We start from the raw sequence: 72,089 nt of genomic DNA, 5'->3' as shown, positions 1-72,089 counted from the left end.
GAGAGGGGGGGGACACACACTGACCTTCGCCTTACCAAGGACAAGGACACTTGTGCTCATAAAAAGGGGAGGTCCGATTGTTCACACCAGCCATGTCTTCCATGTTCATCCTAACGCCCAGTTGAAATGGCTTGTACGTATGTCCCAGAATTTTCTGGATCTGTAGATCGTGAAGTGCCACTGAGTTTCCGATGATGTTGTATTCCTGCCGTCTCCGGCACTAATCTATGATAATCTATGTGGATTTTGGGGCGCCATGAAAACCAGAAGGTATCGGTATCTCTCAGAGAATACTCGACACATCGCCTCATTACCTTGCATTATATCAGTCCGCCTGTCTTAAGCATAACGTTGCAGAACAAGGCGCTCCAGATGATGTAGTCCTCGATATTCACGGATATACAGAATGTAATATTTCTATAATTGTAGACCCGACGTGACACTGTTTCCGTTTGCAATCACCTAGTTGGTGTGAAACTAACTCAGCACTCACATATTCAATGACCAGTGACATTTGACAAATTTGTTTGCATTCCACTGGCTACAATTGAACCGTCCTCACTGTGACAAGAGCTGCTCTCGTCTTTTAACAGTTGCGCTCCTGCTCCCTGCTCCTTTGAAGTATAATTATTTCCCTGTAATTAGAAGCGAATCATGCTTAGTAAACACAAAAACACGCTCTCTTCAGATTAATAAGTCGGGAATGCGTTAGGCACGGGGAGTCGCTCTGAATGGGCTTTTGGCTCCGCTCCAGCTCAGGCACGACTCTCATTGTGCAGCGGCTCCCCGCCCTGATGATGAACTGACCACTGACTAGCCCTTGCAGAGGGGGAGAGTGAGGATACAGCGGAGAAGAAACACGAGCCCATTGTTTCAACACAAAACATCTTGTTCTTTGTTGTCCGCCATTAATAATACATCGCCCCAAAAAAATCTGTAGGTCAAATCCAGCAGAATTAGGCATGAGGCACCAAACATAACATGTTACATAACTTTTTGTGTGCGGTGAGACGTCACATGCCCCATTTAGGATCTTTGATGATGATTTTTTGATTCGAAGGTAATCCTTGTTTAAAAATCTCATTTAAATTAGAAAACAGAACAGGCCTTTGGTGCAACTTGTTTGAAAATACGTATCCAGTAAAAAAAAGTGTGGACGTTGAAGTCAGCGGCGTAATTTACCGAAGCTCAACAGCGGCTCATTTCACATCAAATCATTTGAAGATGAATTAAGATTACAAGAAATCCACAACCTTTTACCTAACACTATCAAACCGAAAAAGGTAAAACACTCTAATATTTACTCGCCAGTTTCAGCAGCAGGGGTGGGGTGGGGGGGGGGTGTATGGGGGTGTCGCTCGCCCAGCAACTAATTACTTAAGCAGTTGTCAAAGGTTTGAAGCTCGCTCTTGAATTCCAATGAACACTGTCCATGGACAGCGGTGGTTTTGCATATATTATGAATATTTCAGCTTCTCCCAGTAACCTTGGTGTCGTTTGGCAGATAGGGGCTGGCAGAGAGCCATTTAAAAGCTTCTCTGTTGCAGAAGGGAGGAGACAGGGTATTAAGCTTTATCTATACTTGACATTTCCAAGCATTTGTAATTAATTCATATAGAAAAATCCACCCCACCCCACTTCCCTTGCCCCCCACTTTCTCCTAATGACCGGCTGTGAAAAGTCCATCGCAAAAGGTAACCGCAATTGTTTCCGTGAAAGGACACGAGACACGAACCGGTGTGTTGCCTCGCCGAAACTCCCAAAACCAAAACGCACGGAGAGACTTCCCCCACATGGCACCGCATGACGAGGTGTTCTGGTGCCGGCGCCTGTGTGCGACCGTCGCCCGTTTACGTATGCTGTTCAGGAGTCAAGGTGTGAGCCGCGGCGCTGCCAGGCCCCCTGAATACAATCACTGAGGTTTGAGACTCCGGGGGGTGAATAAAGATGCACATGTTCATGTTAAAGAAAGTGAAATGTGAGCAGCGAAGCCAGATGGACAAAACTATAGACTGTCTGCATGTCACAACTAGCTGGCCGGCAGCCAAACACACAGGTGTGTGTGTGTGTGTGTGTGTGTGTGTAGGTAAGTGAGTCTGTGTGTATAATCTCTTATTCATTCTCATGTGACACAAAGACTCCAGCCTCTATACTATTTGTACAATCCTCACATTATGAATTGGTTCTACTTTTCCTCCGCTACGGCACACTTTTATTTAATATTCTTTCTTTCTCTAGAACACATGAGTACGACTCTTTGGAGCGCTGAACAATGTTCCCCTTTTGTCTTTCTCGGCCTCCACTCCAGAAGCTTCCATTCATTTCAAACCAGCAGATATTTAAGTCAGCAGCTAAATTACAGTGAAAGCCCGTAGGTTAGAAACATGCTTCTAAAGTTGCTTTGTACTGACTTAGTACAAAGGAATATTCACGATTTACACTGAGCCCGATGATGCCCGACTTACATAACAGCAAAAAGGCTGCAGTTCTGTCTTTGCTCTAAATTCTTTAAATGTTCACCCGGACAAGTGACCCGACAACACCTTTACCACAACTTTAAATAAGCCTATGGGATTCAGATCCACAACTGCTCGGAGACAATGAGTAGATTTAAAAAAACCTGTAGTGTATGTTTAAACCACATTGGTGATTCAATAACTACCATTTCCTGCATTTCCCTTGATAGTGGGTTAGCTTTTGCAGTTGCTCCGCCTCTTTGCTCGAGGTGATGTCAATCCACTGAGATGACCACGCAAGTGTAAAGACTTCAATCTGCCTCATCTGATGCCAAAACCATCCACACTATTGTGTCCGCTTTCTAAAAGAGAGAGAGTGAGGGGTGTGGGGGTCGAGAGAGAGAGAGAGAGAGAGAGAGAGAGAGAGAGTGTGTGTGTGTGACTGTGCAAGAGCTTGCCAACTGGGATTAGGGGAATGTGAATCAGTGAGGGACCACCGCGGTGGTATCCAGTCGTTTTGAGAGTGTACCCCCCCCCCCCCCCCTCCACCCCCACCCAGGCCCAAACCACCTTCTAACTCACACACACGTGCACATGTACACCACAGAGCCCCCCGCCCCCCATGCTCTCTTTCACAATCCTCCACCCGCCCCAACCCCCGACACCCCCCACCCTTGTCCCTTGTTTCTGCCTCAAGCTTTATCACTTCCTAGTTTACTTCTGCCTGAGCGCGGAGCAGCTCTCTCTCCAATTTAGTGAGTGGCAGGGAAGATCTGGACTGACACTGCACTGATTCACTGAAGTGTGTGTGTGTGTGTGTGTGTATTTGAGCATGTCTGTCTGTGGTGTGTGTGTGTGTGTGTGTGCGTGTGTGTTAGGAAGACAAATGGCAAAGAGAGAGGGGAAAAAAAAAATGTTAAGTTAATAAAATTAAAGTTGTATGAGGTGCAGACATGGTCGGTGTTGACATAAACATGTTTGCCAGTGGACTCTGGGGAGAAAAGAAGAGGGTCAACTCATTAAGTCCATGCCAACTATGAAACTATGTGCAACAAGCTCAACTTTGCATCACTTTGTAAACCGCTCACTCTCTGGCACCAAAGTCCATCCATCCATCCATCCATCCATCTTCTACCGCTTTATCCTCCACAGCAGGGTCACGGGGGAGATGTGCCAATCTCATCTGACATGGGGCGATAAACAAACAACCACCCACTCTCAAAATCACACCTATGGTCAATTTAGACGGTCCAATTTACCTAATCCCCAAATTGCATGTTTTTGGACTGTGGGAGGAAGCTGGAGCACCCGGAGAAACCCCATACACACACATGGGGAGAACATGCAAACTGCATGCAGGGGGGCTTTGACAGTACTGTTACTGCTAACTGTGTGTCAGCGCCTCCACCTCAAACCGGTTAGGGGGGAACAGTGTCTTGATTTCACCTCTGTCATCTTTCCAAACTAATCAGCAACTGCTGCCACATGACCTGTGTGTGTGTCGTTCCTGATTAATAACCAATTCATGTGCGAGAACAAGCAGACAAAGAGAGGCTTTAAAGAAAGGGCCCCCCATCATATCCTCCATCAAGCGCGATGTCATATCTCTAAAACCCTCTCTCTTTAGAGTGAAGACTGCTGTTTGCACAGGGGCTGCTTCGGTGTAAAGCGTGTATGTGTGAAAAGCTATAGCTCTCTATGAGAAGGCCAGCGCTGAGTCTTCAGGGTGCCATCCTGTGGCAACATCAGAAGAAATGTCAAAGATTTTGAAGGCTTGGTTAAATACGACTGGATTTCTTTGCCTTAAACCTTCAATGACATTTTTGGCTGTCGGAAAGGTCAGCATGCAGCTCCTGTGAAATGCTGAGCTCTTTTGGGGTGAACTTCAATACAGGATAATAAATCCCTCTCTCTTTTTTTCCCCCCTTCCTTATTTTCGGCACCGGCTACATCACAATAGCCCGTCAACAAGTAGGAAAACATAAGATTTGATGAATATATCTGCGTCTCGTGTGATAAATCTCTCCATCCTGGAGCTATTATATTTATTTCTTGCTGACTTTCAACATACAACTCTATAAAATATCTGCAAGCTCGTTAAAAAAAAAAAAAAAAAAGTTAAAGCTATGTTTCAAAATGAATTTCATTTAAACACAGAGTAATATGAATGCGCCTCACCTTGGAGGGTAAGCGCGGTGTTCCTTTATCAAACTCGACACTTCATTTGTTATGAAATTTGTCCGGCTTGTACCAAAAAAAATACGAGTTTTAGAATTCATTTTCAGGTGAATTTTGCTAAGAGTTTGTGTATTAACATTCCACCCACAGAATCTGCAGTTTGGTATCCTTCACAATCATAATAAAAGAAAAGATGTCAGTCTTGGCCAGAGGCTGCGGGCAAGCTTTTATAAGCTTATTCAATTAAATAAATGTGTCAGCGTACTCATGAGTAATGCATATGAAAATGTCTTATGTAGGTGGGTGGGAAAAAAAAAAAACAGAAATAGAGGCCAATACAAAAACTGAACTAAGAGTGAAACATGGAGTTTCTGAGTTGTTATGGAAGTTGAAGCAGGAGCTCCAGGTGGAGGCAAAACACAAATACACTGGAAGAAGCTGTTGGAGGAATCCTGCTGTTGCCAGCTAGTGGATTGGCGGTGCAATTGCAAAGCTACTATATTTGCTAATGAGGTAAATTAATGCCTTATCTTTGGATTATAATAATAAAGCATTGCCACTTGTCGGTGGCAAACACCTTGTAAACAGGCCCACATTAGATTGTATAGATTATATAGTAGCGACTATGAACAATATCTGGTCCATGTGTGTTCATAATCAACCTTTTCCAGCTTCTTCCGCAAGACCTGTTTTAAATAACATGCATAAAATGAAGCTATGATTCATTTACAGTGCCAATATCTGGTTTACCTAATCAAATTAATATTAGGTATTTCAGAAATTGCTGTAAAATAGTCTTAAATGTTATATTATGCACAAATTATGCACTATTCCAGTGAATAAGGTTGAGATATTTTGCTATCTGTAAAAAGTGGGTATAGAAAAGGTTTGGGGAAAACTGGCTTATAAGGTAAATCCAGTCAAAGGAAATCTAATTCATATAATCTCCACTTGTGCGTGAAAGAATACTGGTGAAAGAGCAGCGTGGAGACACCTTTACACAAAGATGTAATTAAAATATTGATCACAGTAACTGGTATTGGTTTTCAGTCGCTTTTCATTAGCTGCTGTTGTTTTCACTGTGGTGACCCGAGTCACTTCCACTGAAAAAGAACATTACCGCTGTATTGTAATCAGTCAGTACAGTGGAAGCATAATTATAACAGTGAAAGAAGGGGATTTCATGTGCGAGCTAAATGTGTCATTAAAACATTAAGCCACGACTTACCCTCATGTGTCACAGTGTACTTGAACGGCCCTGCCGCAAGTTTACCCCTTGCTTTACCAGAGGGTTTTGCACTCCTCCATCCACAGTGATGCACAATTACTCCCTCAATATGATGCCACACAAAGACGATTTGGAGAGATGGAGAATCTGATGAAAAGCATTGAACAGGAATTAAATCATGTTTTCCACACCATAGGTTCAGAAAATGGTGCTTGAGACACTGGAGAGCCCAGCGGCAGATTCCAATCTGTGAGCTGAAATTGGAAATGAACAGCAGTCCCGTCTCCATTCTGACAGCCTTGTGTCAATAAAAGTCAGTCTCCCTCCGTCGCTTCACCATCACTGACCACAAAAGAGACTTTTGTCAGGTGTAGTCAGAGCCGCAGACGGCTAATATCGCACTAATATGCAGAAAATGGCGATTGCACTGATAACAACGTGGGATTGCCGCGCGCGTAGACTGTAAAAACACAGGAAAAGGTAAACATTAAACATTTGAACATTTAAAGCATCCACCTGTGCCCATAAGTGCCATATTATACAGCAGTGATTTGGTCGTTTGCTGCTTCCACAGTGAACAGCACACGCCAGCGCCCTGTGCAGAGAAGATCATATAATGTGATTTATAGTTCTGGAGTGAATTATGGAAACACTGACCTTCCTTTTACATCCCATCAAACAGATAACTGGCCAGTAAGTTGCTGTTATGATAGCAAGAGGGGGGGGGGGGGGAGAGAGAGAGCACCGTCATGCCTGTTTACATGTTCTGTTGCAGGCGAACGGTAAAAAAAGGACGAGATCCATATCGGACGTTGCCTTTGATAAATGAATGAAGGTCTGAATTTTGGCAGTGGAGTTGAAACTCCCCGCTTCGGCCTTGCTCGCATGAGACGCCATTAATGGTCATATCTACTGTTTTCCTTTTCCAACAAAATGTCATGACAACACCATCGTCAAGATTTTTTTTAGGCTCCTTCATCTACCCCACCTTTGTTTGCACTTTCTATTTGCATATCAAAGAAATCCCACCGGGACCTGCTTTGCATATTTACATCTGATTAGTAACTTTAAATGAACATGTCAAAAATGGTCGAGATTTCCTTTTAGAGTGTGCGAGGACTACCTCGCTTGTATAATTAGTGCCAGCACATGTAACATAACCAAAAACACAAAACAAGCTGATTTCAAACGGCACAAGAGGCACCTTTTATACTACCTTTCATGAGGCGTACTCAAATATTCTTGTCTGACCTTGGACCTCAGAGCCTGCTAAATGATAAATCCCTTGGAATGATAAAGACAAAGAGAAAAAAAAACAAAAAAAACGTGCTGTATGTTTGTGGTAATATTTCTTTGCAATGACATTAGGGCTCGTAAATTCCATCAGTTTGCTTCTGACGAGAATATTTTTAGATGTACGGAGGAAGAGTTTGAAAAGAGAACGGCTGGGTTCAAGGTCACTTAGTTCCGTGACAAAAACAATCTGTCTGCTTACCGTCATATAGTTCAAAGTCGCAATAGGGTAAAGTGATATTCTGTCTTCTTACCTGACAGCAGCGTATGTCTCAATGCTGACATGTTATTCCTCTCATTCTAGAGTGAGATCTAAAACCAAATTTAAACATTTTCTCCTTTTTGTGTGTGTGTGTGTTTTGTTTTGTCACATGTGGGAGGGACAGACTCGAGGGCCTGTGCCTTCTTATTTCCACCAAGTTGAAACTTGACATGTTTGACAATCTCTATCTATGTGGGGCCCCTCCTGGGAATTTTCTAAACAGTCGGTACTTTTCACATGATATCTGGAAAGCAACGAAACATTGCGTTAGTCTGACTAAAACTGTACATTTAAAACATGTAAGTCTGACTGAATTGGTACTAAATTGATCCCCCACACACACACACACACAGGTAATGCAATTGGGAGTTGAATTACTACTGTATGTATTTGTTTAGTCGGACCAGAGTCGGACTCGAGCTAGCCTGGGGGCTCTGTGCAGGCACCACAGATCCCACACACTGTGTGTTTTCCAAAGTGTGCCCCTGGTGGGCCCTAAAGGCACTGCCGTTTGTTGTCTCGCTCCCTAATGAATACACATTTTTACACGTATGTAGATGAATCCAAGAATTGTTGTTATTTCCAGATATGTTCTGCCTGTGAAGTAAATTATATTTATAGAAATACTGGCTCCATTTGTCTTGTGTGATGATCAGGGACGTGATTTAAAGTTTAGGTGGGCCACAGAAGAATTTTCAGAATTTAAATTGGACCAGGGCATTCTTAAGTAGAAGGATGCTGTGAGCCTAAAAATGAACTAACGATGTGATTATTAATTGGAGTCTATTTGGATTCAGTATTCCACACTGCATATCGTCACAGGTCCTCAGTGGGATTGTGTCTGCATATAGCGATGTGTTGGGGGGGGCAAAGTCTGGAAGGCTGTGCCGTTTGGAGTGCAGCCCGCTACCCGCACATCGGCATACCAATGAGTGGGGTTAAAAAGGCACGGCTCCTCGCGGAGACACCGTTCCTCCAGCAGACCCAATCCGCCAAGTCTCCGCGGACCTATTTCCAAAAGCTGCTCCTAATGTGGGCCTGTGTCAATCACCCCCACCAACACCCCCTCCCCTCCCCCAGTCCATATGAAATAGTCATACATTAGGAACCAGGGGACAGAACCTCGCCGTCTATGAGTCCTCATGTATTCTAATCCTATTCAAAAGCGATGGGTAGTTAAGTGAAAGACAGTTGCCGGTTGCTACATTTGGGTCTTCAAAGAGTTGAGCCTCGAGACACGCGAGCATCCGTCTGTCTTTTGTCTCCGTGTGTTTGTTTATGAAGAGTCACACTGTGCAGGCAAGGAGAGGCTTTCACAGAGGAAGTGTTGTTCTGTCAGCAGGTGGACGGGGGGGGCTAGATATTGGATCTTGCCGTGACATGTTTATGTGACAACATCTTTTGACAGCTTTGACACTCCATAGACAAACAGCTTCAAAAGAGCTGGCTGTATACCCAGTCAAAAAAAAAAAAAATGCAGGGATACCTTTTTGCTGCCAAATGTACCCTAAGTTGATGGACTAAATGTTTTTTATTTTGCAGACATAAAGCGTGGGGTGCATTTCAGACTAGATTTGCATGGTCGCAAAATATTGGTTGTAACCGTAAAACTAAAATCAATACATTTATAGAGACGTGTTTTTGTCTGTCCTTCCACACTTGTCAAATTCATTTGAGTAACGACATGAGGGACTGAGTGAAAATGAAGCAGAAACTGAAGGTCTATCAACCCATCAACTATTTTCTAAAGACAGCAAGGTGAGCCGATAAGATTGTTGGTCTTTTCCGGGGACCCGTTCATATAATTGCAAATAAAAGTAAAGACGATGTTCTATTCAGATTTATTGCAGCCCGGAGACTCATAACTCTACAGCAAAGGCATTATCCCGCTGTAAGGAGTCGTACTGTGGTGCCATGGAGGCGGCCGGCACCATGTTCCTCCATGATCAAGGATCCAATCTCCACTGGGGTCAGAGTACATCGAGCTTCCATGCCTGGTCCAATAGCACCATGCTTTCCTGAGTGCAGCCCATGCTGGGCCGGAGGTATAGTGGCATGTCCACAGGACATGAGGACGGATGAGTAAACCACAGGGATCTGAGTGGATTTACTCTCCTGCCAGCATCCTTTTTGGTCAACAGTGGCACTATTGTATTGGCTTGATATGTTTTAAGCAATAGGGAAACAAAAAAGACAGAAAAATGATGATGCTCAAAGATGGAAGGGGAACAAGGACAGGTCTTTTTTTCAAAAAAAAAAAAAAAAGGTTTATCACAAAGAAGCAAATAAGCCAAGATAGAAAAAAAAAAGAACCGAAGGCCATGAAACTAAAACTTTAAAAGTATAGTTTTGGGCTCGCTGTTACTGATGTACATCTAATCTCCTGAACTAATTGGAAATATATGAAAAGAAGTTGATAACCCAATTAATTGTGAACAAGACAGCTATGCAGAGAATGTGGATTTCTTTTAAAAAGATTAATTTATGATATAAAGTGTTGAAGGCTATTCCTTAGTGAATATCCTTCTACGCTGAAAATTACCAGAACATGTGGCTAAAATGGATTAATTTGTTCACATGTATTGTTCCGGCCTGAAATGAAGTTTTAGAGCACTGACAATGCAAATAATGCATCGCATTGGCGTTAATTTATCGTGTCACCTTGTGACAAATCTGCCTCTATACCAGAAGCTTTGAGAATTTATTTGTTGGATAAAGAGGAAGGGTCACGGGAAGACGGCAAAATGTTTTCTTTGAAGACGCTGCTTTGAAAAGTTGCTTCTTTATGATGCACAAACCTGAAAAACCCACACACAGTGCCGGGAGAAAGGGTGCTTCAGCGGTAATGAACAGTTTAGATGCTACTGCGTATCACGGCATACAGAGAAGAAGCATGCAGCTTTGACTACCTCACCTTTATCTGCTTATCGAGACGGCGTTTATTTTCAATTCAGTGGTTCTGCTGTGAAGTTCAACTTGACGTTACTGTCAAAAAAGCCTTAAACTGCACATAGTGAGAATAGTTTGTAAAGTAATATCTGATATGATCCATTCATTTTCATTATTCTAAGATGTGTTGTTTTTTTTCATTCATAATTTTACTTCATATTCCTCAAAATCTAGCACATTCTTAAAGAAACCAGTTACATATAAAAACTTGAATATCACATGACTGAGCCACAAGTCCTTGCTGGCCACAGTTGCTATATAGCATGAAGGCCAGTGAAGGAATTTATCATTACTGTGTGAAGCCTGACAGTATGTGTGCTTTTAAAATTAATGACAGAAGCACTCTGACTTTTAGTCCGTCTAAAATTTTCATTAAATTTCATTATTCATCTGTCTCTGTGGCCCTGAATTAATAAAGTCCAGGTATCATATCATGAATTCATATTACATTTGAGACGGACAGTCCGTCTCACCCTTCACAATATAACAAAAACATACAATTAAAACTACGTCCAAAGCCGTTTCTTCAGGACAAAACTTTGGTCATTGCCTTGGAAACAGATTGAGAAGGAGACAGGGCTGCTGCCTTGTATAGCTGTGGTACACACACACACACACACAGTATTTTGTAGACGTGTCTAAAATCTAGTTTTCCTTCTGTCCCTGTTGGCATCCATGTTTTCAGCGAGAGCCCAGGTCTCAGGCTGGTTCATGGAAGCGACTTTAAGATTAGTTAAGCTGCAGCTGCATAATCGTTTTAAGCTTTTTTTAAGATTCTTTTGAGTGCGTATTCTTAAAGGGCTTTCAAATGTTTCTCTCCGCTTTATAGCACACTGAAGACATAATTCGGAAAGAATTCACACACAATTGGTGCTGAAGTCCATATACAGTACCGCTCAGTGTAATTGCCAGCAGGGAAGAGCAGAATCTGAATCTCGCACATTCCTGTTGTGTAGGGTTCATGTTTGTTTACCCCGCGTGCGATGGCGTTCAGGTTACAGCTACCTCGAGGCCCTTGAAAGAACTAGAGCTAGAAGGCAGCGTGAACACCTGTTAATAGCACTGGCCTTTACTTTGAAAATCTCTTTAAAGGAAGAATCTCTACCATAGCAACATTCCTCTCCATAGAAGCACTACCTTTCAGTGCAGCTCTCTCAGGCTGTGAACTTCCCACCTCAACCTCATTGTAGCAGAGACGCACGTTGAAATAAAATAATATGGACATGTTGCGTGTACACAGCGCAGCAATTCACAAGCTAAGGAATGCAACATGCTGATAGCTTCTGAAAAAGGAAGGAAGGAGGGATATAGAGACTATAAGCTCAGATTGGATTTAAGGCAAAAATCAGGAAACATCTACTCAGACTTCAGGTGAGAAAAGTCATTAACTACATTCAAAGAAAGTCTTTTATCTTTTCCCCCTGGTAGTAAACTGCTTTAGTGCTCCCGCTGGCCCCACAATGGATTCCTGCCAAATCTTTCCTTCCCATGTCTCCTTTACAGTTTCTGGTTTTAAAGGTGCAGTGTGTTAGAATTAAGGATATCTAATGTGAGACTTCAAATAGTAAAAAAAAAAAAGAAAAGCAAGGGCCTTGCACATACTAGTACATATTAATAGGATGCAAAATCACAATCTTTTCTTTATATTGAAGTTAGAATTCTGTAAAATCAAAACATGCATTTACTAGATTATTTGCTGCAAAAGGAAACTGGGTTAGGGTTAGGTGTAAAAGGAAATGCTGTGGTGTCCAAATATGTGATTCTGTACAATACTGATCACATCTTTAGGATTTAACTTATTTACACTTGTTTTAATTGCAGATTTAAAGTCCCTTATTAATCGATTCTATTAAAAATGCAACTATATTTAAGTGTGTGTTCATTTCAAATGAAAACTTGTTTCATAATTTGTGGAATGATGTTTTCTAAGAGTTACGTATGTTGCAGAGGAAAGAACCACATGCTCCATAAAGATGATGGAGACAAATGTAGCTAATTGTCACCTAACCTCAAATTGGGGGCAAGACAGTGCCTAAATAATGGCGGCTAATTTGCCTCATATTGTGCTCGTATGATGGGTTTGAAATGAATGAGTCAGGATCCATTCTGGCGTAATGTGAAAGCCGCGACACTGGTTCACACCGCAGACATTCAAGGTCGAGGTTCTCCAAATGAAGGGGGTGACGGAGGAGTGAAGAGATTTAAAGTAAAGGAGCTGAGTCAATGGGTGGCCCCGGGGTGCAGATTTGATTCCATATACATGTAGCCTTGAATGTTTTTTGTTTTTTTTTTCCTTTCTGCATTGAAAGCCTTTTTCCCTCAAAAATATATTCTTTTTTGTCACCCACTTTAATGGCACAACCAACCTGGAGAAATTGCAGTCGCAAATTATTCATTGTAATCGTCCATATGAGGGGACTAATGCCTCTAATTGGGCTTTTATGACTTACAAACTGTATCTTCCTCCCTTTTTAAATTTTTTTTCCCCCTCTGGCGTTTGTTTTTCTTCCTTCCCGCCATGGTGGGGAGTGACATTGAGCCTCTCCCTGTCGGGGTGCTCTCTTGTCTCACTCCAGTGCACATTTTTGCTGTCCCCTCTCCTCCTCCTCCCCCAGACAATGAGCTTTTGACTGAATACATTATCCGAGCTGTTGTTCTGTTTGTTGTTGTTTTAGCATCCAAGAAAAGAGATGAATTATTAATGACGACAGACAAAAAAGAAAGAGGAGAATATAAAAACTATTTTTTTTTGTGGGGGGGGGGGCTGTCAGGTGCTGCGGCTCCATCAAGAGGCCTGTGACTAAGACCATTAAATGTAACACTTTATAAAGACAGCCTGTGATTTAGAGTGTAAATATCACTGGATGCATCATATACCAATAAAAGGTTTACCAGTTACTACTGGTGGACAACAACAACACTACAAGAGTGTCACAGCTGACAAAATGGAAATATTTTGTAAAATGCTTCCTCCTGTGTAAGTAAATGCAACAGTCCACACAGCGTCTAACTGTACAATCAACAAAAGATGACTGTGATCCACTTAAATATGTCATATTATTACGTGGCTTATCAACATAGCATAGCAGAGTCTACAATCTGTAACCCGTGTGAAGCGGCTTGTCTTTGTTCACTCATGGGTTCACCTCAAAACCAAGGCAAGGATTCAGATTAGCAGGAACCACGTGTATAACTCTTCAATTTTAAGGATTTAACAACAGTGTACAACATGGAAAAAAATGACCAACAAAAACAATTGCTTCTCGCTGCACTACAGTGACAATGAATCTCACCTGCAGCAGTAAAGTTCATCACACTTACTACATCAAGTTTTTTTTTTTTTTTTAATTAAGTGCAGTTGCAGAATAATACCTAGGAAATTAGAGGGTATATTCATTACATATATGGAGCACATGGTGTTGCTCTGTTGGTTCAAATCATTTCTCAACCATGTCTTCTTCATGATTAAAAAGGATAAAAACAGATATACTGTCTGACCACACTTAGATATGTGAAAGCGCAATCAATTTCTATTAATTAGTTCAAATTAACTAGTTTGAAACAGTGGCAGCCTCAGTACGAACCAATCTCTTATCTCCTTCAACCATAAACTAACTACAAACAATATGTTGTACTGTAGTTTAAGCTTCTACAGACACAAACATTTAAAATCCATGGAAAAACACAAACGTCAATGCAATTATTTGCCCCAATATACAAGTGACTTTGGTTCAGAACCATGGACAGCACTATTTTGTGTATGTGCATTTACAGACAGTAGAAGCAGATTGATATGAACTCTCATCTTAGATCAGTTAAATTAATATTAATATTAATAGTTGCTCAATCAGATCCCCAAAATGTGTTGCTACCCTGCACTGTTCTGCATATCCCATACATTTAGGATTTAAAGCATATGATCTGTTCTGTTTCTTTTCCTCTGAAATCCCCAATTATTCAACATATTCATGTTTCATTCAATTTACCTCCATTTGAAACCAGCACTTTCTTCAAATGCCTGAGCCACACTATGAAATTAAACTATAATTAGTGTGCTGTGTTATGAAGTGTCACCGCAGTAAATATGAGTTTAGCTGGATAAAGTAGAGATGAACTTTGAGCGTGGCCAGAGTTTAACATTCAGAAAATATGTGGTGCAAATGAGTCCCACTATCTTAGGAGTGAAAAATAAATCCACTAAATAACAAGTAAATAGTAATTTATCATACAATGTAATTACAGACAAAACAATAAAAAATCATCGTTGACTGTGGGTTTAATTATCACAGTTAAAGTGAATGCATTTGTAAGGCCGATGGTGATATCACTGCTGCGAAGCAGGGATCATGGTGCCCCCTCTTGGTCAAAGACTTGCACTGCACTGTCATTCAAAGCTTCATTTGAAGCCTCCCGGAGTTCTCAGAGAGATTACTTCCCCACCGCTGCGATCATTACAGTGATTAGATATGAGCGTCTGAGTCAGAAATAAACAAGGGTCAGCACATGTGCTGTTCTGCATCACACTGCTCATTTGCTCCGTGGTATAGAATCCTATACATGAAGCGGAGGTTTTGATCAAACCGACAGGCAGCAGTGACAAATTAAGTGTAGTGATTGTGTCAGTTTGTCATTGCATTGAATCAAATATGTCGACAATTCATCAGAGAAAACCAGCCATTCCCTCCCCCCGCCACCCCCTCCACCCGATCCTCTCTCAGGACTCAGTGATGAGGCATGAATGAAGAAAAATGACAGAGAGATGGAGTACGTCCACAATCTGTCACAGAGCAACACAGGCGGTGTTCCACCAAACTAAACACTCCTTCTGCTTTTCTTCCCAGCTGCTTATTCCACAATGAATGCTTGTTATCATTCACTGTCCTGTGAATGATCACCTCAAAGGCTTCAGCTTAAAACAACTGGGTTTTCTGAGCAGTAGAAATGTAAGCATTTCCTTACGCTTTCAGTGAGACGCCAACCTGCTTGCGTTCATCTCACTTTATTAGCGCAATGAAGTTGTCACCTCCATCTGCCCTGACATACAACAAATCACTTCCTGTGTGCAGACACAGCTATCACTGAGAAATGCAGAGAAAGACGTGTGGAGTGGATAGACTCGAAGTCCTCGTGACAGGCTAACTTCTCTGTATTTACATATTTATGGTTAAAACGATCTGCAAGGGAGGGTTTTGTCGCTGATTGATTGGCATTCAGAGCAGCCACTTGTGCTGAATGGAGTGTACAGCTAATGACAAAGCATGATGACACACCTAAACATAGAAGACAGCCTAATCTCTACTGTGGAGGACGTCTCGCCAAGGCTATAACTGTAGTGACGGCTTAAGAGGAAGCCGGGAGTGATGTTTCTGAGGGAGGCTGTATAAAGCATGTTTGAACTCATGTGGCGCTGCTGAGGAGGTCGACACCGAAGAAACGCACACTCATCTCCACAATCGATGTTGTGGCGTTGATGCATCTGAATATCAGAAACTAAATGGCATACAGCGCTTTGATTGAATGCAACTTAGGATACTTGCCCAAGGACGAGTCATCAAAAATCTCAAAGCGGATTCAACCGTTAATAACAACCTCTAAATTCTGACAAAAACAAAACACTGGAAAAACTGCCCTTTTATATTATTAGGTTGTATAGGGTCACATTTCAAGCAACACATACATGATTAAAGCACTCAACTGTTGAGTTTGATGACTTGGGGAGTTTAATCAGCATCAGGTAAACTAATTTGACAATGGACAATTGAGAATAGAATTTTGTTTATATTTAAAAGTTACACACAAGTGTTTTTTGTAAAACAATCCTCACATTTGATTGATTTGAACACTGTGCAGCTCGGTGTTTAGTTATCTATTTTTTCTCCAGCTGTTTGTATTTTTAGCACCTCTTTAAATCCTTCTTCCCTAAACCGAGGTGAGGGGGGTGGAGGGGGACCTTCCCGTTTGGAGTTTAAAGGATCAAAGAGGAGGTAAATATCATTTCCATAACATTTGAACCAGTTAACCACAGCACAATGCAGAGAAACACTACTGTAAGCGCCTGACAATGCCAATGAGGCAGGAACTCTGTGATTTGCCTCTCTGCCAAAGAGGATGGAAACGAGTGCAAACATAGTGGAGGTGAGAGGTCAACTGTGCTCTCCCTGCATCACTTTCCAAGAAGCCCCTCAAGCAGTGGGGATGTTTTAGGCAGCCGTGCCTCACTTTGGGGAGGGTGGTGGTGGTGGAGCGGGAGGCCTGATGGATGCCATTCCCAAGGTGAGTGGAAAGAATAGCATTAAGCCGCACCACACTGCTCGGGGGAGGACTACATTGCTTTTGGTGATTCATCTATTGATTATTTCTGGCCAAGCATGGAGGTGCCATGTAAACACACATATATTAGCAGCGTTCTGCTCTGCAATGCACATGTGCACCTCTAACACACATGCAGACACAGAGGACTGCAACGAAGCATGCCTCAGGCCTGCACTTACTGTTTTATAATCAGATTCTAACATCTGCCAGCTCGTGGGCATCTTCACACCACAAGGCAGATCTTTCTGATGGATAAATAAACAGAGATGAATGAAGAGATGAAGGAATAAATAAATGATTAATGCATATTACCACTATTTGTGTGGGCCAGCTATTGTGTTATTGATTTGAGTGTGTGTAGGCTTCAGTATGTGGGCCAAAGTCATATTGTTATTCGGTGCTGTACAAAATGAGAAAATGTGCTTTTAGCAGAGCACTAAACAGTAAATGGGATATCTAAACACTAATAATATCCACTGATACATTTTGTTAAAGGATAGCTTGTTTTTTTTCTTTAAAAGTGGAGATACTTGTAGACAAGAAAACCTAAATGATTTACTGTGAACAAGGAAAGCAAAACAATGAATCGAGGCCAAAATTTAACACAAATGTGTTCTACATTTTGAATATTTTCAGCTGTTTCCACCGCTTTAAAACCACGCAGTCCCTTGGCACTAAATTTCATAAACATATTCCTACATGTATCACCACAACAGCAAAAAAGCAGTGGTTAAACATGGAAGAATAGCTGGTAAACTGCTGAAAAAACTTCACACTTAGAATGCTATTGATTTTTTTTTTTCTGTTGGGCCTTTTTTTTTTTTTACTGGGCAACAACACATTCTCTCTGCTGTCCACTTTCACAGCAAAACAGTGTGTAAATCATGTTATGGTTCTCCCAATTCACTGAAGGCTGCAACACGGAAAGCACCTCACACAATCCCACTTCAATTTATTTAAATGTTTAATCATCCAAAAAGGTTTTTACAAATCTGGAGCACTACTCGGCTTCCCACTGAACCTCGAGGGTTCCACATGTCTGGATCAAACTTCCAGAGAAGTGCAGGACTGCGGCGATTCTAAGTTCTTTAAATTCAAATCCTTTTTTATCAATATGTCAGTGAAATTTATAATTACCCTCATGTATGTAAGTGTAAGGAAAAACTACAAAATAAAAGCAGTTCCTCTACTAGATGTCACATGTAACAAATGTTTTTTAATTCATTGCACTGTTTTTGTTTATTTGTTTTATGACTTTCTTTATTTCTAGATGTCTCCTTTATTTGTATTGTCCCGTATAGTTTTGTTATTGTCCTGCTGTTAAAATGTGATCTAAATAAACCTGCTTTGCCTCAGTGACCCTGAACTGTGGTTCAGATTCTTGGCATCAAATGACAAAAAAAAGAGCAAACATGACTCATATTTGGTAGTTTTCTGATGATGATAAAAAGAGTGAGTAATCTGTTGGAAATATACATACAGTGAAGGAGGGAAGACGGTGTCACTCGATCTGTGAACAGAAGTGCAGAGCCCTGGAAAATGACAACGTTCTGCTGAAGTGAAGTGAGCTGCATAGTCGGGGGAAAAAAACATTTTCTTATGAAAACATATTAACTCATGAAAGTAGTCCAGGTTTATGCAACAGATACATTTTAATATTTGTGTAAAATGTATATTTATGAGATTGAATATACACATACATATATATATATATATATACACACATATATATATATATATACACATATATGTACATATGTGTATATGTATATATATACACATATACACGTGTGTATATATATATATATGTATATATATATATATATACACATATACATACATATACACGTGTGTATATATATATATATATATATATATACACACATACATACACATATATAGATATATATACACACGTATACGTATGTGTGAATATATACATATATGTACATGTGTATATGTATATATATATATATATATATATATATATACATATATGTATACATACACATACATATATAAAAATGCATTACAAACACTTTACATTTTCACATATGAACAAAACAAAAATACAGACGGTGTAGTTGTTGACAGTGTGTGTTTGTTCAGGTGTGGGATTCACTGAGCGATCACTCATTCACGCCACGGCCTCCTCATTAATTTGAACCAGAACGAGGCTCATCATGTGACTCATGTCCGCCAGGTTTTCAAACACCCTGTTTGTTCGTGTCACTCTTGCACCTCGTCTCCTGAGACGATGGATCAACAAACCCTCTTTGTGTCTGACGCCTGTTATTGTTCAAAAGGTCTGTTGGCACGGGGAGTATTTAAGCCCACGTGCTGGATCATAAATGTACATGACAGAGTAGCATTTCATGTTACACTGCATTATAAATCCGGCTTTCTTGTGTCTGCATAATCATGAACGCTGCTGCTCAGGTTGAAATCCAACCTTTCACTGCTTAAAAGGATAATGCCAGAGTTGTCACTTTCATTGGATATCATTGCTTTAGGCAGGAAAAGAGTGTCACTCTCTAACATGTGTGCGTTGCTCTTTCCACAGACTTTTTTGAAACATTAGATGTGTCTCTCCCCGAGGGGCGGTAATGGCATTCTCCATGACAACGGCGGTGTCACACGGCTGTGCCCTTGAGGGCCGGGTGCACCCTCTGGGGGGAGCGCCGCAGAAACACGACAGGGTCAACGGTCACCTCCCATCATCCACCAGCAACTCGTCCTCCTCTCTGGCTTGCTCACTCGCTCTCTGCCTCCCTATCTCTCTCAGGTGAAGCAAGGAATGTTAGAGACAGAGTGAGAGAGTCTTGAAGCGAGCCCACTCAGTCCAGGCCTGGCAAACAAGGAGCTTTAGCCACAGGCAGTTCTGGCTAGGTCTCTACTTCACATCGTTCCTTGCTGTTCCTCCAAGGCCATGGCTGGATCAATACATATAGTAGATTCTTTTGGCACCCAAGTATAGCTATGCAGTATTGCCCTGAGGTGTGGGTCCATTAAAGACATTACAGTGTGTGCATGTGAGCAAAGTGGACTGAGTTTATTCAGGAAGGTGTTGAAGTGCTTGGCATAAAACTGATGCTTCCAACAAGGATTTTGTTTTTATATATTTATACAAGTATATTATATTTTTAGGAAATGAAGGAAATTCTAATGTTGCCATTTTTTTTATTACATTATCTGTGAAACGTCCATCAAATGGTCAGAGATTCTTCATAGAGACGGCATTAAGGAAAAATAAATAAAAAAAAAAACACCTTTTTTAAATGTGTTAAATGCTGTGTCTAATAATTTAATGTATGGCTCAAAATGTGTGATATTATTTATTTTTAAACAATCTTAAGTTTGTCACTAAAGAAACATCGACCAGAATTTGGACTTCACAAATAAATCCTCATTTAAAAACAATGCTCTTCTGCCACCTGGTGACCAAAAACGCAAAACAGTCTCAAAATAGACTTGACTTAAACTGCAGTGCATTCTTCATGTTTGGAAGCATAAAAAATAAATACTACATCCTGAGTGGAAAAAATAAACGTCTGCACAAACACAGAATAAGCCAATAATGGCAATTACATCATTGCTTTTGTTTTCCACGCATGAAAAAAGCAGCTCTGCCGTCAGAGCTGTGTCCGCCTTGGCACATCTTGAATGAATGTTTAAAAGGAAATAAAGGAAAAAAAAGAAAACAGGACACACTCAATTCAACAATGCATGTCCTGTACATTTGGCCAACTCCACAACAGAAAAGGTTTATGTTCAACCTGTGAACAGAACGTCCAAAATAAAACAATTCCAAAGCTGTGTCTTGGGACAAAAATTAAAAGCATGGAAAAGTCTGTGTCCTTGTAAGAAAATGGGTGAAGTCTTTCTTACTTCTTAAATCTTTGGAAGGTCAGTTGCTGATTGTGGCGTATTTGGTCAGCTGGGAATCCTTCACTTTAAGGTGTGTGAAGAAGCCCGTCAGGCACCTGCAGCAGAGGAGAGTCAGAATACAAATATATTTGTCACATGGTTCCTCTACAGGCAAGATTTACAAGGACTATGACACCGTCATGGTCAGTCAGACACCGGACATTCATAAGCACTTCACTCTGTATTTAATCTACAACTGAAAATACTTCCATAATCGGTGTGATGCATACAAGTGACCTGTGCTGTGAAACAGCCATAACCGAAGATGACACGTAGATTATTTATGCAACTAAATCTTTATAAGATACATGTACATGGAGACTTTCCAATGGAAACCCTCAGTATAAATTGGCATTTTTATGCAGGAGAGTTTGCATTATTTGGGTTAATCCAAATAAGTAAAAAAAACATTTCACCTCACTATGGAAGCAGCAGCGGAGTCAACAACTCCTTTGTGCCTTGACACAAAAATGCTTCTCAAAAGACGTTGGTGTCACAACGGAGAAAATGGTGAACATATTTTTAGTGGGTAAAGCTTACAAGAATTTTTATAAAGGTCAACCTTTCTTTAAGTGGCTAAAATCTTTTTTTTTTTTTTTTTCTGTCATCCCCAGTCAGTCATGTTTGTGCTGAACTTGCATCTGCCCACTTCCAGCTGCTTCTCAGCACAGGAAGCAGCTGAGCACAGTCCCTTAAAAACACTGACTATTTCTGTACCTCATACAACTCCACTATGATCTCTTTTAACAGAATATTTCATTTTAGTGCAAGTACTTTTTCAATGTTCACATCCTCCTTGAAAGCTTTGACTGGTGTAACTTGTGTAGGATGTGTGAGCCCCACTATGATTAGGCCTTCACACTTACCAAACTGATATGTAGACCTCGGTGCTGAGGGAAGTGTACTGTGTGGATCAGCGGGGGCTGGTGGGACCACAGCTTTCCCATGACTCAGGAGGCGAGACCTTTGCACAGCTAATGCCACCGCCTGTGCAAATCTGGACGAAGCTGTGCTCCTCTTGTCCATGGGCTGTGGTGCCGCTGACGGCTGCTTACACAGGGCTGAGTTGGACTCATCTTGCTCACTGAGTGCATCGTTGTAGGTAGGACTTGAAGGGTGGGAAGAATGCAGCGGAGAAGTGGCGCTATCTTCTGTGACTTCATTAAAGAAGACGGGTGGAGGAGGGGGAGGGAACGCGTCCTCCTCCAATTCGTCTTCTTGCACCACTTCCTTCACTATTGTCTCATCAGTATGAGAGCCCCTCTGGTCCACTTCTGTGCCTTCAGACCATCTACCGGGGCTTTGGAGGCTCTCACACTGATCTTCTGAGTTGATGCGACCATAACAGGCGAGTTTCTCATCACTGCAGCCCGACTGTTCAGCTACCGTCTCATCTTCTTCAACTTTCTGTTCTTTACCGTTTCCTACAACCTCAGAAAGAGGGGTCACTGTACGATCCTGACTGTCTAAACCATGTGGAGGTGGTGGGGACTCTGACCTGTTAGAAGTCTGGATCTCCTGACCAGAGAGCTCCTCAGTAACTAGAGGTGTTTCAGTATCTGATCTATGAGAAGAACATAAATCTTCCTCAGGCCTTGTTTGATTATTCTCAACCTCAGGAGGAGCTTCACACCCAGGGTTATTTTCTACCATTACCTGACATTTTTCAGAAGCCCTCAGAGTATGTTCTGGTTCATCAAACTTCTGTTTGTTTAAGGGAACCACTTTGAAAGTGGTCATCCCCCTCCTCTGTAGAGGATCCTCCCACTCTGGCTCAGTAGGGAGCTTAGATGTAAGAACTGACTCCAGTTCAGAGAAGAAAAGCCCATTATCTGGACATCTCTGAGTCACGGACATGGAGGAGGAGGCGGTGTATAATTTTGGGAGGGTGGCAGCATTCCTGAAACGCTTGACCAGTGTTCCCTTGGAAACAGAGGACGTCAGGACTTTGGCAAGAGCACAACGGGCATCAGCGAAGTCTCTCCCGCGAAATGAAGGCAGGTGTGGGTCGAATGATGGACGTGAGAAGTATGACGATGAAAATGTTTGAGATGAATTTGGTGATGAAGATGAGGAGACTGAATGATTTATGGAGTCTGACTCATCACTTTCTCTCTGTTCCTCCAAAGTGTTCAGAGTGTCTACAGTCCCTAGAGAGACAGGAAAGACTTAGCAATGCAAATTAAGGGTCTGCAAAGTAAACACATAAAATGCATCTTTTATTTATTTATTTTACTCTTAAAAAAAAAATACTTTAGTCAAAAGTATAAAATATTTATGATTAGTAGAAGAAATACATAGAAAACAAACTCATTATAACAATATACATGATGTGTTATTATATAGTATAAACATGGTTATAATAAAAAGAACATTATCATTTTACAAGAGTGTCTGGAAAAACCAAAACTACTCATAAAAGAAAAATGAGAGGATTCATTTATCAAAGTGATATTGATGTGGCTTCTTGTTTGAATTTAAGGCCTGGCAATTATTCAACAAAATCACTTAAATGAAAAGAGTAACAGACTAAAAGGATTTGACACACAAAAGGAAATAAAAAGAATATTACAGAACTTCCATGAAAAGTAACAGGAAGAATAAGAGGACAAATGAGTGGCAATTGAACGAAGCACACAGTGACACATCCATGAAAGCCACTAAGATGGGAAGGAGGAACAAAAGGCCAATGCAGGAGGAGAACGGAGAGGAGGAATAGGATGATGGAAGGAGGAGAGGAAAAGGAGACAGCAGCAGCAGGAGGAGGAGGAGCAGGAGCTCTCAATCACCTCCATCAGGGAACACAGAGTCTGTAAGCAGGGAGGAGAGAAAGCTTAGCTTTAGGGCAGTGATCCTTGTGTTTCAGGCATCCCTTCACAGTTATGACCCTGTACCTCTTTTAAATAAAGTCTCACACTAAAGCCAACAGTGGCCAATCAGAGCAAAACTCTCACCGTCACAGTCTCACACGGAAGTTTGATTGAGAACTTTCACACACCCAGATTATACTCGTGTAGGAGGACGAGGAGTGAGTTTTAATGATCATCGACTCGTGGCTGGGAGTTGTTTATTCAGTCCGGACTTAACCACCTACTCAGCAGTATGTTTCGCTATCGCAGCTAAAATAAAAACGAGGGAGGGACCCAAGACACCAACACTGTTGAAGGCAATTTAGTCTGATAATTACAACGTGGTCTGAAAATACAAGTCCACTATTTTAGTTAAAAGCCAAGCCGGCCATTTGCAAAACCATGTATTCCTCACATAATTACAGTTACTCTAATAACAGAGTCACCATTGTCCATTCAAGTGTGCGAGAGCGGATCAGTATAAAGGAACCGTGCACAGAGAGAACCTGAATCCAGGCGATAAAAGAATGTAAGTCAAATTAATACAGGGAATGAAAGCTAGGACAATGGAGGATTTATCTTGGAACACGCTTAGGCCAATGTGCTCTATGGACAGGCTCTTTGGGTCAATTTAATTGCTCGGAATAGAGTTAAATGGTTTTCACTGATAAAAGCTGTGTTTTGAATTGGACTTAAAAAAAACCTTCAATTTGATGCTGTTCACTTTGACATTTTAATCTTGATTCAACTTCAATCTTGACCCCATGTAGAAGCTAGAGGGATTAAACTGATATAAGAATTGACCCATTTGTCTTCCACTGAAATACTGTAAGAGGTCACTAGGGCTCATTCTACTGGCATTTGATCTCTGCTGCTATTGTAAATATATTATATTATAAAGCTGCCTCACCACTAGATGGCAAAATAAACAGAGTTTATCAGCATGTGCAAAATAAAATACTCGATATTGGTCCTACATTGTGAGACATACCCCTGTACCATTGTGCTTTTACTAATATATTTCACTCCACAGTCAAATTGATCAAAGCAAATTTCCATTTTCCAGATAATGGTGACTTGGGGAAAATTATTCACTTTTTGAGTGTTGAGGGGGCCATTGGAGCCAATCCTAGCCGATACATATTTTAGTGATGATAATCATGACATGCAACTTTCATATCATAATCTCAATCCCAAACATTAAAATGTGATCTAATAACCCTTTTCTTTTCATCAATTCTCTTGCATAAAGATTTTACCTTTAATCTGCGTGTCCTCCAGCAGCTCCTGAGGTGAGTTTGCACATGGAGGGGGTGGTGCTCTCCTCTTAGTAGTTCTTAGGGTTGATTCTGCAGATCTCTACGGAGAAACAATGACATTCCTGGATTTTTTTTCCAATTCATCCCACCATCTCCAGTGACATCTCCGTTTTACAAATGTATATTTAAAAAAATCTTAGTTCCAACATGAAGATAATAGCTGCATTCAGACATGAAATGGCTCTGTGTTGTTGTTGTTTTTTAAATGTCTGCAAGAGTTGCTCCATATATTCTCTTACCAGCTCCCTTATATAATCTACGGTGAATGTTCAAGACACCAAGTGAGCTCATGTCTCACAGAGATAATGTCCCAACTGCACCTGTCATACCTGAATGTGACACTCTGCAAATGTTACCTTAAAATGTCTAAAATAATACGTCTAAACATTGTTTCATGTCTCTTCGCAGGGTTGACCTGTTACCTGTGGCCCTCTTAGATGATAGGTGCTGAGGTTGTTGGGGACACTCTGTGATGCACCCATGGGCGGCTGGGGGGCTCGCCTCTTCTTGGGCATATCTGCTGGCGGGGTTATAGGAGAGGCGACATCCTGGCCCTTCACACTGACAACCATTGGTTTGTCAAGTCCAGGAGAGACAGGGCCACTCACTGCTCCTTCCTACGAAGATAAGAGTTTACATGTATCCGCAGTGTTCAGTGCGAGAGAGTTGTAAGGAGATTAAAACTCAAGTTTATCCACTGTAAACAAAAGCCATACCAATTCAGGTTTTTTCTTCTTTCTTCTAAATAAGCTGAGGAATCCTGCATTCTCCTTCTGTTTGTTCTCCTTATTTGGCAGATCTCCTTCATGCACAAAACATGATCGATCAATGGCACACGGTACATGCAACAATACTGAGAATACTGGATGAATGTGTGTTTTGTGTTACCTGACTGTGCAGGTGGTGAGATGACCTCTGTTGGTGTGAAAATGACACGTATGTCAGTATGTATGCGACAGTTCATTGCAAACAACATTTTATGGGTAGTCTGCAGGAGGAGGAGGAAACTGCAATAGCCCTAATAGGTCAACACCTTGGCAACTTTAGCAAACAGACAAAAAACACACACAAATAATTTAGGAAAATACAGACACACTGCACATTCTTATGACCACTTTTAACAAAATACATAGCAAAAACACCATCAAAGGATTAGCATGCAGACTGCGGTTAAGTTAAGGTTAAGGGTTAGGTGCAGACTGGCTATGGTGACTGTTGGATTAAGGCTTTATATATCGTGTGTAAGTAAAGTTTTACACTTCTTTGTTTTCTCATTGCATGGGTTTTAGTTTTGTTTTTCCAGAGACAACTCCAGCTAGAAAACATAACTCAAACTTAAAATAACGGAGCATGACAATAACTGTGTTTTTTAAAAAAAAGCTGTTTTAATCTGACTTTAGAGGAACACAGTAAGAACTTGAGTATATTTAAACACTCCATGTTTTCTATTTGGGAGGATTCAAAATCTTTTGGTACAGAAGCTCTGACATACCTGCTTCAGTGGTTTTAGGTTCATGCTGACCGTGCACACACTTCTTACGAGCTGTATTTTTGGCAAACACTTCTCTCAGCCCGTGTTCATTCAAGGACTTGGTCAGATCCAGAGGCTCTTCAGACTGAGAGTTTCTTAATAACACAGTTGTGTCTACTTCAAACTCGCACTTGTCACACACCACTGGCAGCAGCATCTCAAGAGGCACTCTGGGATTGACTCGCACCACGGCCTTGTGAGACTTCTTGTAGTTGATCAACAGGCGAACTGTTGCCTGCAGAAAAAAAATGTTCCATTTATTTCATGCAACTGTGGAATGAGACTTCACTTTTAATACACCAGAAAAAAAAAAATATTGATTCCCAATAGTTATGGCTCACATAAGCTGTTGAACTGGCCTACGGACAAAACAAAGTCCAGAAGTAAGCAAGTGATGGATTAATCATTGAGACATTAGGTCCTTGTTTCATTTCATTGTTTAATTTCTTGCAGCACTGTCTGCTCAGTTTTCACCTCCGGCATGTACGGCCTCCTGATCTTTTCCTCCACTCCTTTGGGCTTTAGCACAATCTTCTCTGCCTCAAGAGAGCCAATAGGAGAGTTGGGTTTGAAGCCAATGTTGTTCTTGTTGGGCGAGAGAACCTCGACAGTGTAGTCCGATGGATTCAGATGGTAACTCGCACAAAGGGTCACCAGTAAGTCCATCACTGGTTTACTAGAAAGAGAAAAAAGAAATAAGAGAAGAAGTAACAGCAAATTATTTAAATCCTGATATCTTGTAACTTTATTAAAACAGAATATGGATCGCTATTTGCCTTAGATCAGTGGTTCTTAAAATGGTATAAATAGGACAGGAGGCAGATTCATTCCCAATAATATAATTTGCTCTCTAATCATCCTCTTCCTCACTTATACTTCAGAAATTGGTATAACAGAATTAGATTAAGATGGAGCAAGAGAAAATGAGACTCTAATTATTATTTAATTAAAAATTATTTGGTTATTCTGAGGATTTTCTACACATATTCCTCAGCTCCACTCCGATCACATACCCTGGTATACACAGTAGAGCAGTATTTATAAATTTCCTCCAAGTACCACAAGGGGAAGCTCACGTACTACTGGTGGTACATATACCACAATTTGAGAACCATAGCCTTAAACAATGCATGGGTTTTTTTATGCGAAATCTAAAACTTTTCATAAAGCATGTGTTCGAGTACATTCTTTTAAATACATCAGCTATGTCCAATGTCAAAATGTATGTATAATAGCACTGCTAAAAAAAAACAGTCAACCAAAGTGTTAAAGATTAAAATACAAAAAAAATGAATTACAATTTTACAGAACAAAGACAAAATAAAAAAGGCATACAAAGATAAACATTTAGAAAATCAAAACATTGCACATTAGCAGATGAAATCAAGGGCTTCAAAGTCAAGTCCCCAAATAAGCAAAGCCTGAGGTTAATGTGATATTTTTTTCCAGAAATTGCCAGAAAGGGAATAAAAACTATTCATTTTCATTAACTTTATTTGTATTTCATCATGAGTGGGTCTCCTCTATGGAGGCCGACCATCTTATATCTTACACTCTGTAACTTTCTGTCTTACCTTCCATGCACAGTGGCATTCTTCTCGATTCCTCCCGGCAGAACCACAGACAAGGAGTGGTCTCGCTCTAGTGGGTTCTCCTGTTCATCCATCTCAAGGGAAGTCAGTGGTCGCCCAAGATCTGATGCTGACCAGTGTCACAAAAACCTACAAAGGGATAAAGATCACATACTGTATAGTCAGAGATGTCCAAAGCTGGGGAAATGTTGCTGTGTCCCCAACATCAGACAGATGTGAGCTTTATAAGATATAATTGCAAACACTGCAATGACACATTCATTTATATCATTCACCATTAAGCTGCAGCTTCAGGTTATTCTCATTAATAGTCAATGCTGAAGAATTTGATACAAAATGTCAGAAAATGGTGTTAAAGAAGATAAGATTTACTGATCCTGATCGTGCACGGGGGGGAGTTCACTTGTTATAGCAGCAACAACTAACAGTAGGTAAACAATGATAAGAGCAAAGAGAAATTGACAATAATTGCCATAACACAGTTGCACAGATTTATTTAAATACAGGCGACCAATTAAATGACTTACTTAACTTGAAGTTTTGCCCTTTTTTTTAAATGATCAGCATTCAAACTTCTACACTGTGTTGCTGTTACAAATTCAGATTCAAAAAAAGTGTGGTTGAGGGAAAATCACATTTCCTAAATCTGACATGAAATCGGATTTTTTTTTTTATCACAAATGACTTTAATAAATTATCATACGTTAATATTACATATCACATATTCACATTGTTATATGTGCTTTACTTAGATGGCTTAAATAAAAGACAATAAAAGGTAAATAAAGGTATTACCTGAAAAGCTAGTTCCGCAAACGAGTAACACGTGACCATCCTAATTAACAACAGCCCCAGCTGTAAACAATAAAGTGCCCAGATTATAAGCGCCACAAATATCTACCCTTTTCCACAGGAAACTACGACGCCAATTCCCTACAATGACAATAACACTGTCAAAACCGAAGGGAACTTATCTTATCTCATCACTTATCTCTTTAACTGCTCTCTCTGTCCTCACCTAAAACTTTTTGTTGTTCTTTTCCATCGCTCAGGAGCAGCTGCCGGACTCGGGAGCGTGCCAACTACACAGCTGTGCGTACGTGCGTGCGTGCGCGTTCATGTGCGTATGCAAGTGCACGTGTGCCCAAGAGATTAGTTCACAAGTTATAGTTCGAATATGTTTTCAATCATGTATTCTATATTTCTAAATATGTATGTATTGTCTGTCTTATGCATTATAGCATCTTTGTATTTATTAAATGTATTTATACAATTCAAATGTATCCTTATTGGTGTATTCCAATTTTTTTCTATGTTATAATGTTATATTGAGGCCACACAAGTCAAACAAATGCTGCATGTCTGATCCATGCAGGACGGGATCCATTCAGTTCCTGTTTATCTTCAGCCATGTTGTTAGTAATGCTGAGTTCCAAATAAGCTTACACTCTTCCTCGAGTCACAGGGATTAATGCTTTAAAAGGCTGCAGCTCTCCGTGCTACCAGATACGTAAACACGTTAGGGATTGTATGAGTATGGCTTATAGTATCCACCTGTTTACTGTTATATAGTGAGCGACACTTACCTGTATCCATAAGTCCTTCCCATTCTCCTTTAACTCTCTCTTCTCCTCTGTTAGTATTGTTGGTGCTGAAAGGACAGAGTTTTTCTCTCTCTCTCTCTCTCTCTCTTCAAATCCCCTGTTCAACAGAGTGACCACACCTACAGGCCCAGCCCAGTCATGTGACATCACTTTGCATGTCTGTGTTTGCCTGCTGTGAATGTACAGTATGCTTTGTGGGTGGTGGTGGAGAGGAGGAGTGGCATGAACATTGTTGTAACCTGATGAAGCTGCTTTTTTACGGTTTACATTTGTGAAAAGGCCTTTCATCCACATAAGCCATGAGGATCTGACTCAATTACTACAGCTCAACTACACTGTACAGTCTGCAGGCGTTCCAAACAGTGCTGTGTTGTTTTTTTTACTTTATCCCCTTTAGAAGATCCATCAGTAGATCATTTCTTGTTAAAAGGGTGCTTCAGATCTGTCAAATCTCTCCTGACAGAATTCAGAATGGTCAGAAGTGACCTTTCAGTTTTTTGCATGAGGCTGTTTGTGCGCCAACAGAAAGTCACACTCCCTTCCTCACACTGTCTTCTCTGTGTCACTATTTGTCTTCCCGTCGTCTTGTGTAACAAGTTCATGTCAGTGCTCGCAGTGCTCTCTCCCTCTAACTGAGGCAACTTGAGGGACGAGTGTGGACTAAAAACTAACATTAATTCAAATAGCTAAATGTCTCCTTCTTTGAAATGCATTGTTTAGGTTGCTTTGCAGCTTGGGAAGTTTCTTGCACATGTGTCCTTGGATATCAAAATGTTAGATGTACTTATTTGCTGTAATTATTAAAGAAATAGTATCCTTTAAGTACAGAGGGGTGTTACACATGCAGTACCTGTGTTTCCATGTTAATGTGCTGGCATTAAGGTTTACAGCTCTGTAGATGTGTAAGATTACTTTTATGTAACATGCAAACTACCACTCCCTTCTATTTTTACATTACAGGATTTATAGGATTTATTTACAGGACTTGGATTCGGAGAAGGACTTCCTGGCTTTTACGTGTCAAGATAATCTGCCATGAACTCCCTCACTGTCTAAGTGATGTTTTTAATGAGTCACAGGAAGCTAAAATAATGTCAACCAGCAGAGATTGACTGCTGCAGTATCACACAAAGCTCTCGATTCGTCCACATAATATACAGTAGGTGAGCCGTAACAGGCAGATAAGTGGGAGTTTTAATCAAATGAAGGGAAGGGAACACATGTCCACACACCAGCTGTAATCTTGTAATCTCATTGTGAAGTCTGTCAGTGGAGGCTGAGTGGGCCTCTGCAGTAGCTGGTTACAGTGAACACAGCACTGTGGGGCTGTCAAGGTTAATGAACTTCTTTAGATGACGGGAACCCTGTTAGTCACACCATCCATTCTTTTACACTGCATCATCATCCATTTTTTTTATGTAATAATAATCATAATAATAATAATAAGGAAAACAAACAAATAAATACAACAGTTTCATAAATACAGTGATCATCTGTAATATTGTTCCATAGAAAACACCTTATTCACCTTTCGTTTACATAATGTTGTGATAATGTCTGTTTTTGTGTGTGATTTTTTCACCAATTTTAATTCTCTGGGTTAATTTTCTGTTATTCTATTCACAACATGGATGACTTTGGGTCCAATTTTAATTAAGTTATTTAAGTTAGCTTCACCCATCCTCCCAGTAATCTTTTTGTTCATGACATAACCGTAATATATATAAAGGTTCTCCTCAGTACCCACATCCTCCCCAACATAAACATGTATATTGTACACTGCACTGAACTCCACTGTCGGATAAACAGGTAGAAGGTGTGGTGGGTTGCGTGAATCTGATTAGTTTTATTTTTCCTGTCAAAGGAAATCAAAAATGGCAACAGTGTGATTTCATTTCCCAGTGTTATCCTGTCCTCAACATTCATGTGTAGATTCTATTCTTAATAGATTACGTAAACTCGGGAAGTTTTTATCCAGCATTGTCCTGACTGTGTGCTGCTTAAAGTGTGTTTGGCTTTTATTTTTAATCTGAACAATTACGGAAAGTTTTTATGCACATGCGAATTCTGTTTGTTTTTCCAAATATATCATAACCGGCATTCCACAGGAGCTAATATGGGTCTTCCTTTGCAACAAGATATACAGGCTAATTCTGGTATAGTCTGAACAAGGCTCCCAAATTCATCACTGTGCTGCTAATGAAACATGAAGCAGAGTCACAGAGAGCTGCCAAGGACAACTGTGAACTCACCCACACTGGTGGGATAATGTGCTGTATATAACTAAGGAAACACCATTTACTGTTTATGGAAACACATTTTTTTTTATGTGTATTTCCTCAGATGTTATATAATCACTGTTAATTTGCAGTCAGCATTGTTTAATTCTATAATGCATACTTGTATCAAATCTCTGCATTTATGACGGCTGTTAAACAAACAGGTTAGCTGCAGTTTTCCCAAAGTGAAAGGCACTAAAATTGTATTGACCTACAAACACACTATATACAATATACATATTGTATATATATATATAATATACATATTTTTCTCCTTACAAGAAAGACAGCTAATGCTTTGATCAGATACTCTCTATGGTCTGGATTGGTCAGCTTGATGATAAAAGATGATTTAAAGGGATTGTTAGAATGATCCTTTAAATGGCTGGATGATGCAGTGACAAATTTACAGTGATGATGGAAAGATTAATCAAAAATGTACCCCTTACCCTAACCTTAACCATAACAACTAAATGTCTAACCCCAACCCTCCCCCCAGCAGTGTTTTCCAATCCTTGTCCTCTGGGACCCCTGCATGTTTTAGATGTTGCCCTGCTACAAAACCCCTGATTCAAATGAATAGGTCGTTATCAGGCTTTTGCAGCGTTCGATGAAACTGCCTCCACCAATGACTTGTCTGCCTCTGCTAACTGTGAACCATTTTCCTTTTTTGCCCACCCCTTCAAATCAGATAAATATGCAAATTATAAAATATATCATGCCTTTGAAAATATTAGTAGCTGAACAAGAAGGGTACCAACTTTTTGAGGTTAAAACAACAATAAAACACAGAAATAGAAAATTAAGATGAAGTATTATGTGTTGTTGTGTAATTTATGGTTTGAGTGTAACTTCGCCATGTGTCCAGCAGGTGGCATCATTTCACAAAAAACAAAGCAGAGGGCCTCCTTAAAGCTCATGTCTGTAAATACGTGCACATGAGCACGCAATGTGAACCTGCTCCTACCTCTATTTCAACATGACAAAAAATTTAAATTTGTAGATTTAAATTTCACCTGTCAGGCGAAATATAAAAGTTTGCACCTTTTTGACGCAGTATATTGTTGTAATATGCTGTGTTAAAGTTTGCACCTTTGACAAAAATAGTCTTCATTATTATTTTAAGTGCAGTAAGGTCATTTCACTTTTGTTTTTCTTTAAATGACAAAATGATTTCATATAATATGAATTGTATCCCCTTAATTAAATAGTTCACACTTGTTGCCTAGAGGAAACCACTGAACCACTGTGTTATTGACAGTGACTTGCACAGATTTTGAAAGGCAGGGGCAAAAATTAAAAGGGTACCCACTGCCAGGCCCCAGTAGTTCGCTTAAGGCAGGCATGTCCAAAGTGGGACCTGGGGCCAAAGGCAGTCCTGCCCTGGGGATTTGATTTCATATGGACCTCCACACATTATTGTTTCAAGTTTTGTAACAATGTTTGTCACCTTTGGAAGTGTTGTGTCTTTGAAGATATGCAAGAAAGCCTTCATGTTAGGGATGCACAATATTGGACTATTTGCAGATATCCAATATGCCGATCTATCGGGAGTGCTTGGGATGAAAACCAATAGCAATATATATGTACAGTATAGCCTTTTGCCCAACTGCAGGGGTCATCTAGTTTCTTCTGTAGTAAAAACTAACATAATATTTTTTCCCACTCATGTCACAGTTGATATGGATATAGAATATCTTTATTGTGGAAAATAAAATAAGCATATAAAAAAGAATAGCTGTAGGGGCAAAAAAAGCGGCAGCTTTTTCACCATACTATTTCTTCGGCAGGTATACATTTTAAATCATATCATCCCTACTTGATATGTTATTGATTATTGATATCCCAATGAGCCCTGTGATAGACTGGTGAACTGTCCAGGGTGTACCTCGCCTATCGCCCTATGTCAGCTGAATTTGGCACATACTTCCCCCTCGACCCACAGGTGGAGGATTAAGTGGTGGAAGATGGATGGATGGATGGATGGATGGATGGACAGACATTCAAAACTCAGGCTTGTGACTTGTGACACTGATTATTGATGTACTAGAATTATTATGGATTTTATAAATAAAAACCAAACAAGTGCAGTATTTAAATATTGGATGATATTTTCTACCATGTGACATGTATCTGCCAAACTGGTAATATTAAGTATATGTATATATGAAATATTTAATCAAGGCAAATTAAATATATGTGTGTGTAAATTCCCCAGTTGAGGGACTAATGCAGAATGATCTAACATGGTTGTGTTTTCTTTAACAACAGGTTGCTGTCTCCCTTTAACCCCTGTGACTTTGGCATTATCTGGCAGCATCAGCATCAGCAGCAGCATCAGCAGCAGCAACATCAGTGTACATCCAGGCCATGTTGTCACAGAGTCACAGACAGTCACCGCTTTAAGAACATTATTCATTTTTTTCCCCAGCCTGTGATGCCTAACGAACCGGAAGCGCGGATTGATTTCTCCACCGCAAGCAACAGCGACTGATAGAGAGGAGAGAGGGAAAGAAGAAGAAGAAGAAAAGCAATAAATGAAAACAAAAGCAGCGCTTATAGAAAAATTATCCCCCGACGAGGCAAAAATAGGCAGCTGACGTGATTTGCGATCAAATCAAGGATTATTCTCCACGAAATGGGATCTACCTTCAAGGTCCCCACCTGCTGGGCACCGTAATGGTGGTGAGTATCCAGATCTGTGGAGAAGCTTCTCTCAGCCTTTTTAACATGACTTTCTGAATATATTAATATGTAGGTGTTGGCTGAGGCAAATAACTATGGCGCTTTGGAGATAATTGACGCAATTATCCCGCAATTGATTTTTGGTACCATAGCTATTATTATACATATATTTAATTTGATATTCCTCCGCGACAAAGGTGTAACATCCCAATATTCACTGTTCGACATTTTGTTTCAAACAAGTATACGGTGTAAAGTAACACATTGGTACTGTTGTACTTCATTTGTACACTATGTCTGAGTATGTGCTTATTTTTTCCTTTAAAAAACACACAAATGAACACCCGTGTCGTCGTGACAAATTCAAAAAAACACGTTTAAAATGTTAGCATCTCTTCTCCGTAACCGGAGAGGGGGGGTTAGCTACGGGATACAATTTCGGTTTGAAACGCAAATTATTCCTTATTTAAAGTGTGCGGTGCTTAAAAGAATGACTCGACACAAATGCACTTCATGAATAAATCACCGGCTGAAGTGACAAGAGGGAAAAACAAAGGTCTACTTCTATTTTTGGTGAAGCAGTTGCTGCCTGTGTAGGTGACTGATTAGAAGCATCTGGTGAGGGGAACGCCCAGACTCAATGAGCCCCTGTCACAGCTTTAACCACATGAATACACCTTTCTGATTTTCATATTTTAAAGGTTCAGTATTTTCATTTTATGGAAGAAGTCGGCGGGAAAAACAGCTGGTTGTATTCGCTCGCAGCTATTTGAGCCACAGTCCAGGGAAGGGTGGCTCCCCGCCCGGACACCAGGTGATTGGGCCCCGCTGATATGTGGATGTGGATGAGTGTCTCCTGCTGGAGGTTATTCGGTCGTGTATGTGTGCGTACGTGCCGTCGCCACTCTGCTTAGTGCTTGCTCCCGAGGGTCGTGCTGCTTCTGGCGTGTCTGGAGGAGGATGTTTGCAGGGAACAAGGTCTCGTCTGTGGTAAATGTAACGCAAAGTGTCTGTTTCTGGATATGACGCGGAAACATCATCATCATGGCGACAGCAGCTCCGGCCACATCGGCTCTGTTTGAAACCGCGACAATCCAGGTATCGTCTTCGGTCCCGGTTGTTTCACCTTTTATAATTAAATGTCAGTCTTTTATCTGCAAAATAATCAGACTACTGTCTGTTATAGCTCCTTATTTTCAGGCAGATGGTGAACAAGTGCTTCAACTTCGCAGTCAACTCGCTACAGAGGTCATTTGTGTTGTAATTGCAGCTAAACAACTGCTAAAACATTTATCATATTTTTTCCTGTTACATTGTTCTCCATTTGTTGCCGAGCTCAGTTTTAAGCACCATGGACAGCAACATGGGACTGTCCTCACCATGATAGCTGACGTGCATAGGAAATCTGACCAGCTGAGGTTTAACTGAGCAAAAAAAGCTCATCAGAGAGAAGACACACCGTTTTGTCCTCGAGGTTTTGTTTGTTTTCCTGAAGCAGCTGCTCTGAAACATCTGTCTATGGAAGCAGTGAGATAGTGTTTCACTTCAGGGAACTTCAAGGAGCCATTACTGTTGTGGAGATGAGAACTTGTTTGGCTTTTAGACTATAATCACATATTCACATGGATGTTTAATATAGTTTATTGTCATTGTAACTGGTCCTCTGTGCCATATTTGTCACATTTCAATGGGTTTATTTCTAGGTGAAACTGCCTCAAAGCTTCACTCATCTGTATTACGCGACAACGTAAATGTTATAGACTTTTTAGTTCAGCCTTTTGACTTTTACTATTTAAACTCACTTTGTGTGTTTTTTAAATATGAAGTCTGTCACAGTGTAGCCTTAATACTAAGACGTTAAGCATATGTGTTTAAGCTTGTGGATAAGTTATCAACAGCAGTGTACATTTTGACGAAATGTAACCGGTACGTCCCACTCGCTTTTATCATCCTTCTCATGAATCCTTGTCAATGCTTGGCCTCTAAAACAATGGGAGTCGTCATCTGTAGCAGAACTGTAAGGACTGGCTGGACTTTCCGTGCCAGTTTTCTTTTACTAGCTTGTCGACTTTTGGACTTTTGGATATTATTATGAAGATGTGTGATGTGCTGCTCTGTGAGCAATAGAAATAGAATAGAAAATACTTTATTAATCCCTTGCGGGAAATTCTTTTGTCACAGCGCTCCAGTGTACAAAGGTAATGAATGTTGTAACAGCAATTTTTTTTGGAAATTACAAAATTACAAACTATAAGAAGAAGTAGGAGTAAACATAGAATAAAATTACAAAGTTAAAGAATACTATTAAAATAAGAATAAATTTACAGAGTTAAACATTTCCAGAATATACTTCAAAACTTGTACCTCCCCCTCCCCCCATATTAACAATATATACAGAGGAAGTATAAGCCTATTTATCATACAGAGGAATTGTACAGCTTAATGGCCACAGGCAGGAATGATTTCCTGTGGCGTTCTGTGGTGCAGCGTGGTAGAATAAGTCTCTTGCTGAATGTGCTTCTGTGGCTGGTCAGCACATCATGGAGAGGATGGAGGGAGTTGTCCAGTATGGACCTAATCCTGGACAACATCCTTCTCTCTGACACTGCTGTCAGGGAGTCAATCTCCTCTCCAACAACATGGCTGGCTTTGCGGATGAGTTTGTTAAGTCTGTTGGCGTCCCGCACCTTCAGTCTGCTGCCCCAGCACGCCACAGCGTAGAGAATGGCACTGGCCACCACAGACTCGTAAAACATCCGCAGCATTTTCCGGCAGATGTTGAAGGACCTCAGCCGCCTCAGAAAATAGAGACGGCTTTGACCCTTCCTGTAGAGTGCGTCTGTGTTTTTAGTCCAGTCCAGTTTATTGTCCAAGTACACCCCTAAGTACTTGTAATCCTCAACTATGTCCACGTTAACCCCACGGATGGAGATGGGGGTCACTGGAGCCCTGGTCCTCCTCAGGTCCACCACCAGTTCTTTAGTTTTTGTCGCGTTGAGCTGCAGATGGTTCTGCTCACACCACGTGACAAAGTTGTCCACCACACCCCTGTACTCAGTCTCCTCACCCTTACTGATAAGTCCAACTACTGCAGAGTCGTCAGAAAACTTCTGAAGATGGCAGGTCTCTGTGCAGCAGCTGAAGTTCGTGGTGTACAGGGTGAAGAGGAAGGGAGAGAGGACCGTCCCCTGCGGTGCCCCGGTGTTGCTGATCAGTCTGTCTGATGTGCAGTGCTGCAGGCGCACATACTGTGGTCTGCCAGTCAGGTAATCCACAATCCAGGACACAAGGGGGGGCTCCACCCGCATAGCTGTCAGTTTCTCACTCAGTAGAGCTGGCCTGATGGTGTTGAATGCACTGGAGAAGTCAAAAAACATGACTCTTACAGTGCTCGCCGGCTTGTCCAGGTGAGCGTAGACACGGTCTAGCAGGTAGATGATGGCATCCTCAACTCCTAGTCGGGGCTGGTAGGCGAACTGGAGGGGGTCTAGCAGTGGTCTCACCATGGGCCGGAGCTGATCCAGGATGAGTCTCTCCAGGGTCTTCATTATGTGTGACGTCAGTGCCACCGGTCTGTAGTCCTTGGATCCGCTGGGGCGTGGTATCTTGGGCACAGGAACGATGCATGACGTCTTCCACAGCACGGGGACCCTGTGAAGACTCAGACTCAGGCTGAAGATGTGTTGTAGCACTCCACATAGCTGGAGGGAACAAGCTTTCAGAACCCTGGGGCTCACACCATCAGGTCCTGCAGACTTGCCTGCATGGAGTCTCTTCAGCTGCCTCATGATTTGGTCAGCAGTGATGTGGAGTGAGGGGGTGACCTGTGGGGGAGGGGTAGGGGTGTTGTCTTGGAGAGTGTTGTCACTTTGGGAGCCAGGGGAGGAGGAGGTGTGTGGGGGGCCATCACTGGGGGAAGAGTGGCTGTAGGAGGGGGGAGGGAGAGAGAGTGGAGTGGGCGCTAACTGCAGGCATGCAGGAGAGGAGCCCATGGGAGGATGAGCCGGGGTCACAGAGTCAAATCTGTTAAAAAACAGATTCATCGCGTTTGCACAGTCCATGCTGCCCCCAACTCCTCTATTGCTGGTCGGTCTGAAGCCAGTGATGGTTCTCATTCCACTCCAGACCTCCCTCATGTTGTTCTGCTGGAGCTTCCACTCCAGCTTCCTCCTATACTTCTGTTTGGCCTCCTTGATCTTCACCTTCAGCTCCTTCTGGATTGTTCGCACCTCCTCCCTGTTGCCAGCTGTGAAAGCCCTCTTCTTCTCATTGAGGATGGTTTTGACTTCCTTTGTTACCCACGGCTTGTTATTTGGGTAACAAAGGACAGTCTCCGGTGGGACGATGGTGTCAACACAGAAGTTGATATAGTCCGTTACACACACTGTGAGCCCATCAATGTCCTCTCCATGCGGCTCACAGAGCGTCTGCCAGTCTGTCACTTCAAAGCATCCCCGCAGTGTCTCATAGGCCTCATCAGACCATCTCCTCACGATCTTTGTGGTTACAGGCTGGCTCTTCACCACCGGCACATAACAGGGTTTGAGGTGAATCAGGTTGTGATCTGACCTGCCAAGTGGGGGGAGAGGAGAGGAGCTGTATGCCTCCTTAGCATTAGCATACAGCAAGTCAATGGTTCTCTCCTCTCTGGTGGGACAGCTCACATACTGTGTGAATGTGGGGAGTGTAGTGTCCATGGTGATATGATTAAAGTCACCCGAGATAGCAATGAATGCACTTGGGTGCTGAGTCTGTAGCTGGGCTATGGCAGAGTGAATAGAGTCATTTGCCGATGTCGGGTTTGCAGAGGGGGGGACATAAACAGCCACCATGATTACCTGTGAAAACTCCCTGGGCAGATAATATGGTCGAAGTCCAACAGCACAAAGTTCCATGTTCGGGTCACAGATGATCTCCTTGATGGTGATGTGAGCGGGGTTGCACCATCGGTTGTTTACCAGCACAGCGACACCCCCACCTTTGCGCTTGCCGCTCTTGGCGCAGTCTCTGTCGGCCCGTACGGTGTGGAAGCCCGCGATGGAGACGTTGTCATCAGGAATATCCTGGTGCAGCCATGTCTCTGTAAAACACATTATGCTGCATTCCCGATACTCCTTCTGGCTCCGGGCTAGCGCTGTCAGCTCGTCCATCTTGTTGCCCAGGGACCTCACGTTCCCCATGATGAGAGAGGGGAGACACGTCTTAAATCTCCGCTTTTCTAACCTCCGCTGTCTCAACCCGTCGTTTTTCTTCCGTTTCAATCCTCCTCTGCGTCCCCGATGCGTTTTTCTCCGTAGCTCCGCTGGAACCTCTGCCGGTCTGTCCGCTGGGCCAGCCGGCTTCAGGTCGATCAGCTGTTCTCTGGAGTAAACAATCTGATCGGCTTGGACTCGTTGTGCTGCGATGCCGGTTTGTAGCAGTGCCGGTTTGTAGCAAGCGCAGGGTGCTGCAGACACGCGTTAATCTATTTGTCAGGACACAAGGAGCAAAATGTGTTTCTGAAACAAACTACAGAACCAAGTTTTAATGTGTCAATCTTTCATTTTGGTGCTAGTTTAGACATGAAAACAATATGAATCTATCATTCAATTGCTAACACAGTGTCCCACTGAAATGGTGAACTAGATTGATGACATAGACCGAGTGTCAAGGTTCCATGTCCATCAGAGTGGTTACTCTTTTGTGATCATTACAATGAAGATTGAGAAGGATAACTCGCAATGTTCCAAATGTATTAGATTCATAGCAATACTTTCATTGTGCAGAAAATGCTTGAAAACCACAGATAAACCCTTGAAATGTTTATCTATTTTGGGTTTGTAGAGATACTGCTCATTGTCTGTGGTGTCTCTTGAATCAGATCACTAATTAATACCATGATTCATGACTGCAGAAAAGTGTGCTTCTCTCAAGTGTTTTCCATTCAGTCGCATTATATGTGACTCCAGGCATGACCATGCTGACAGTGGAGCTCAGAGGTGGGTCCGGATGTGAGACCTATGGGGGTGGAGGTTTGATAGGGCTTTCACAACACCCACCATGCAGTACCAACACAGGTTTGGAACGCAGACTGATGTGTTTTACATTCTTATGTGTGATTATTCTACATATTTCTATGACCAATGAACCTTAAAAGCAGCAATACAAGCTAAAATGAAAAAAAAAAAGTTGAAATCTAATGGACTCTAAACACTAGATTGACATTTTGAGAAATATGCTTAATTGCCTTCTTGCTGAGACTTACACAAAGATGACTGATGCCACTCTCATTACTTTGTTGAGTATAAAACCAGAGCCTGTAGGCAGTTTGCACTGATTAGAGTAAAGACAGTAACTGGAGGAGATGGCTGGCCTGATTGAGTGAGGGTAACACAAAAAGACAAGCCGTATTTCCAGTCTTAATGCTTAGCACACAAGTTGTTGGCAAAATGTTTATATTTACATCACAGTAGAGAAGATCATTCCAGATCAGTGGCATCTAGGAGGCTTTTACTGTTCACAGCCTGCATTACATCAGCAGTTCAAGTTGTGTGGTGGCACTGTTGGACCTGTGGATCATACCTAAGCAGTACCATGCTTTGTGCTTTACACAGTGTTTCTGAACCTGCTCTTGATTTGATTATTACTCAGGCAAGACATAGATTGCTCTACCTCTGGCTTTCAAAATGGAAAAAAGTAAGTTGTTGAGACAGCCTGTTTTTCTCCATCTCCATTTGTGAAAAAAAAGCTAAAATGATGACTAAATATAGGAGACTTTTTGAGATTCTGCCAGAGGGGCGGCTCCTGTTTTCTTGGCTGCTACAGTGTCCCAGGAGGAACAATCTGCCCCCCCCGTGAGACTGCAGAGAAGGGGAGGCAACAAGGATTTGGTGATAATGGCTCACCAGGGTTTTTGGGGAAGATCTTGTTTGTGTGCCTTCCAGCTATTTCCTGTGAGAACAAGGTCTACCTCTGGGTGTGTAGAGTAGTACAAGAGATGGTTGACAGGAGTGAATCTGTTATTGCTGATGATGGGTACAGGATAAAACAACAAAAAACAACTAGTGTTTCAATAACACTTCATTAAATAGTTTTTCTAATTCAAGATCACCCACTAATTATGTGTGCACTAAGTAAATCTTCTTTCTCTTTGAAACAATATGCAGCTATAGATTACAAGAGAGGAATAAATAAGGAACAGCGTGAAGATTCAAAGTCTCTTGTTGTTGCTGGCTTTTTCCCTATGAATCAGCTTGAAGGCGTGTCCTCGATGTCAGACACCATATTTACCGTCTCTCTAAAGCCACCACCCTCACTGCCCACAGGCCAGCATGATGCTTTTTTTCTGTTTAATGTTTTTTTAACATTAAACAGTCTTCAGTGTGACGTTTCAGACGCAAAAATATAGCCTGTCAGTATATCAGCTTTTTGATTTGTCCACACTGTGACTATGATGTGAATCCTAGTCACATCACTCATTGGTTATGAAACATCAGAGGCCAGCTGGAAACGTCACACTATTGTGTTATATTGCACTGCACTCAAATTGGTATTAGTCACTCCATGAACCATTTGCATGCGAACTGTGCAGTCTTTTATGTGTGTTTCTCCTCGAGCCTTTCAAAGGCAGCTCTCTTTTACCGTCTTAATGTCTTTCTGCTTGTGTGATAAGGCTCCTGAATGAAAAAAATGCCATTGTCATACGAGAAAGTCGATTGTCCTGGTCGTTTACGGGTCTCAGATTTGTACCTGTTTTTGTAAACATGATAGCAGTTTATGTTGTTCTATTGCCTGATTAAGTGCTGTTTATGTAAACATGTTAATGGTAAATGGACAAGGTCAGACCTGAGAACATTGCTCCAACAGGTCAGACTAAAAGGCTGCAGCAGCATGTTAAAAGCAGATATATTAAATTTCTTAGCGAAGTTTAATATATCTGTGTTGAAAAAAAATTAATACATTTATTGTAAATGAAGTGATTTTAAAATTAGATTCCTTTTATGTCAGTTAAATAGATTGTTTCCATCCCTTTTGCATTGGTTTGGATCACTGTAATCATGAAAGCAGCATGGGCGCAAACAGTCATTCTGTGTGTGGACCCTTTTCAGAATGTATGCATTAGGCTGTGGAATTCAATTTTTTATCAATGAGAAAGTTAATTAAAAAGTGTGATGCAATGGGGGCGGGCTCTTGCATGCTCATCAAAGTCATTGATTATTGCTTCGGTGACCTCTTTTCATTTCTGTGCTGTTTTGCACCAGTGATCCCACTTCCTGTCATGCATACGTTCTTATTTACAGAAAGGACAGCCTCAGTTATAACAGCTTGATGAAATAAACAAATTGTAATTTTGTAATCATACTGTGCAGCCAGGAGTTTCTCTTCTGTCTATTTTTCACAGGGAAAATTTATAATTTCCGGTTACAGCCCTAGTTTGCAAAAATCACCTTTAATTCTGTCTCAAACTACATATTTTTGTGAAGTTACACAACTTGGCTCGTAAAATAAAGAAATTAAGCGTGTTTTTTAAGTTGCATCTTTCTCTCTTACAGCTGGAAAGACATTACATCTCTACTTGAGTAATGACACACTGTCTCTTGCTGAATTGCAATTATTGTATATTTATCCAGTTTCATGCTTCTAGCATGGTCCAGGAAGATAAGTTGACTTCCAAAGGTGAACGTAGCCAGTATTTCCAGAAGCCTGTCCCTGACCTCTGGCCCTTTCACTTGTGTCACCACAGCTCTCTGCCACAGCTGAGCCCTTTGCTACCCTCTGAAGAAGCAGGATGACAAAATGGCACAGCTGCTTGTACCGCCCGGACCTGACAGCTTCCACCCCTTCGTCCCCGAGTCTCTGGCCGCCATCGAAAGGTGCATCGCCGAGGAGGAGGCCCGGAGACCACGGTCGGAGCGTCGCAGCGACAGCGATGATGAAAATGGGCCGAAGCCCAACAGTGACCTTGAGGCGGGGAAATCTCTGCCCTTCATTTATGGGGACATCCCTCCCAAACTGGTGTCCACCCCTCTGGAGGACTTGGACACCTTCTACAGCAGTCAGAAGGTCAGTTTCAGAGCTAATATTGAAGGAATTGTTTCGTACAGAGGAAAAATACTACATGCATGTGGATGAAAATCTTTAGGATAATGTTCCTGACTGTGCTTTCCTTAGCACTATTTTATATATATTGTTTTGTATAGGGCTTTGTTTATATTGGCAGGAATCTGGCTATATGATACGTATTTGTATCATATATGTAGGTGTGAGAATCAACATTTTATGACATACTGTATTAGGATACTACAAGCAAGGCAATATATTATTATTATTATTATTATTATCATAATAATAATATATATATATATTATATACACATTTTTTTTTTACCCCTAGTATCTATAATGTATATTCTTATTTAACTTTCAATTAACTTGTCAGCTGTAGAGCCTAGTTTTATATTTTCATTTATTTTGTTTGTAGCTTTTACGCTAAGCTAACTAACTGCTCGTTCCACTTCCATAACATGAGGATTTAGCACGGCAGCAGTTAAGATGAAGAACCAAATTGAATAAAGCATTGAAAGCATATGAGGTGCTAAATGCTAAAAAGCTAGTCTGTTTGCCATCCGACCAACAGTTTTAAACACGGATTCATCCGGCTCACAGCTTAGTCTTCTTTTCACTTGTGCATGTGTGATAATAATCATAGCAGCAGCCTTGATGAATAGAAGAGCAGATGTATTATTTGTACAAAAAGCTTCTCCAGCAGTTTTTTAGATTTCCACTGGATGCTGCATCACTTTTATCTAATACAATCATGTAACTAGGGACAACAGGATGTTTTGTATGAAAGATTTTAATTATTTTTGTCTTGTTTCTCTTTCAGACCTTCATAGTATTGAATCGCGGGAAGACAATCTTCCGTTTCAATGCCACCCCTGCCTTGTACATCTTAAACCCCTTCAACCCCCTAAGAAGAATAGCTATCAGAGTTTTAGTACACTCATATCCTTTCAGAGTTGTCTATGGTTGCAGCTTGATTTGGATTAATGGGTTTAATCAGACAAAAGAGGGATTTAAATGAGCTGCTTTTGAAGACTAAATGCAATGACTTCTTCAGACATTAATCAGGCTTTACATCAGTTTCGTAGTTTAAATTAAACATAACAAAAGATGCAGGATTTTTTTTATTAAGGTGTCAGATTTGGTGATCTATGAATGGTTCATGTCATGTCTAGGTTTTAGGGTTTATGCCAAGAAACTTCATTTGAGTTTGAATATACATTACATGTCATTACATATTCCTTAACCTATATTTTACGATGTTCAGCATGTTGATCATGTTCACCATCCTGACCAACTGTGCTTTCATGACCCTAAGTAATCCCCCAGAATGGGCCAAGAATGTAGAGTAAGTTGTCTTTTGTTTATTTTCTCTAATTTCTGTTAAAAAAATGATTGTTCTTTGATTATACGTTACATTCAATTAAGGGTTAGGGTTACTCAGTCAAATGATCATTTAAATACTGTTCATTGAAAGTGAAACACCATGAATATCCAATGTTGTTTGGTTTTCAGGTACTAATGTTTGCAATGTATCGCAGTATTTATAAATTCAATTTTAAAGTCGGAGAGTTTATGGAGTAAAATTGTATGGTTAAATACAAAAGACTAAATTGATAAATATAGTACATTTTGTCACTTGCACAGCACCAATGGCATGACATTTCTAAGAATCCACAATAATCCCGAAATAACATGCATCATTCCATAAATAAAACGGCGTGTGACAATGTGACAAGCACTCAGAGGGTCGTAGAATAACTAATGATGACAAATAGATGACAAAGAAGGATACTCGGTGTTGTGCTGTATGTGGCTAAGCGCACCGTCAGTGTTGCCAAGCAACATATTCTTGCATTCCATTATGGAGTAATACATAATCTAGTATAGTTCTGGAACCATAAATTGATACCAGGACGAAAATCTTATGCAAATACAGATGATATATATATTGGTGCAGTCAAGCAAACTGAAGCACAGAGCAGCTGCCTGAAGTAGATTAGACGAGTGCTGTACACTGCAGTATTTTCAGAAGATAATGTAATAATCACAAACCTCATTGAGAAAATCTTTGATGAATTTGATTAGAGAAAGCAGGAATCAGGATGAGTTGAAGATGCAATACTGCACTATAAACGGTGAATGTGCCACTTTGCCTCTGAGCGACAGTGTGTTTTAATTTCCTTTTTTTCCTATGTTTACCAGATACACATTCACAGGGATCTATACCTTCGAGTCCCTTATAAAAATCCTGGCAAGGGGCTTCTGTGTGGGGAAGTTCACTTTCCTCCGGGACCCATGGAACTGGCTGGATTTCAGTGTTATCCTCATGGCGTAAGTATTATGACAAGCATGGTTAGGATCATCTCAACATGATGTGGCGTAGATTAACAGGGCCAAATGCTTTTTATGCTAATCAGCCGGGCAGCTTATTAAATTGCAGTAAATGTGAGAATTTCAGACCGATGAGAGTCTGTAGCTTATTAATGATTATTGGCGCATGTTTTGAGAGCATGGCCAGAAAGTACAACTCATCTCTGCAGTGGATGTGAGTGTCTACAACGTGAAGTATGTTGGCCCAGATTTGTTCTATGCCTCAGTGACTCCGGCTTCTTGTCTTGAAACGAAATATAGCCTTCAGCAGGAAGGTGCACAGTGAATTTGAGTTGTGATCACAGTGTTTTGAAATATTACTCAGTGATCGCACACAATGTCAAAATGATGCTATTATAATGTGACTGATGATGGTGGTTTTATTTCTCCGATGTTTGTGTGTGCGCGCGTTAAATGGCTCTGTGCCTGTGCAATTCTGTGTAGTAACTGTGCATTTGATCCTGCAGGTATATAACAGAGTTTGTAAACCTAGGCAATGTTTCAGCTCTGCGCACATTCAGAGTATTGCGAGCTTTGAAAACTATCTCAGTTATACCAGGTAAGGCCGCCTGCGCCTGCTGCCAGCACTCCTGCCATGTGTCCTCTGTGCGTGACCGTTTGCCGTTCCTTCCTCTGCCCCTTCCTCCCACCCCCACCCCTCCCACCACCCTTTTGTCTTGTCACGCCATGTGTGTGGGTGCCTGTTTGGTGTGTGTGTGTGTGTGTGTGTGTGTATGTATGTATGCGTGTGTGTATCCTGCACCCTTCCAAAAATTCCCTGCTACCCAATCTCCCCCCCCCGCCCCACCTCTTCCCCTCCCTTCCCTTACAGATATGTCACAGAGTTTGTGGACCTGGGCAATGTCTCAGCACTACGAACCTTCAGGGTTCTACGAGCCCTGAAAACTATTTCAGTCATCCCAGGTGAGAGAGCCATCGAGGTCCATAGGGTTAATGAAATGCTAATAGCTAACTGGCATTTCGCCCGCCAATCCCCCCACCCCCCCAGCTCATCTCACTTTAGCTAAGCATATGACACCAATCGCCGTACCTCATGCTGCCTTCGTCCCAAGGCCAGTAAAAGCTGGAATCTGGCTCCAATCTGCACAGATTGACAGGATTCTTAGCTTTTAGACACATCCTTTAAGGCAGAATTCTTTATGGCTGAAATCTATTCTTGCCTTAGGAGCCTCACGCGTAGATTTTGTGCACTATTTCTTTTTCCTTTTTGCATGAGACATTGCAAAAGCAGATTTTCTGGTGGCAAGCACTTGTGTGTGTAGGGTTCCTCCTCTCTGTGTTTTCCTGTGCATGACTTGTTCAATGTTGTGTGTTTCTTTGGAGAAATTGTGATATGGTCAGCGGGGGCTGTAATGTGGCACACACTAACACCATTGACATCACAAACTAACAAAAGGTCACAGGTCAACCATTCAGGCAAACTCTAATGTAAATGATGTAAATCACATTTGTGTAGCAGTGCAAAGATCAGTACAAGCCCAACAAGTCTTCTTCTTCCCTTAAAACAATTATATTTGTGTTTACCGTATATTTGCTGTATTCACAAAGATGGAAGAAGCAGTAACAAGGTCCAGTATTTTGTTAGAAATCACATGATAATTGGGTGTAGAGCTAAAATGTTCATGGTTTTTTTTGCAAGCAACATTATTCTGAATGTAAAAGGTAATCGTTTCTTACAGAGAATGCAATGAGATTGTTACCACTTATGACTGTGAAAGTAATCACTTAAAGTAAGCAGGTGTTTAACTGAGCCTTGCAAAAAGGCTTGATTTGTGTGAATATTTTCAAACAACACTTTTTAAGAAGAACACTTTATGAATTAATAGTCAAACAAAAATAAACCGCAGAATCAAAATACACAAATTGCAAGTAAAATATCGATCTAATCATTCAAAAACAAAACAGGGAGTTCAAAGAACAAGTGGGAGTGCAAACACAAGAGTCGGAGCACACAAAATTCCAATCATTGCAAACAAAAATGGTATTTTCAAACAAATCAAATACAATATTTTTTAATGATTAAATCAATATTTTATTTGCAATTTGGTGCATTAACCCTAACCCTTTTGTGGTTCATTTTTGTTTTCTCAATTCATAACGTGTTGTTTGCTTCCTAAAATATGTTGAAATAAATATTGACACAAATCTAATTCCATATAGGTGCAGTGCTTTGATTGCTCTTCAAGACCAAAAAGACACCATAACCACAGCAAAGACCACAACTAACTGACCCGCCATGAAACAGCAGCTCTTCCTAAACAAATCTAACATAATCTGCTTCTGGCTAATCTCCTTATATACTGTAAACTTTCAGTAGGAAAGCCAGCATGTGCATTTCCAAAAATGTCCCTCTGATAAGCTGTTGCTTCTGTCAACAAGTACCACTCTAGTGAAAATGGTCAGCACTTTAAAAACTTTTTTCTCAGTGCTATAAACAGACTTATCCTGAGAAAGCATTTCCTCTCTCTGGTGTGGATTTCCTGTTTCCTCATGCGTCTGCATGAGAAAAATATGAGATCAGAAAATTCAGTGGTCAGGGGAATAGCAGGACTTTGTTTCCCACTACACTTGACACTCTGGTTTATAGTTGTGTGCCAGCATGCGTGACATTAGGATGTGTCACCTTGTGTTGCTCTTTGCAACTGCACTAAAAGAGAGCTCAGTTTAACAGTTTCACAGTTATTACAGTCAGATAATTGGACATTAACACACAAAGACATTCGAATAATTTCCCCTAAGACCACTACTGGCAGTGCCCATAGCACAATAATGGGCCTGTGATCTGTAAGTCTCTCTCGTGGTTTCTCCATGACTAGCAGGATCTGCACCATCCTGGTTCCTGTATGACAGAAAGCAGTTCATACATGAGCCTCCATTGCAGATCCCCCCCCCCACGGCTGCTTGCTACTATTAGCTCACTAGACTCTTCTTTGCACTTGTGGCTGTAATAAACAAACACTAATGAGTCTGTGTTGTCCCACTCCCGACCCTTGCCCTTTCTATCTTTTAGGCTTGAAGACTATTGTCGGTGCCCTGATCCAGTCGGTAAAGAAGCTGTCGGACGTGATGATCCTCACTGTGTTCTGCCTCAGCGTCTTTGCCCTCATTGGCCTGCAGCTCTTCATGGGCAACCTGAGGCAGAAGTGCGTGCGCATGCCCATTGCCAGTGCCAATGCCACCAACGGCAGCAACATCACCGGCGATGACGCCATGTTTTTCAGCAACACCTCGATCGATATCAACACCACGTTTGTGCAGAACCGCGCGGAGAACCCCTTCAACTGGACAGAGTACTACAGCGATGAGAGTAAGCCAAGTGTGAAACTGTTGTTACACGTCTGCCAGGCCCACATAGGGGTTAACTGGTGTCAAGTTAGCATCCTCCACAGACGGCCTGAGTCACATACTAGCTACTGTGTCTATACAGAGATAGGTCAGGACGGTGGTGGTTGTGTAGGGGAGGTCGGGCATGATAGGGAGTGACAGCAAGGGCTGGGAGCAGGGGCTGCGCTCCCTTAACGAGGGCTGGTGGGGGAATGCGACAAATGCGGCGTATAATCGCCTCAACAATAAAACCCTCTACTTTCACCCCTCTGTATCCTTCATCATTCTCCCATAGCTCATCTGTGTGGCAGGAGCAGCCGTAAGTGGTTGAGGAGGGTGAGTCACGGACCCCCCAGCAGGATATAGAGGAGACGTGCATTAGCTACATGACAAGCTGATGCCAGACAGAGAGGGAGAGAGAGAGAGCGAGAGACAAAGTGGTTAAACTTGCTCAGATGTGATAATTCCTGACATCACAACAGTTTAAATGTGACTGAATTAGTCATTAAACAAGTTATATGATATTCCTGAGAAGGTAAAGGTGCTGTGAGCGAGAATCTGTGACATTTAAGGGTGAGGCTGCGGATTGTGACTCCACTCACAGCACCCTTTTCAACACCTGTGAGTGCTGTGAAGCAACTACAGTGGCATTTGCATCGCAGAAAAGATGACATTGTTCTCTGTTTGCTTGAAGCATATGGAATGCACATTATTTAAAGGGATTAAGGACACACACTGGACCCATAACCGGCCACTTGTCACACTCACACAATCAACTAATGCTGTTTACTTTAAATCAAAGAATGAATCAGGACTTTCCTTTAATCCTTCACCCAATGAAAATTGTACATGGCACCATAAGCATTTTGTCTTTATTTTCTCTCCTGTTTTGTTCATAATGCACTGCTTCACTCCTGTGATGAGGCTCTGACGTGCCGTCCCACTGTCTCCTCTCTTTTCTAGATAATTACTATTACCTCCCTGGCCGTAGAGATGCTCTGATCTGTGGGAATGGCAGTGGCGCTGGGTAAGACTTGACATGTTTTATTTATATGGCCAATTAGATGCACCACAAAGCTGAGCATAGACTATTGGTGTTGACACTCACCACCGCACTGAGGCTTAGCAGGAAAACAAAGTGGTTAACTGTGGCTGCATTTTATTTAACATGTCTTGGCAAAATGGTTTGGCCTAAACACGCTGTATTATATACTAATAAAACAGATATCAATCAAGACAGTTGGACTCGAATGACCTTCAGATCAAACCTGAAATTCTTGTTCTTTTAAACACTTTTAGATGAGGAATAAACGAAGTAGCTGTCACCTCCTAAGTGTTCGCAAGCCATGTTGGCAGGAAAAGCTCCTAAAAAATGAATGTTTTAAGCTTAAGAGTCCACTGTGCACTTTAAAACCACAGAGTCTGACCAATGTATCACAGAACAGGTTGAATATACAGTATCTGACCCTTACGATACATCAGTACACATCATAGTAAAGGCATGCACAAACAGAGAAACTTAGGGAGACATACAGTAAAGTGGTGTGTTTTATTTTACTCGTGTGTCCTGACAGGTTCTGTCCAGAAGGCTTTATATGTTTGAAAGCTGGTCGCAATCCAGATTATGGCTACACAAGCTTTGACACCTTCAGCTGGGCCTTCCTCTCTCTGTTCCGACTCATGACCCAGGACTACTGGGAAAATCTCTACCAGCAGGTGGGCAGGACTCTTCATAGAGTCAAATTTCACAATAAAAGTCTTCCTAACACCAACCCTTCTCTCCTGTCCTTTCTGGACCATCAGACTTTGCGTGCTGCTGGGAAACCTTACATGATCTTCTTCGTGCTGGTGATCTTCCTGGGCTCCTTTTACTTGGTCAACCTGATCTTGGCTGTGGTGGCCATGGCTTATGACGAGCAGAACCAGGCGACCATCGAGGAGGCTCAGCAGAAGGAGGAGGAGTTTCAGGCCATGCTGGAGCAGCTGAAGAGGCAGCAGGAGGAGGCACAGGCAGGAGCTTTTATTTTTTTTGTCCTTTTTAAATCAAGTTACAACAAAGGTACAGGTTACGTTACATAGGAGTGGCTATCTCAGATTTCAGAAAGTGATTTTATTGAGGATTGGTTTACAGGGAAGTGGATTCAGACGGCAATGTTTGACCCCGCTAAAGAGAGAGGAGAGATTACACAACAGATGAGTTTCTCGACGTGTAACTAGGGAGTCTGTTGATTTTTAGGATTAGTCTTGAGCAGCGTTACCCAGACAACTAGAGAATTCAATTCCCTGGATGACTGCTGCACTTGTGGGGGTCAGGAGATAAAAAAAAAAAATATATATATATATATCAAAAATTACCAGATGTACACAGAGTACAAGTAAAATGTCAGTGGATGATATTGTCACTGGCACTATTGTAAAATTAAAGGTTTATTTAGAAGCTCAATTTCAGGGATAGTAATGTTACTAGACAGCCAGCCAGTAATTTTGAAGCATATGACAACAAAGCCACTCAGTCTATTTCTGTCCTGCTACACATGAAACACATGGATGAGTGCAACAAGTTCACATTCATGAGACTCCGTCTGGCAAATATAAGGAATCAGAAATTATCGTCATATTAATGTTGATCGAGAAACAGTCTCAGAAAGCATTGTGTCACAGGTTCTCAAATGCGTATACATGTATATATATATATTATCTACATTATCAACATTATCTAGTTAGAAATATACAGTATATCAAATCTTAGATTAATGATGGCCAAAACATTTTCTAAATACCTATTTTAAGCTACTATAAAATCATTTGAACATGTGGAACAGAATAGGTGGGATGGTTGAAAGGGTACATGACAAAATGAGCTGGGAACTGATAATGACATGTGGAAAATATGAGAAAGAAGTTTCAGAAGCACATTCCCGAATATATAATTTAAACATTTTATAAATGTATAAGCACCTTCACCTCATGAATATATCTCTGTAGAACTAAGACAGTATGCATGTGATATTAAATCTCAGCCTCTAATTTGATCAGTGGTCATAGGAGTGTAATTACCTGTTTGTTTTGTTTATTTATTTAGCTATTTGTTTTTCCTGTTGCAGTTTTGTTTACCTGTTGACCTGTAGATGAAATACAGTGTTCAGTGTTTCTGAATGTCTGATGTCTGGATATTCCGGACACATTGATATTCAGAAATCAGGCGTCCATTTTTAGAAGGTGTCTGAGGCTTATTTGGCTCTTCTTGCTGCTGCTGCTGCTCTCAGCTGCCAGGCTTTCTCCTCCGCTCCATTCCGCAGGAGCCTTTGAGACAGGCACCGGTCGCCATGACAACTGTGTTTGTGCTCCCATTGGCTGGCAGGTTGCCGCAGCAGCAGCCACGGAGAGCGGAGAGTACAGCGGGAGAGGGGGCCCCACCGCCGAGTCCTCCTCAGGGACTTCTAAGCTGAGCTCAAAAAGTGCCAAGGAGCGACGCAACAGGCGGAAGAAGAGGAAGCAGCGGGAGGAGGAAGAAGAGAGGGAAGGGCGGAAGTTCCACAAGTCTGAGTCTGAGGACAGCATCAAAAGATCCAGCTTCCGCTTCTCTATTGATGCCAATCGGCTCTCTTATGAGAAGAGATGTTCCTCCCCCAACCAGGTGAACACTTGAGTGACTCAGCAGATTTACTGATAATTGATTATATAGATATAGTTTTCAGACCCGTATTAATTTGACTTTTTTATATTAAAAAAAAGTGTCAGATATGCCACAGGGTTGTAGCATTCTTGTAGCCCAAACTTTGGCTTTACACTAGCATAGTAATTGGAGTGCCGTCATGAGCAAGATGCCCGACACAAGAATCAAGCCGAACAATGCCGAACTGTAGATCAGTTAAAAAGTCTTTACAATCCTAAAAATGTGGGTTAATCTCCAACAATTACCAGTGAAATGTCTAAAATCTCAATATTTAACAGAGGAGCCTGGTGAAATTAGCGATAGCACTGCTGATCACAAACCCAAATATTTTAATTAACTATTAATTTATTAACTGATGACTCCGCCCACGTTGAGTACAGTATTTTGTAGTGGAAAAGCAACCTAAAGCTGCTGAGCTGGGGTTATAGGTGGAAAAGGGGCTTTAGTTTATGCCCCAAATGTCTGTTCAAACCAAATCACCCCTCACATCGACAAAACATTACTTTTCCATCTCTTCATTCTTTCCTCTGCCGCTGTCTTCACTTCTTGCTGGAACACACCCAACACTGACTGACCCCAGGTCTATACTGTACCTCCCTCCAGTATCTAACCAAATGTTTCCCCTATTCCTTCCTTCTCTCTCTGAATCAGTCTCTCCTCAGTATTCGTGGATCCCTGCTTTCACCTCGGAGGAACAGCCGAGCGAGCCTGTTCAGCTTCCGCGGCCGGGCACGCGACATGGGCTCCGAGAACGACTTCGCCGACGATGAGCACAGCACCTTCGAGGAGAATGACAGTCGCAGAGGCTCTCTGTTCCTGCCACGGCGCCTGGAGCGCCGCTGCAGCGCCGTCAGTCAGACGAGCCTTGGGGCGCCGCGGGTTATGTTGCCTGCCAATGGCAAAATGCACTGCGCTGTAGACTGCAACGGTGTTGTGTCACTGGTCGGTGGAACGTCTGTAACAACCTCCCCTGTAGGTCTCCTGCTGCCTGAGGTGACTTCATTATTTCATGCTTTATTCATTTCATGACTCACCTCAAGTTTATGTCCCAACATTCCTTTAGTTGACATCACTGGTGTTTTTTCATACTACAGACATTAGTCTTAATTTAGTAAAAGAACTATTGAGGGCTCATAAAATGAAAATACTTGTCGGTGAAGTATATGTGTGTAAGGCCAGAACATAAATTCATATTCATATTCATATGGGTGGTGGACGAGTCACATTCTACGCACACCTCTCACTCTGCTTGGTTTGTTTAAATATAATATAATTATCTATTTAACATTAAAAATGTTTTTTTTCTAGGGTACAACTACAGATACAGAGCTGAAAAAACGTCGGAAAGGCTTTCGCAAGCCGTCCATGGACTATCTTGAAGAGCCCGGACCCCGACAGAGAGCCATGAGTGTGGCCAGTATCCTCACCAACACGATGGAAGGTCTGGACCAAATCACATCATTTTGGCCCTGAATATGTCATTTTCCTTTTTTTTTAATCTGAAGAGAAATAGAACAACAGTAAAAATCAATTTATCCGGAACATCGTAACAGATTGTGTTCGTCACTCTTTTTCCAGAGCTGGAAGAGTCAAGACAGAAGTGCCCCCCCTGCTGGTATAGATTTGCCAACACCTGTCTGATCTGGGATTGTTGTCCAGCGTGGCTGAAAATCAAGGATGTCGTTAACATGGTGGTGATGGACCCGTTTGTGGATCTGGCGATCACAATTTGCATCGTCCTTAACACCCTCTTCATGGCCTTGGAGCATTACCCCATGACCGATGAGTTTGACACTGTCCTCTCAGTTGGAAACCTGGCAAGTATTGTGTGATTTGCTTCCAAATGCTGACTGGACATGGACAGTAATTGAAAAATATTACTCAGATTCGAGTGTGAAACCTAACTTTTGCCCCCCCTCCCACCATCACACCATCATCAGGTGTTTACAGGCATCTTCACAGCAGAGATGTGTTTCAAGATCATCGCCTTGGATCCCTACTACTACTTCCAGGAGGGCTGGAACATCTTTGACGGCATCATAGTTAGTCTCAGTCTAATGGAACTTGGCTTGGCCAACGTCGAGGGCCTGTCTGTGCTTAGGTCCTTTAGATTGGTAAGAGTGCTGTCAGGGGAAAAAACTATGATTACATAATGTATCAACTTTTTAGATGAGAAAAGTTAAAGATAAACTTCTACTGCTGGGTTAAGGCCAATTACGTGCATGTTATTAATGAGGTGATGATGTAATGAGATCATTGTGTGCCAGGTATGAAAGGCCCCAGAGGTGTGAAGCCTTTGGGACAAAGTGTGTTTTGTTCTGCTCATCTACTAAGCTTTTTATCTGCTGCTGTACAGCGAGACTGTTCAAGGCTACAACAGTGAAATAAAAAAAGTAGGCTGGCTATTATGCTTTTAAATAAGATGTTTTATAACTTTTATAACTGTAACAAAAATGAGCAGAATTTAAAATGGAACATGGGAGCAGAAGGAAACAGACATCTTAGTTCTAGCACCTTCAAAGCTCCACAGCTTGTTGTTTCAATGGTTAGTTGCTGGAATGTCAGCCCGACATCTTAGCTCAAAATGCATTATTTGAACCACACTGTTACATATGTAAAAAGCCCCATTCTCAAACACATGTAACAGCCTTTTCATTCTTCTTTCAAAAACAGCTTCGAGTGTTCAAACTGGCCAAGTCATGGCCTACTTTAAACATGCTGATCAAGATCATTGGTAACTCTGTGGGTGCTCTGGGGAACCTCACTCTGGTGCTGGCCATCATTGTCTTCATCTTTGCTGTGGTGGGCATGCAGCTGTTTGGCAAGAGCTACAAGGAGTGTGTGTGTAAGATCTCTGAGGACTGCGAGCTGCCACGCTGGCACATGCACGATTTCTTCCACTCCTTCCTCATCGTGTTCCGGGTGCTGTGTGGGGAGTGGATCGAGACCATGTGGGACTGCATGGAGGTGGCGGGACAGAGCATGTGCCTAATAGTCTTCATGATGGTCATGGTCATCGGAAACCTTGTGGTATGACGTCATTTTTCTTTTTTTTCCCATAATAGTGAGAATATTGTTAATGGGAGTGGTTTGATGAGGTACAGTGGAATGCTCTGTGTTCACCCCTAGTGCCTAGAGTTACCATGATCCCGGCTGACATTTGGTTACTGAATACATGGCTGGCAGCAGGGAAAAACAGATTTAAACTACTTTAAAACAAAAGGTCTACAATATGTTCTCCAAATTATATAACCTTTAGACAGTCGTCTTTGGCTGGAAATAGGAATTTGTGAACAGCTTACTCTACCACACCAAAGTCTATAGAGAAATACAGCATTTTTAGCTTCGAATAACTCATTGTGTCTGCCAAGATGAAATCATTAATTATTTGTCTGGATTTTGGTGCAGGACCAGAGCAGTTTACAACGTCACTTAAAATGTATTAGTCCTCAGTGAGAGCAAGTGTCTGATTATTTATTTCTTCCCAGGTACTTAACCTCTTCCTGGCTCTCCTCCTGAGCTCGTTCAGTGCTGACAACCTGGCAGCAACTGACGACGACAGCGAGATGAACAACCTGCAGATTGCAGTGGGACGCATCCAGCGGGGTATCGCCTTCATCAAGTCCACAGTGCGCCAGTTCCTGCGCAGCCACTGCTTTGGCGGGGCAAGTAAGGCAACCGGCCTGGCAGAGGAGAGCAAACCCTTGGATGAGTTACACAGCAACGGCAAGGGCAACTGCATCTCCAATCACACTACAGTGGAGATCACCAAAGAACCAAGTCGGGTGTACATAACAGAGGGCAATGGTCGGCCAGGAGGGGGGCTGGTGGTAGGAGTCAGAGCTGGTGGGGACACTACGGTGAAATATCCCATAGAGGAATGTGACTACATGTCATTCATTCATAACCCCAGCCTGACAGTCACAGTGCCTATTGCTGTGGGCGAGTCCGACTTTGAGAACCTCAACACGGAGGACTTCAGCAGCGATTCGTCAGACGTGGAGGGCAGCAAAGAGGTAAGAGGAGTGATTGGCTGGTGTGTCTGTCAGGCTGTAGGAAACCTAGGAGTCGAGCAATGCTTTTATTTGATTAGTTCCTTCTCAACATATTATGTGCAATAGTTAAGTGTCTGACTGAAGTCAGTTGCATAGATTTGCATAGAGAAGTCAAGCAGTTTGAAAATAACCTGCTGACTCATTTGTACATGCATCATGCTGTGCAGCTGAGGGAATCTTCTGGATTTCTAAAGGCCTTTGGCAGGAGAACAAGCAACAGCCATGACAAATAATGACTAATTTGCTTTTGACCCTTGTATCAGGTTCACTTTATTCATGTGCCTGTTAGAGTGTGTACTGTATGTGTTGTGGTCAGTGTTACATGATTGATTTGCGAGCAAATGCAAACTGTTTGATTTATCGTTGAACGCATTAGAACGAGATAAATGAGGCAGGGAAGATCTAATCCTGCTCTATAACACTGCCAAATGTGAATCTAAATTAAATATTCCACAATTAGAAAAAAAGAACTCCCCCACTGGCACATACTATAATTTTCACATCGTAATTTTGTAGTTAACTGTCTGTGGCCTCAGAGCAAATGGCAGGTGTGTTGTTGTGTGTTGCCACTGCTGACAGAGCATCGGGCCTGTGCTCCCTGGGGATGTCAGCCTGTCACTGTGGGTGTGGTGCCAATTCCCTGTGATTCAAAACAACTCTGGAGACTATTTCTAGCCATGGCACCACATGCTACACATTTAGATCAGGCAATGCTCACTCACATTAACTGTGAACTCGGGCTGCACGATATTAAGAGAACATGGCATGTGGTGTCAAATATTGGAAAGAGGCCATATGATTAATACCGTAGTATACAATACTAAATGACTTTCTGCTTTAGGTTTGTTGCTGACATAGACCCAGCACACGTAGACACTGAAAACACCAACAACATGCATTATTTTGGTTTTACTGGGAAAAAAAGCACCCCATACAACCAAGATTTTTGAAATAAATAAATAAATAAAACGCTTAAAACAAGTACAATTTTGAATAAATGTAAACATGATTATTTAAATCTAAATGCAATGTCTGTTGTTGCAATTGTTTAACCATTTCCTATTTCTGTGGGTGTTGAGTGTTCTTGGGAGAAAATGATAAATTAAGACAAAATGATTATGGTAAGGTTGTAGCACAAGAAACAATCAGCATTTATTGAAGTTCAAGCAATCTTTGTGATGATGATGGATCGTTTGTGCTATGAATAAGGAGCATGTTGATATTGTGATGACTAATAATTTAATATATTGTGCAGCCCTATGCTAAACTTCACACCCTGTAACCGGGGGCAGCTCAGGTTTGTTCATTAAGTCAAATTACAAATAGTGAATATTATTTGCATATAGAGTAACCCAGTAAACATTTGGTATGTGCCTGCTGTATTAGAATGTGAGTGTTACATGTCATTTGCCAATATAAAATGAGCATTCCACTTGTTTGTACTGCAACTGCGGTGGAACATGCGTGGAAGGAAATGTGTGCGTTGTTGTTGTCGTCTTTTGCCCTACGGTCGAGCGGTGAAAGCAGACTTGAGGTTGTATGCTGGCTTTTGGTGTCTCTGACTTACTTTTGTTTAACCCCCCATTTGTTATTGCAGCTGTGTCACAGACGCTCTCAAGGTTTTCAGTGAGAGGAGAATTGTAAGACCACTTTATTGTACCATAGCACTAACCATGAGGACTGCCTATGCCATTTACAGACAAACAACATATGTTTTCCCATACCTTCAATGGATTGCCCATTCTCGTTCTTTGCCTGGTCTGCCCTCCGTCCCTCCAAACCCACCCTTTTGCTTTATTACCTCATACCCACCCACCACCCCCACCCCCTCCATACAGCATATGCTGTAAGTTTTCCCTTTACCCCCCCCTTCCCCCTTCATAATTTTATCTCCAAGCATCAGGCTGTATTGCAGTTACAAACCATTAGGAATGAGCAACATCACCCTTTTTCATTGATATATGAACTCATCTAACTTTGATTTTGATTTCATTGCTTGGTTTTGACTTGTTTTATTTTTTTGGGACTTGAGTGCCATCCAACACTCTGAGCTTGAGAATGAAGGAAGAGAGGAGGTGGAGGAGGACATGAGGGGAAAATAGCGACTAATTGGAGGAATGAAATTTGCCGTTGTCTGACAAAATTCATTTGTGTGGTTCACAGCCCATGCATACACCCATGAAAAACCTGTACGTACTTGTTGTTTCTGTGATACTCAGATAATTGTGGAATGATGAAAGATTTGTTACAGAATTCTTTTCTAAGGAAATCATTTTTGAAATTTTAATTAATCAGTGCAGGGTTTCAAAATAGATAACACATGGCATTTACTGATACTGAATCCTACTCAAATATAGGATTAGTTCTACAATTACACATACACACACTATTTTGGATTATTCCATCATTTAATGCCTGTGTTATCCACTTCAGTTTGACTGCAACCAGCTTAACACATAATTAGAACCAACAGAATATCTCTAATACTGATAAAAATCATGTTAAGATTAAAAGCCTCATATAATCATCCATGTCCAGAAGAGGTCAAATGGGTCTCTTGCTGCAGGTGAGAAAGAGGTGGGAAACACCCTTCCAAAAAAAACGATGCACTTGCGAGCAGCATGCTTCCATCATTCCCATGCCGTATTAGCTGGGTCCCACGGCAATCAGGGCTGCTGCACTGTCTAGGATGACATGTTCCAATCCTTCCCACATGAGGCTTCGTAACACCACGTTTGCAGACGGGAAGCCTCACCAACACCAAAATGTCTCGCACCGTGCAGATGATGTCGTAACGCACATTACTGCAAAAACAAACATGGGTTTAAGGGCTTCAGAGGAGTGGAGAGATAGAGAGAGAGGGAGGGAAGACAGAGCTTTATGAAGTGCATAACAGCAGCAACACTTGTCCTCACATGTGTTTTGCATATCACTGAGCAGAAAGATGAAGATCTCTGAGTGCCACACTTAGTCCTGTATGTTTTCTAGGTATGCATGGGTGCCAATTTAGTATGTCTTTCAAATGGGATGGAAAAAAAAACAACAACACTAGACCACATGCTGTCTTATAAACAGTGCACAGTACTGGTTTTTGCTGGTAAGCTAATGTGGTTATCCGTCTACTTCAACACAAACAGAGGGAGCTTGTACACTGCTTTCAAGGAATGGAAATATTGTGTTTTCATGTCACTGAGGAAAATGTTTTGCACTCATTGCATGGATGGACTCTAGCTCTGAGGGTGGGAGACCTTGTCAATACATTTAAGTATTTTCTTAAGGGGATAATATTTGGAGAAAAAACAACAACATTTGTGTGGATCATTTGTCAGTGGACATGAAAATACCGAAGTACATGTTCTGCTTGGTACTATTTCAGGCTTGGATTGATAATGCACCAGAATACTGCATGCACTCGTCCTCAATCTGAGGTCACATCAAATGTACCCACAGTGCATGTCCATGATGTTAAGCTCCCCATGCCCTGTGTTGCCACATAATTCAATTCGAGCCCTCAAATAGACCTAATATTAAAGCCTGTAGGTACATTTGATTAATGCTGCATGTGATGATGATGATGATGATGATGATTCAGTGACTTTAAGAGCCCAACTCTGTGAGCTATTACAGTGCCTAGTCTCCACACTAAGGTATACAGTTGTGGCACTGAAGTACATGAGAATGGAGAATGACAATCATAACCAGCTCAGAAGGTTGGCTCATGTAACCACTGCACTTCTGTTGTGAAACACTGCCGAGTAACTTTGTGCTCTTGTCTTCTTCCTCGCCTGTGCAGAAGCTCCACGTAGAGCCCAAGCATCTGAGCTCGTCGGAGGGCAGCACAGTCGACATTCGCCCCCCAGGAGACGGGGTCGACTCGGTGGAGCTGGAGCCAGAAGAGTCTCTGGACCCGGAGGCCTGCTTCACAGAGGGTGAGAGAGATGTGACAAGTGGGAAAGGAGGATCATGGGTAGCAAGAAAGAGGGAGGTGGGAGAGGGAATTCTTCAGAGGCACATTTCAAGTCTGTAACTGCTAAGCTCAGCACCTGTGTGTTACACTCCCTGTTGAATGACAGTGAATACAAATATCTGTGGATGTAACCTGACATTTTATCTGACACATATTATGTGGAATGAAGACCTTTTGTGCCAAGGATGTGTAGAATTTCCTTATGTACTAATGTTTTTTCTACTCTAGAAAAAAAACTCTACTATATGTTTGGCATTTCTTTGTATTATAACTATTTATATGCGTTGGAAAAGGCTCAGATAAAGTTGCCGTCTCCAATACACTCACCAAACTATGATGGAAATGCTCTCCAGTCCGGTGCTGCCCACCTGTTTTTATGTTCATTTTCAATTTGTGTATAAACATAATTAAAGCTTGGGTCTGTGTAGAGGCAGGCCACACTTATGAACAATGCAACCAATACATCCCACCCCCTCCTGTCAACCTTCTAGTCAAAGCTCTGCTCCCGAAACACTGAAAGTCCTCATTTGTAGTGTTACATTTTCACTGCACTTACTCTGCCATTTTTTGTTGACTGGTTTCATTCCACTTCTGGCTATATAATCTCTGCTCGAGCAGTTTATACCTCTCCAGCTTTTTGTGAAGACTTTCACGTGGTCTGAGTATAACGACTTATTGAATGCTATTGAAGAGGATAAATACAAAGTATTGGAAATTAATAATAGATATACGTCTATGTGCTTGGCTGAGGTGGAAAAGTTGAATTGGAATAAGGCGACAAAGAGCAGTGGAAACAGGTGCTGATAAATCATGACATACATACAACATGATGGGTTAATGACTTAACTTTAATGGCACCTGGCTAGATAATGAGCCCTGCAATTGAAAAAACTCTGCTTTAGTCAGTGTGGACTCTCCCTGTGTCTCACTTGTCTCTCCTCTCATGTATCTGGTGCCTGCAGGCTGTGTGCGCAGGTTCCAGTGTTGCCAGATCAACGAGGAGGCCAGCCATTATAAACGCTGGTGGACACTCAGGAAGACCTGCTTTATCATAGTGGAGCACAACTGGTTTGAGTCCTTCATCATATTCATGATCCTGCTCAGCAGTGGAGCGCTGGTAAGTTGAGGATTTTGGGTGGATGTGGCTCAAAATATCCCAAATGAATTTCATTTTTAGCCTCCTGAACATTATTAATCTCAACGAGCTCAAGCTGGTCTGAAGGATTCACTCCACAAACTTTGTTTTTCATGCACAAGCATTGATGGATGACACCCATGTAATGTCTGCTTTTGCAGAATTCTCTTATTCAGACCTTTTCTTTTTCCCTTCAGCGTTTGTAACCATTGTCACCCTTCTCTCAAAAGGCGTTTGAGGACATTTACATTGAGCAGCGGAGAACCATCAAAACCATGCTGGAGTATGCAGATAAGGTCTTTACCTACATCTTCATTCTGGAGATGCTGCTCAAGTGGGTGGCGTACGGCTTTGTCAAGTACTTTACCAACGCCTGGTGCTGGCTCGACTTCCTCATCGTGGACGTATGTATATTAGTACATACGTTTTCATCTCAGTGTGACTTTGTAGGGAAATAAAGGTTAAGGAAGCAGCCATTCGTAAGTCCAGTCTGTCATTAATTCAAACATAATTTAAAACCTTTCGGGTTTGTAACTATTTAATCCGTCTTCAAACTGAAATTTAAAGATGTTTTCCTGCAACATTTAGTTTGACAACAGACACTTAAGCTTATTTTCTGGTGAGCACACAGTTGCACTCTTACTTGAGCAGGTTAGACAATACAAACACATCTCTGTGATGTGCATTACAGCTCAACAGCAGCAAAAGGGAACATCTCACACCTCACAGGCAGAACGGATTACAGGGATAGTGTATGCGATTACATTAGTTTCAACCAGACCTGGTACCTGAATGCATTAGGTTAGGTTGAACTAAAATATAGTAGAAAATATAAACACATATGATGATATACAATTAGAACAATAAATCTGCTAAGCATAATTAAATCTCTATTATCTCAATCAAATCCTGAATTCTAATCCACCGTCTCTGGACCCTTTTTTTGTTTTTTCATCCTTCACCTTTTCACCTTGCTCGTCTCTGACGTTATCTTCTCTCAGGTTTCCCTGGTCAGCCTGGTAGCCAATGCTCTGGGCTACTCTGAGCTTAGCGCTATCAAATCTCTGAGGACACTCCGAGCCCTCCGGCCCCTGAGGGCCCTGTCTCGGTTTGAGGGCATGAGGGTAAGGATGTTGGAAGTAATGGAGACAAGAAAAAAAAAGCCCCACTTTTAATAATTATTGTTTATGGGTGAGCTGAAAGTATAATTCTTGGCGCAGTTTCTAGGATTAGATTGTGTTCTCTCATAATGACTGCTTTCCTTTGGTTGATGAAAATGTTCTGTTAAAGTACACAATTGTAAGTGTAGTTAAAAGGGTGTTTTTGCTGAGAACTAAGTCGACATTAATGTTTATAACCTGGATCTGTGCAAAACAAAATATAAAATGTGAGTTCTGGTGTCATTTATTTAATCAATCTCTTGGAAAGACAACCAATAATTATATTTTAACACTATAAAATTTCATCTAGCTCCTTTCAGCTTGCCCATTATTATGGTTGAGCCACACTGCTTTTACATTACTTTTATATTTAAATATACAGACAATTGTCTGGCCTAAGCCACACTGGATGTGAGTATCAAAAAAAGTCTTACTTCTAATTTTGTCAGGTGGTAGAAACATATCTTTAAGCACAGATTCATTGTCTATATCTGTCAAAAATGTCACAAACATGACACTTTCTGTACCTTTTGAGCATAATAGCACTGAACTGTAGTTAAAACGCCACACATGCATCCAGCTTGGCTCAGGCCTCCGTGTCTGCTTCGCCTCTGAAAAGCTCCTCAGTATGTTTTGTCAAATGCACATTGTGCATAACGTCGGTGTCAGAAGGGTATTTACATGGTTTTAGCTGCTTTTGTGGTTCTGAGTCGTAGACTGCATGCCATTTACAACACCTGTTAAGTAATCTTTTCCTTGCATTTCAGCGCTGTACTTGTACTTGTTCTATCTGCATGACTCTCTCTTTACACTGTGTCATTAGATGACTGTATAGTATATATCTGTTCTCGGGCATTGTTTTCTGACATTGCTTGTGTGGTGCCTTTTGACCTGTAATTGTTTTCTTTGTTGTTTGTCTTTTTTTCATTTACAGTTAAACAAAATGTTGTGACTTCATCCCGCCTCTCTAAGGTTTTTTTCTGTTTTGCTTTTTTACCTTATCAAATATTACTCTTCTCATCTCTCCGCCTTCTTCTCTCCAACTGTGATGTGGTTAAATTCTCTTTGTAGACATGCATGACGATGAGAGCTTCACGTGTGCACACATATTAAACAGCTTTGAATGATGTAAGAACACTGTAAGTTGTTAAATCAGTGGCGCTCTAGCTCTGAAGCCACCAATCAAATCAGTTGTCCTATTTAAGAGCAGTTAAGTGATTAGATGATTGTAATAGCCACAAATAGCCCCAAATTTAAACCGCCTGAGTCGCTAAGTTTGTTCATGTGCTTCAACCTCTCCAGGTTGTAGTGAACGCGCTGCTGGGGGCCATTCCCTCCATCATGAACGTGCTGCTGGTCTGCCTCATCTTCTGGCTCATCTTCAGCATCATGGGCGTCAACTTGTTTGCGGGGAAGTACTACTACTGCGTCAACACCACCAACGACGAGGTCTTCCCCATCAGCATCGTCAACAACAAGACCGACTGCCTGAACTTGGTGAACGACAGCGCCCGCTGGAAGAATGTCAAAATCAACTTTGACAACGTCGGGGCCGGCTATCTGGCTCTGTTACAAGTGGTGAGTTTAAACTGTGTGGCATGAAGACAAAAGCAACAACATCATACAGTATATATATATATATATATATACATACATATATATATATATATATATATATATATGTATTTACAGAGTTACTATTGTCAAGAAAAGATCTACAAAAGCAATGGAATTTGAAAATTGCATTTTCCAGCCCTATTAAGGGAATGATGTCTGTCCATCATTATTATTGTATTACAGGTGCATCACATGTATGGTCATGAAACTGCGTCAGAGTTACGTTAATAGCATCGTCATAGAAATGTATTGGTAAAATGTGTATCGACCATATAATGCCTCTCAGTTGGTAGGACGGCCTTTACCTTTGATTTCAAATGGTATACTATGTAGTTACATTTAATGCAACTATGTTTTGACACTTCAAAAATGTTATTTTTTATTAAATTAAAAGGGTTAGGTTTGGTATATTTTGTTGTCAAAAACAGACATGAGAATATGAGGCACACCCACTGTTACTCTATGAGCCATATTTAGCTGGAGCTAAACAATAAGACATTATAGTATGTCACAGCCCTGCTTTCATTAGAAATAAATAAAAACTCAGGTGATGTTTGACTCATTCCAACACAAATTGGACACACACTTTAATGTAATATTCATGATTCTTATTACTCAAATTGAAAATAAAATCAGTTGGACAGCATGAGTTATTAATATCATTGAAATAAATAATATTAAAAAGTACTTTGGAAAACAAATTACAGAGGTTTGACGTCATAATGTAATATTGAGACTCAAATGGTGACCTCAAGAGTGCATGTTTTATTTTTCCGTCTGCTCTTAGGCAACATTTAAAGGTTGGATGGACATAATGTACGCGGCTGTGGACTCTCGACAAGTAAGTCTCAGGGTTTTTATCAGGGTTCATGATCCGTTGTAAATGAGTTTAACTTCTTTTTTTCTACGGCAGTGGATTGAAAGATACACAATATGTAAACTCTCTTGTTCCAGTTGGAATCGCAGCCCAAATATGAAGAGAACTTGTACATGTACCTCTACTTTGTCATCTTCATCATCTTTGGCTCCTTCTTCACCCTCAACCTGTTCATTGGTGTCATCATCGACAACTTCAACCAGCAGAAGAAAAAGATAAGTTGCATATAGTAACTCTCAGCTACCTACTCTAACTGCTGCACAGCAACCCTTTGGCATGTATGTACAAACCTCTTTACGTGTTGGTTTGGCCTCCTGCTGTTTCACAGCAATAGATCTATGCATCTGAGATAATTACCCCTCTGAGTGTAATTGCACATGGCATCTCCAGACATAGATGACCTTAAATTGAATGTCAGTAATGTTTGATGTTTAGTTCCTTTCATACCTGTTGGCACAGATTTCCCATTATGGAGCCAAATGATCACAGTCCATAGATTTCGATAGCATTTTAAAAAAACATCACACACTTTAGAGTTTAAGTCTTTCCTCTTTGTTCAGCCAGCTGATTAGATGTGTATTTGTTTTATTTCATTCAAAGATATGTATGCAAACGAATATTTAAATGAATTCAATGTATTGGACTATTGATTATTGTTAGTTAGTGGAGTTCTCACAGTAGCTCTGGCCATTGTAGATGCCAAAATATTTCACAGTAAAGATTAAATCACTTGCAAGACAAAGAAAAACAAAACAACATGTCAGGCCATATTTAGTGCCACAGCTGTGTTAAAGAAAGAACTGAGCTACAGAATAATGATTATGTGAAGCACGGTGAGGTCCTGCCGCTGCCAAGGACTACTGAGGGGGCATGAGTCACTGTGAAACACCCTGCTTGCATATATAAACACACACAAACACACACACACAGGTTTGTGTAGCTATTCTTCTTAAGACACTGCTTTGACTTTCATTCTTCTAAGCGTTTTCCCTAACCTTAACCATGACCAGTTAATGCTTAATCCTAACTTTATCCTAACCACAATTCAAATCTTAGCTCTAAACTTAATCAGCTCTTCAGAAATTAGATTCTGCCTCATTAGGACCAAGTTTTGTGGACTATTGGTCGTGACAAAGTCGGTGTTTATGCCAGACAAGGCCCTAAAGAGGTAATAAATGCACACACACACACATACATACATATGTATGTGTGTGTGTGTGTGTAGTTGTTTGGGTGCATATCCCTACATATTTATACGTGTACTCTGTTGACGCCCATGTGTTGTTTGGAAATCAGGCATGTGCTAACGAGAATGAATGGCAAGAGGCATCGGGGGGGAGGAGGGTGAGAGGCAGGGGGGAGGGGGGTGTACTCCATGTTCACTGCGGGTTTCACTTGTCTGACCGACTGAGGCGCCATATCAGTTGGTGTGGTTAAGTAGCACACAAAAAAGAGTGGAGGATGTTTTATATATTATAATATACTGTATATGGTTTATGATGACTTACTATCAAACACTATCACTCTGTAGTTGTCCATACACTAGGTGTTTACTGGGTTGTCCACATTGCTTTTTAAATTGTTCCTAGTACACGGTTATAACCAAATGTTTGCGCGCCCCCTTTACTTTGGAGGTCAGGACATCTTCATGACAGAAGAGCAGAAGAAATACTACAATGCCATGAAGAAGTTGGGTTCCAAGAAACCACAGAAGCCCATTCCTCGGCCCACAGTAAGACCCTACCGACCCATATTCTGCCATATTGTCATTTCTCAGATGTGGGAAAGTGGAGGTGTACGGCATCACACGTGCCCTATTCCTTTCTCTCCTTTTCCCTTCAGAATGCGTTTCAAGGCTGCGTGTTTGACTGCATCACAAAGCAGGCCTTTGACATTGTGATCATGATCCTCATCTGCCTTAACATGGTGACCATGATGGTGGAGACGGACGATCAGACCAACGAGATGGACGATATCCTCTTCTGGATTAACCTGGTCTTCATCGTGCTTTTCACTGGAGAGTGTATGCTGAAGATGATCTCCCTGCGTCATTATTACTTCACCATTGGCTGGAATATATTTGACTTTGTGGTGGTGATTCTGTCCATTGTAGGTAAGGAGACAGCCTATTTTATTGTTCTATTGTTTGTGTTTTGTTTGTTATTTTGCTGTTGGTTCATGTTCCCATCGCTCTCGCTGACTTCATTTTAACATACTTAGTAACATACTTAACATACTTATATTTAGTATTTGGTTAGGCTCGATTGGTCTGTTTAGCACTTTGAAAACATCTGTTAAGAAAAGTGCTATACATTTAAAGTAGATCGTTATTGTAAGTATTACATGAATGTAGTTGCAGTGAAACTGTGCTTAATGTGATGTATTTTCTTTGCATCCCCAGGTATGTTTTTATCTGATGTTATTGAGAGATACTTTGTGTCCCCAACACTGTTCCGAGTGATCCGTCTGGCCAGAATTGGCCGAATCCTCCGTCTCATCAAAGGTGCCAAAGGAATCCGGACACTTCTCTTTGCCTTGATGATGTCACTCCCCGCCCTCTTCAACATTGGCCTCCTCCTCTTCCTGGTCATGTTCATCTATGCCATCTTCGGCATGTCCAACTTTGCCTACATCAAGCGCGAGGCGGGAATCGACGACATGTTCAATTTTGAGACCTTTGGGAACAGTATGCTCTGTTTGTTTCAGATTACCACCTCAGGTGGGTGGGACGGTCTGTTGGCGCCCATTCTGAACAAGTGGGAGCCTGACTGTGACAGCCAGATGGAGCATCCGGGCAACTCCTACAAAGGCAACTGTGGCAACCCCTCAGTGGGCATTTTCTTCTTTGTCAGCTATATCATCATCTGCTTCCTCATCGTGGTCAACATGTACATCGCCGTCATCCTGGAGAACTTCAGTGTGGCGACAGAGGAGAGCGCCGAGCCCCTGAGTGAGGACGACTTTGAGATGTTCTATGAAGTGTGGGAACGATTCGATCCAGACGCAACGCAGTTCATGGAGTACAGTAAGCTCTCCGACTTTGCAGATGCCCTCGATCCGCCATTGCGCATGCCCAAGCCTAATATGATCCACCTCATCTCCATGGACTTGCCGATGGTGAGTGGCGAGCGCATCCACTGCCTCGACATCCTGTTTGCCTTCACCAAGCGAGTGTTGGGCGAAGGCGGCGAGATGGACATGTTGCGCGGACAGATGGAGGAGCGCTTCATGGCCTCCAACCCCTCGAAGGTGTCTTACGAGCCCATCACCACCACCCTCCGCCGCAAACAAGAGGACATGTCGGCCGTAATCATTCAGAGAGCCTACCGACGCTACATGATCCGTCAGGCCATGAAGAAGTCCTCCACGCTCTACAAGGAGAAGATGAAGGAGGGCATCCGTGACCCGGACAAGGACGTGATGGTCATCAGCAAGTTCCACGAGAACTCCACCTCGGAAAAAACGGACATGACGCCGTCCACCGCCTCCCCACCCTCCTACAACAGTGTGACGAAATCAGACAAGGACAAATATGAGAAAGAGAACAGGGACAAGGAAAACAAAGGGAAAGACTTGAAAGACAGAAAGAAATAGACTTTTGAAAAAAGGAACAAATCAAAAGATGCATTAGAGACATGAGAGAAATTTGTTTACAGCTTCTAACATGGGTGGGTGTGGGTGTAGATACGGTAGATGTGTGCTTGTGTGTTGATTGTTCAGCGTTGAGAAATTCTGTGCCTGGTTGGCCTAACATTGGAGTGTGGTTATGTCACTGATGAATACACGGGGGGGGGGGGGGGGTCGGAAACAAATGATCCAGCAGACACTGCCAGAGACTGAGTGGAACAGGGAAAAAGCCTCTCTGCAAAACGCTTGTGATTCTCCTATTGGTTGTTGTTAGTATCTGACACACTTGAGTGTACTGTTAAGTTGTCTGTAGCTAGTGCTGCTGCTACTACTATAAATCCAGTGTCTTGAACTCAAAAATCGATGTAATCACTTAAAAAAACTGCATTTCTTTTCCTGTTCCGTTTCTTTCTTCTTCTTTTTTTTCAATGAGACAGAACGTTTTCTACTTTTTTGCGTCATTATCGTGAGAATGTGTCCACAGCTTTCACTGTATTACTGTATATCACCAAGGGCAAAGTCAGTGCTGGAAAACCACCGCAACCATCAAAAAAGTGGTGGCGTGCACGGTCAGTACCAGAATGCTCTGAGGTCTTTTAGCCTGCAGTACTGTGCAGGAAACAACAAGCATCCCACTGATTTACAATGGACACATCCATTGTATTTGTTGACGTGCCATCAGTGATTGTTCACATGTGTATTGTACTTCTATCTGGACTGCCCGCTCCCTATTTCTATCTCCACGAAACTCCACGTCTCCAGATCCAGAGAAGTTGAATGTATGCCAGCTGAAGGAATCGGATACATTTAAAGGAAGTGTTTGATTTTTAAAGGAATACATTTTTTTTTGTTTGTTGTTGCTTTCTTGCAGAGAACGAGATGATTAGATGTATATCAGTCTCACGTCTGTACGTTAAATGTGAAGCTAAATTCAGAGGACATGAGCACAGCTGAGAGGTTCCAGGGAAACAGCCAGTATGTATAACTCCGTCACTAAACTAATTAATATATATTATATTTTTGTTTGATTAACCCAAACTAAGATGCTTGGAGGTTACAGTGGTCTAATCCAGTATTTCCTTGCTAGTTGTTACCAATATAAACTCTTTTATATTGTTAATTTTATTGAAGATGACAAATCCTTGCAACCCAAACAGTATATATAACGAAGATTTATATATAACATTGAATCTTGAGTTTAGCACTTTGCATATACCCTTTTTTGTCCGTAATAATCTTTCCATTATGTCTTCACAATTCACAAAAATGCTGAAATGTTGAAAATCAATCTAGCAGATTTCAGGAAAGTTAGAAAAATAAAGCCCAGCTTTCTTGATTTCGTTAAACAAATGAGATTTTTAAGCTTTAAAAGTATCTGTTAAACATATTTATTTTAAATGTTGGCATGAACCAGCCAGGCGTTGTCTCGGGCTCATGTGAATGTCTTCTGGTTGCAGCTCCATGGTTATCGAACATACAAACATGAGATTGGTTAAATCTTCTCCTCCACAAAAGCAATCTGTTTAAGGTGATCGTTCACTTCTTTTGAAGTGTGGTTGTGTGAAGTGTTGTGACACACTGACTTATCAACACTCACCAAACTCCCTACAGAAAAGCTGTGATTTTTAAAATCAAACAGATCCACTGCTGTCTCCATCAGTACGTATCAGTGTGTGTTATTTTGTGATTTCGGTGTTTGAAATCCGATTTAAATGACACAAACTTGCCAAACGAGGGAAGCAGTCGAGCAGTCGCTCCTGTGTCCCTGGGAGCTGAAAAACCACAGATTTTCTCGAAGGACTTTGGTGCAGAAGAGTGAGCAGTCTGTGATTGAGCGATTGAGTGTCAAGGGCAGTGTTGATAATGAGTCAATACCTCGTACGTCCACACTTCAGAAACTCTGAACTATCCCTTTAAGATGACACGTACATGTGACCATGTCGTCCGCTGTCTTGTTGCAGTGTCTTTTCTAAGCGGTCCATTGTCCTCCCTGTTGTCCTCCACCCCGCCTCCTCCTCTTCCTCCTCCTCCCAGAGCTCGTGTAGAGAAAATATCTTAAGTAATAAAGTGTACTATAAGGAAAACGTCAATGTTTCGAACTGCTCTTAAAGAAGAACCTGACAATATGCTATATTACATTTACAGGTTGTAATATGACACTTGTTTGTATGACATTTATGTCGTTCTTGGTTTTCAATTGAGAAGCGAGTGGCTTTAATGTAGTGGTCTGGTTTGTAAATAATAATAATATAGCTATTTGGGCCCACAGTATGCATCACACTTACATTTATGTAAGAGCACTTTTTATCCCCACTGCTATGTAATACCCCGTGTGTACATGTAAGTGTGTTTGGAAGACGAGGCCTGAGTGTGTGTGTGTCTGTCTAGTGTGTGTAGGAAAGGGAGACTAAGAATGTAAGCATCTCTCTTTATGTGATTGAGTGAGTGTGTGTGTGTGTGTGTTGTTTCTGTTTTACTTGTATAAAGAAAAAAACATTCTTACTGTAGATACTGTATGAGTCCATTTTTCCGGTCTTTGGGTTTAATTCGCATTTTGTTTTTTGTTTTTCTTCTGCACTGTAACACACAATGAAACACACATATATGGTTCCCATATCTGTATATACAAACCATGAGGCAATCAGTAGGCATCTCTCATTGCGCTTGTAGTGTTTTAGTGAACTGCATGCAGGAAGTGACTACTGTCCGCTGATATGGTAACATCATTTTCAAGCCAAAAGAATAAAGGACA

The 72,089-nt window shown here is 41.5% G+C and overlaps 2 protein-coding genes across 7 annotated transcripts; one reads left to right on the top strand and one right to left on the bottom strand.

The window, feature by feature from the left end:
- Positions 1-19,846: 19,846 nt before the first annotated feature.
- Positions 19,847-29,567, bottom strand: LOC131475770 (cordon-bleu protein-like 1). 3 transcript variants are annotated; one of them, XM_058654092.1, is made up of 10 exons: positions 29,483-29,567; positions 27,879-28,025; positions 26,779-26,980; positions 26,266-26,539; positions 25,662-25,688; positions 25,490-25,575; positions 25,196-25,390; positions 24,714-24,813; positions 21,472-22,755; positions 19,847-20,661 (listed from the first exon to the last, which is right to left on the bottom strand). In XM_058654092.1, exons 2-10 carry the CDS (start codon positions 27,968-27,970, stop codon positions 20,654-20,656), a joined length of 2,268 nt encoding a protein of 755 aa, XP_058510075.1. In that variant the 5' UTR covers positions 27,971-28,025; positions 29,483-29,567; the 3' UTR covers positions 19,847-20,653. The 3 variants fall into 3 exon arrangements, with proteins under 3 accessions (XP_058510075.1, XP_058510092.1, XP_058510083.1); XM_058654109.1 differs by lacking the exon at positions 29,483-29,567 and adding an exon at positions 28,915-28,998; XM_058654100.1 differs by lacking the exon at positions 29,483-29,567 and adding an exon at positions 28,692-28,904.
- A 4,580-nt stretch (positions 29,568-34,147) lies between these two features.
- On the top strand, positions 34,148-71,427 carry scn1lab (sodium channel, voltage-gated, type I like, alpha b). 4 transcript variants are annotated; one of them, XM_058623424.1, is made up of 27 exons: positions 34,148-34,464; positions 43,187-43,506; positions 44,329-44,447; positions 44,764-44,853; positions 45,711-45,839; positions 46,711-46,802; positions 48,910-49,206; positions 50,187-50,250; positions 50,798-50,939; positions 51,027-51,233; positions 52,585-52,860; positions 53,551-53,871; positions 54,208-54,340; positions 54,478-54,716; positions 54,840-55,013; positions 55,573-55,929; positions 56,388-56,915; positions 60,748-60,883; positions 61,884-62,038; positions 62,287-62,460; positions 63,058-63,180; positions 64,519-64,794; positions 65,621-65,674; positions 65,788-65,925; positions 67,338-67,442; positions 67,553-67,823; positions 68,112-71,427. In XM_058623424.1, the coding sequence occupies exons 2-27, from the start codon at positions 43,240-43,242 to the stop codon at positions 69,302-69,304; spliced, it is 6,060 nt and encodes a 2,019-aa protein (XP_058479407.1). In that variant the 5' UTR covers positions 34,148-34,464; positions 43,187-43,239; the 3' UTR covers positions 69,305-71,427. The 4 variants fall into 4 exon arrangements, with proteins under 4 accessions (XP_058479407.1, XP_058479404.1, XP_058479405.1 ...); XM_058623421.1 differs by having other exon boundaries at positions 53,551-53,892; XM_058623422.1 differs by lacking the exon at positions 46,711-46,802 and adding an exon at positions 46,346-46,437 and having other exon boundaries at positions 53,551-53,892.
- The last annotated feature ends 662 nt before the right edge of the window (positions 71,428-72,089 follow it).

The sequence above is a fragment of the Solea solea genome, chromosome 2 (genome assembly GCF_958295425.1).
Source record: "Solea solea chromosome 2, fSolSol10.1, whole genome shotgun sequence".
NCBI classification, from domain to species: domain Eukaryota; kingdom Metazoa; phylum Chordata; class Actinopteri; order Pleuronectiformes; family Soleidae; genus Solea; species Solea solea.
This window is presented reverse-complemented; position numbering and strand designations above follow the sequence as displayed.

Coding starts and splice junctions, on each gene's coding strand:
- scn1lab (XM_058623421.1), top strand. CDS start 43,240: ATGGCACAGCTGCTTGTACCGCCCGGACCTGACAGCTTCCACCCCTTC. Junction 56,916..60,747: donor ACGTGGAGGGCAGCAAAGAG/GTAAGAGGAGTG, acceptor TCGCCTGTGCAG/AAGCTCCACGTAGAGCCCAA. Junction 65,926..67,337: donor TCAACCAGCAGAAGAAAAAG/ATAAGTTGCATA, acceptor CGCCCCCTTTAC/TTTGGAGGTCAGGACATCTT.
- LOC131475770 (XM_058654092.1), bottom strand. CDS start 27,970: ATGGATGAACAGGAGAACCCACTAGAGCGAGACCACTCCTTGTCTGTG. Junction 26,981..27,878: donor AATGCCACTGTGCATGGAAG/GTAAGACAGAAA, acceptor TTCTCTTTCTAG/TAAACCAGTGATGGACTTAC. Junction 25,391..25,489: donor AGAAGAAAAAACCTGAATTG/GTATGGCTTTTG, acceptor TTATCTTCGTAG/GAAGGAGCAGTGAGTGGCCC.